At 43.4% G+C, this 72,089-nt stretch overlaps 1 protein-coding gene across 1 annotated transcript; it reads right to left on the reverse strand.

Annotated features, from left to right (window-relative positions):
- Positions 1 to 4,007: 4,007 nt before the first annotated feature.
- On the reverse strand, positions 4,008 to 46,109 carry SLC39A9 (solute carrier family 39 member 9). The gene is made up of 8 exons (XM_082275923.1): positions 45,926 to 46,109; positions 29,783 to 29,905; positions 18,831 to 18,939; positions 17,112 to 17,297; positions 16,967 to 17,035; positions 16,766 to 16,851; positions 5,323 to 5,457; positions 4,008 to 5,180 (listed from the first exon to the last, which is right to left on the reverse strand). Exons 2-8 carry the CDS (start codon positions 29,876 to 29,878, stop codon positions 4,950 to 4,952), a joined length of 912 nt encoding a protein of 303 aa, XP_082132049.1. The 5' UTR covers positions 29,879 to 29,905; positions 45,926 to 46,109; the 3' UTR covers positions 4,008 to 4,949.
- Positions 46,110 to 72,089: the final 25,980 nt, after the last annotated feature.

Consider the following 72,089-nt stretch of genomic DNA (forward strand, 5'->3'; position numbering starts at 1 on the left):
ACTGGGGAATACAACCTAAGGCTCTTTTAAAGGAGCAGTGAGGTGAGCGCTTAGGACACCTAGTGGGCACCGCACGAAGCACCTGCATGTGAAATTTGGATTAAGAAGATTGTGTTCATCACATTATATATTTATAAAAATAATTTTAAAAGGACACTTCAGCACTTTATTGGTTATCACTTATTTAGAGCACTTTTTATATTTAAATAAGTCACCGATTTTAATTTTATATAAATTTTTCACTGTATAATGGATTGATATAGTTGGTTTCAATAAGATTTATATTTTTTTAATGAATATTTCATCACCTATTATATTTATTGTATAAATCATATCGGATTGTATTATTGTATACATTAAGACACATCAATTTTAATATTATTTAAGAAGCACTTTGGCACTTTTTCACTTATTTACATATTTATATATTTTATTTATGTTATTTAAGCACTTTTAAAGCGCGGTACTCCCCCCAACTTTATTTATGTTTCACTTTTACTTTAATTTCCTTATTCTCTTTTTTTCCTCAATGGTTAAAATTATACATTTTTATGTTTTATATTTACTGACTTCCACCAATAGACAAAAAAAAAAAAAAAAAAAACATAAGTCACCTTGTGAAGTGGTGCTGTCATTGTATCCAGAACTAACATTACATTCCAAAATCTGATTTCCAGTTTGAGTTTTCAAAGCTGCTTTAGCTTGCTAGAGAGCTATGCAATTGAGAGGGGGAGCAATGAAGAGCCTTTAAAAGAGAAATATGGGATTTTTTTTTCTTTTTAAATTATACTTACTTAGGCGGATGCAGCATCTGTTTCCCGCCACCTCCAACACCAAAAGCTGAGCGATCAAACATTGCAGATCGTTCTGTTCTCCCAGGTCCCTGAACAGAGATCTGGTGACTGTCAGTCACCGCTGTCTGCTCTGCCCCTGTGCTCACTGGAGCACTAGGCTGTGGAGGGGGCAGGAGCAGCCGGTTCAGGCTCTCAGCAGCCCACTGAGAGGCTGAGTCGGGTGTCAGTCCAGGCACGTGAGCGTATGCCGACCATATGGCCGCGATCTTACCAGAGCCTGGACCAGCTCTGTGACTTCAGCCCGCTGTCTGCTGAAAACTGGTCACAGAAGTGCAGAACAAACTGCACTCCTGGGATCCACATGAGAAGTACAGCCAAACAAGCTTTGGCTGTACTACTCCTTTAACAGTCTCTATGCACAGACACTGTTTAGATGAAGATAGCAAAAGGGATGGCATTGTTTTCTTTAAAAGGTAGCCACAGACCTTAGATGACAGCTTTTTAACCTGTATTAGGTGTTTAATGTCTATGGGGCAGAAAAAGACTGCAAATGACTGGGGCAAACATGATGCAGTGTAAAAAAACATAGTTCCTTCATTGTTCACCTGAAGATAAGTAAGCATCAGAATTGCCTTTTGACTCCTTTGCCCTGGCTTGAGTGGCTAGAGGGTACCTGTTCAAGGGAAAATTCCCTGTTCTGCTTTGACTTAATAAATAAGCCTCAGAGACTTTTTCAAAGACAACTACCTTGCAGGCCCAACAAAGGATGAAATTGTTCCCTAATTTGGACCATGATCTCCTTTAGGGACTTTAAACCTGATACCTTAGTGATGTCACCCATATAAAATGACAGACTATATTGATTAGGAACAAGAAATTGATGCCTCTGCTGGGGTCAGACTGACTAGTACACATTAAAACAGATACATATACCATACCACAACACAAAACTAGGAGCGGTAATCCTCTGACTCCAAACACAGAGCGTCATCGCCATTTCTCAGTCTCTCCTGCTATAAAAGCTTTAGACCAAGTCAAAAGAGAATTCACATTCTCAGCAGAAATATTTATAAATGTGGAACGTGGACATCCATCAATCAATAGCTATAAATACCCAGTCCGCTCTATTTACTAGGGAGAAAACCGCATTACTACAAAGAAGCACAACTCCTGCAGGGGTTATGGTCAATTACAGAACAATGTGTACAGTCTACCACGTACACTGAATATTTGAAGAGGACACCAAAATTCACACGTTTCCAGGAATTAAGATTTAAACAGCCATTTATCATTTATACAATGGAGGAACCAGTCTGATTTGGGCATACTTGGATGACCCCCAATCCATACCTATATGTTAACACTGCACTGTTAAAATACTTATTTGGGAACACTGGTGACAAAGAGCAAAGATTTTTCTTAAGCACATTCTCTGCTGTTACATTTTGAGTTAATGTGGGTACATCAGAACATTGGCACAATTACAAGTACTGTAGCAATAATCCTATATTAGACATACTTACGGGATTTTTCCTGACAGAGCAAAAATAATTTCAGGTTAACCTACATGCCGGCCAAAAAAGGAATGTAGATAAATCTGCTTGCTATCTGTGATAGCATTTATTATAGGCTAACCTGATAGCTGTACAAAGAAATCAACTGAAAACACATGAAATACGGCTGCTGCATTCAAAGGCTTGTTATAGAATTTAAAGAAAAAAAGTCACAATCTGGCTTAAAAGAGAAGCTCGCAAATACAAAAAAAATAAACAATCATACTCAAGTAGATGGCTGCAGCATCAATCCTAGCTGCAACTGTCCCCTGCTGGCTCTGATCGATCAAAAAACGCTAATTGCTCAGTTCTCGATATTCAGTCTGCAGAGAGCTGGTGACTGCCAATCACTGGCTCTCTGCTCTGCCCCTCCAGCGCTCACTGGAGTTCTGGGCTGTGGAGGGGGCAGGAGTGGTTAACTTAGACTCCCAGGGCTCGCTGAGGGGCAGAGCCAGCTGCCAGCCCAGGCATCTGGGTGGATCCCAACTGTAAAGTTGGGATCTTTCCAGAGCCAGGAATGGCTGAGTGATGTCAGTCGAAAGCAGATCACGGGAGTGTAGAACAAAATGCACTCTGGTGATCTACAGAAGAAGGGCTAAAACAGCTTTGGCCCTACTTCTCCTTTAAAGCGAAGTTCCACCTAAAAATGGAACTTCCACTTTAAGGCTTCCTGACCCCCTGACACATTTGGCATGTCATTTTTTTTTTGGGGGGGGGGGGGGCGGAGCGGGTACCTAGGTTTGACAGGCACCCGCTCCGACTTCTGCTCAGAGTGGCCCAAGCAGAAGTTCTCCTCTCCCCTGCCTCTCCCTGTATTCTTCTGGTACATGTCACAGGTCCCAGTAGATTGCCCATCCACTCAGGACATGTAGAGCGACTCACACATGCGCAGTGTGCACCCGGCTGTGAAGCCGCAAGCTGTGACAGCCAGATGCCAACACTAGAGATGCCGGCGCCGCAGGGAGAAGAGGGAGAGAAACGAGGCTCCCGCCGGACGCATCGCTGGACCGTGGAACAGGTGAGCATGTGTTTATTAAAGACAGCAGCTACACTTTTTGTAGCTGCTGACTTTCAATAAACACAGAAATGGCTGGAACTTCGCTTTAAAGCGTTGTAAACTGCGGATGTTGTAAAAAAATGGCATTGTATACTAGCACATTATGAAATACTCACCTTGGAACAAAGCTCTCCAGCACTGTACTGTCAATGCTGAGAGGGCTGACGTGTCCCCCTGTCTTTCCTCCGGGATCGCGTCCGGCTAAGTGATCAGCCGGAGCTGCAATGACATCACTCCCGGGTATGCGCATGGGAGCCCTTGGTCCTGCGGTTCTGGCACGAAGCCCTGAAGTTTCGGCAAGGTATGCCGGACATTCAGAATGCAAGCGTCAGTGATTTTACTGGCTGCATGCAGGGTGAATATGTCCCACACTGTGCACCGTTTAAGAGATATTCATTTTACCTACAGGTAAGCTTTATTATAGGCTTACCTGTAGGTAAAAATAACCAAACTTCTTGAGGATCTGAGCACTTTATCTTTTTATCTTAAGTTTTTCTAGTCTTACAGTTGTTTAGCATTGAAGATTTTTTTGTTCTTCTTATGTAGCTTTATTTTGTTAAGCAATTTAGCTGGTCACATCAAAGGAAGGAAGATCAACTTGTCACATCAGAGCGAGGAGGCGGCTCGTTCACACCACAATTTCAGCTTTCCGAGTGCCTTTCTGCATGTGTGTTTGCATTAGGTTTTTAACGCATTTCAGTGCATTTTTATTCCTTTTACTTGCTGCCTTCACATCCACAACACTCAGATACAAGAAAAAGAAGGATATTAGGCCAGTGGAGTAGGTAGAGCAGCAACAGTCAGATTTCAGATGACCTTCGACCCCCTAACAAACACAAGCTTAAAAGACGGGGTATATATAAATCCTTCACAAGCAACCTAAATATTTACATAAATTGGACTGAATTTTTAGATTCTTGAACATGCCTATTTGCGATTGGTTCTCTTTAAAGTTGTAAAAGTAAAACATGTGGCTTTTTACAATTATATATAGATTGAGGCCATGTATGTCATGTATGGTTGTACACGTGCAGATAGAAATCTAGAAAAACGAATGATTGTAACCTAAAACTACTGGCATGGGATTTTATAAAGCTTTTCTTTATCTGGTCACCAACATAACTGCTTCGTAACTTCAGGAGTCCCCTAGCAGACAATAGAAGAGTTTAAATGTGTGGTCACAGATAGGCATCACAGTACTCTAAAGAAGAGAAAAAAACAAAATGGAGGAGGAGACGGACTGAAACATTATACCATTTCCCAAAAGTCATCACTGTCATTCATTACTTGAATGGGTGGCATTTTACACATAGCCAGCATAACAATGATTAAAAAACACATTTATGTACAGGTTGAAAGTCTGGGTGAAGTCACCGAATTGTAAGACAATTAAAATTACACCACCGGCATCATCCAGTTCTGGTAAAGTCACTTCTGACTACACAAATGCTAAGTTTAAGAGATATCAGGAGCCCCACTACAATGTCCCTGGATCTGTCCAGTGTGAATTGCTTTTGAAAACAGATTTGGAAATGCTCCGGTGTTTCAGTGTTGATGTCCAATGGATAAAATGAGAGGTATTAAACATCCTATGACTAAGGCTAGCACCTCTACACGGCTCAGTCCTTTAGCAGCACCTGAGTCTGGTTTGTGGCTGTGTCCCATACCGCCTACTTCAGGAAGTACGTGGACTGTGGCTACATACAGGAATGTCCCAGCAGAGAAAAGCATTGCAACACCAGTGGCATTGACCTCTGACAAGGCCTCTTTACTGCTCTGTGAGAGAAGAAAATAAAAAATAAGCATTAGATTCACAAAAGAGAGTAATACAACTCTAAGATATCACTTCTTGACACACACCGAATAACCATCAACCACAGGAATCAATAGAAACATTTGAAAATATTAGTTGAATTACCTTGCTCAATCCTAGATAGGTCAGCATTGACAGGACAGGGGCAGCAAGAGCAAATACAAGTAAATGCTTCCGGATGCGGTTACGCTCCAATCCTGCGTGCATGAGGAACGAAACTAAACCGAATGCTGCTGGAGCCTGCAAAGAAATATAACACATTCAATAACACAGATGAACTCCAGATTCCTTTAGAAAAGACAATCTATAAGAATAAGTCAATATGTGCAGAAATGCGTAAGTAGAAAATTAAAGAGACCCTGTCGCCAGATCTTTCAGACTAGACATATTTAAAGTAGTGATATCGGATTTTCGTTGCCGATACCGATATTTTGGCCATTGAATATCGGTATCTGCCAATATTGGCCGATATGTTTGTATATTTAAATTTTCTTTTTTATTTTTACACTTGATAGGTACTGCTGTGGAGGGATCTGGGGGTCTAAAAAACCCCAAACCCCTCCTCTGCACTTAAAACCCTTCAAAACAGCCAAACGTCCCCTTCCGCTCCTTGTAATGACAGCCGAGCGGCTTCTCAGCCGCATCGGTTGTCATTACAAGACAGCCGGCCGTCGGCTATGGACGCCGGGGTGATGCCTCTAGCTGTAGGCATCACTCCGGTACAGCACTTCCCCGAAATATTGGCAATATCGGTAACCTCAGGGACCGATTCCGATATATCGGGGAAAGTGCAAATCGGCTGTCAATAGATCGGCTTTGCTGATAATCGGTCGATCCCTAATTTAAAGTATGGGCTTGTAAAATAAATAAACCTACATGCTTGCCTCAATGCTGCAGTATTAGTGTGATGCTGCATCTGTTCCATATTGGCTCTAACACAGAGAACTGAGTGACCACATGCCCACAGATCACTCAGTTCTCGGTTTGCTTCTAGCGGAGAGTGGCGATTAATCAGTCACTGCTCTCCACTCTGCTCCCCCTGCGCACCGGGCCGGGGAGGGTGTGGGCACAGCTGGTTCAGGCTATTAGCCGTAAGCGGAGGCCGAGCCAGCTGTCAATCAGGCAGGCAATATTGTCAGGATCCATCCAGAGCCTGCAGTAACTATGCCCCATCAGCTGATGGTGGCCAATATCCCACTATCCGCTGACTTTGAGTCACAAGAGAACAAAAGTAGGTATACTCTTGTGACCCACAAGAGAGGTATCACCAAAAAAAAAAAAAAAAATCTTTGCCAGTATTCCTCTATTCTTTTCACTTGAATTTTATTAGAAACAATAAGAAAAATGGACACTTACAAGCAGTACTTTTTTTTTATTTTTTTTTTATTGTATTTTATATATGTTGTTAACTACTTGTGTAAGCTTCTATTGGAGTAGATACACAAAAGGCTCTGCTCCTGGGCATAGCAATCATGGATGTGATGTCAGCAGCCCCAGCAGATTCAGGACTGTTTTTCCAGTGCCACTCTATAGTAGTCCCTTTCACACCTACCCCAGCAGGTGCATGAAAGGGGCAAAGGAGCTGGCCTACATGGCAGAAGGAAGGGGGAACTGTGTCTGTCCTATGGAATAGACTACTCCTGGGAGTGCTCAAGTTCCCTAGAGAGTTTAAAGACACATTAGAAGGGAGGAAAAAAGATGTAATTTAATAAACTAGATTTTTTAGATTTTACCTGCATTTTTTTTTTTTTAATGATGACAGGCTTTTGTGTTTGGGTCCAAGGACCAAACAGAATCCACAACTGATGTCATTGGAGTTTCCTGGACTAACTGCTCAGGCAGCCTTTACACCCATTTATTCATACAGATTAACTGCCCAGAGTTAAAGCATAACTAAAGGCACGCTATAAAAAAACTGCAAGCAGGTTTTTATTGCAGAAGTAACATTGCCTCTACCTGCCAGCTCACCGTCTCCTCCAACATCTTAAACTGATCTACGCATGCACAGCTCAGATTACAGTTTTAGGCTGTTTTTTTGAGTGCCAGGATGATGGCCTCCTGCGTAGGAGGGACATCATCCCCCACCGCCAGTAAAAAAGCCCAAAGACCGGAAGATGCCAGCGCAGGACCGTTGGACAGGCGAGCATTGAGTCTTTAGTTTCGCTTTAAGTATCATACAATTTTCTTAATTCTTGCTATGTTCATAAAATGTTCAAGGAATCTATTCATAAAAAAGTGATGACACTGATGCATAAGAAGATAATCAAGTAGATACCAAACACACCTATGCCACAAAATCCAACAGGCAACAACAGACATTAAAGAAGAATTTCAGGTATAGATATACAGTGGGGAAAATAAATGATTTGATCCCCCTGCAGACATGGGCGTCCACAAGGGGGGGCAAGTGCCCCTTCTCCTGGAATATCAACTTCCTTCCCCATTAAAGTCCTGTCTGTTTAATAATCCACAGTGTGTGTGCCCATGCGACGGTGCCCTGTCACTGTGTCTAGAAAAAGTTAGACCTTTTTTCAAGAACAAGTGTTCAGAGCGCCGCTGCGCCGATCGCCGATGCCACCAAGCGATCTGCCGGCTCCCTCCTCTGTCCTCTCCTTTCCCTTTCTGACAGCTGCAGGGGAGGGCCGAGCCGGGCTAAGGATTCCCTGCTGATGTCAGTCGGGGGGACGGAGCTACGGCCCACGGAGGAGAGGCGCCTGGAGGAGAGAGGCAGCATTAGTCAGCACACACAAGTGAGCGGCGACAATCGGCACTCAGAAAACTTAAAAAAGAAGTACGATTTTGGTTGATATGAATTAAAAGAAGGATTAATAATTGGGATATCGGTGCTTATCCTAGGGATATTGCTTATGCATCAGAGGCAGGAGGAGTCAGACTTTGCTTGTCCTTGCTCTCAATACTGCACGTGCAGCTGCACATTTTCTGCCCCTGCCTGACTTTAATCTTACTACCATCTTTTCACACCACCCTCCCTCCCATCACAACTCTTTCACTACCCCATATACAGTATGTGGTAATGAAAAAATGGTGATGGGAGGGAGGGTGGTGTGAAATTGTCATTCTGGAAGATCCATCCACGACCCATCTTTAGTGTTCTGGCCGAGGGAAGAAGGTCCAAGATTTTACATGATTGACTCAGTCTATTGGCCCCTCAATGTGGCAAAGTCGGCATATACCTTTAGCAGAGAAACAGCCCCAAAGCATAATGAGTCAGCATTTTTCTTTCTCCAAACACGGCAAATTTAATATCAAAGAGCCCAATTTTGGTCTCATCTGACCACAGCATTTTCTCCCAATCCTTGTCTGAACCATTTAGAAGCTAACTGGCAAACTTCAGACGGGCCTGTATATGTGCCTTCTTGAGGAGGAGGACCTTGCGGGTGCTGCAGGATTTTAAATCCATGCTGGCTTTCTGTGTAACCAATGGTTTGTTTGGCGACTGTGGTCCCAACTGCCTTGAGATCATTCACAAGCTCCTCCCGTGTAGTTCTAGGCTGATCCCTCACTTTTCCCATGATCATCCTTACCTCATGAGGCAAAATCTTGCATGGAGCTTAAGACCGAGGGCAATTGGTTATTTTGTATTTCTTCCATTTGGGTATAAATCGCTCCAACAGTTGTCTCCTTCTCCCCAAGCTTCTTGCTGATGGTCTTGTAGCCCATTTCAGCCTTGTGCTGGTCTACAATCTTGTTCCTGACGTTCTTTGACAGGTCTATGGTCTTGTCCATGATGGTGAGGTTTCAAATTGGAGAAAGAGATTCTCTGGACAGGTGTCTTTTATGCACATAATGAGGAGTTGCTAGGAGCACCTTCTTAAATTGACAGGGCTAATCTGTGTACCAGATGAGCACATACTGTAGTCTGTCTGTGGGAGTCAAAATTATTGTTGGTTGGCAGGGGATCAAATTTATAATTTATTTTACTCACTGAACTTTACTTCTAGAACTTTGCGAAAGTGTGTACCGATAACCAGGTGGCCGCCTCGCAAACCTGCATCACCGATGACGGAAGGCCCAGGAGGCACTAAGCGCCTGAGTAGAGTGTGCCTTGACAGGGAAAGGAGGAACCTGACCCCTGATGTAATAGGCCTGGATCACTGTCTGACTGATCCATCTGGAAAAGGGCATAGAGGAAGCGGACAACCCTTTCCCAGGCCCATCTGTGTGCACAAATAGTGAGTCTGACTTCCTAAAAGACTCCGTAGCTGCCAGGTATAACCTAATTGCCGGGAACACATCCACATCAGATGTTTTGGCCTGGCACACATAGAAGGCAACACAATGTCTTCATTCAAATGAAAATCAGAGGCAACCTTTGGAAGGAACGACAGACAGGGACAAAAAAAACCACAGGACAGGATAACGCCGCCAATTCAGACACCCTGTGCGCAGAGGTGATAGCCCCTAAAAAGGCCATCTTCTGGGAGAGCGTAAGCAGGGGAATCTACTGAAGACTCTCAAAAGGAGGTTTCTGGAGGACTGAGAGCACCAACTGGAGGTCCCATGGTGGCAACGGAGACCGCACTGGAGGGGCCAAGTGCCTAATTCCCTGAAGAAAACAATGCATCAGGGAGTTTGTGGCCAAGGACCATTGAAAGAAGACCGCTGAGGCCAACATCTGACCCTTGATAGTACTCAATGCCAGTTTCTGTTTAACTCTGTTGAAGGAAGGTCAAGATTAGAGTCACGGAGAAAGAGCGAGGATGAGCCCAAATAAACTTACACCACGCAATGTACAACTTCCACATATGATGGTAAATCTTCCTAGATGTAGATTTCCTAGCTTTTAACAGAGTTGGAATCACCGACGCAGACAAACCCCTGTCCTTCAGCACCTGGCATTCAACAGCCAAGCCATCAAAGCCAGCAACTGTAAAGCCGGATGGAAGATTGGTCCTTGGGACAGCAGATCCTCCCTGAGAGGAAGCTTCCAAGGAACGTCGGCGACCAGCTGCAACAGATCAGCGTACCATGCCCGGCGAGGCCAGTCCGGAGCCACTAAGATGACCAGAATCCCTTCTGCCTTGATCCTGCATAGAAGTCTTGGCAGAAGTTTGAGAGGAGGGAAAGCGTAAATCAGCTGATACTGACCCTATGGGGCCACCAGCATGTCTGTGGCGTCTGCCAGAGGATCCCCTGACTAAGCCACAAACCCCTGCACCTTTCTGCTAAGCCGAGACACCAACAGATCCACCTCAGAGGTGCCCCACTGGAAACACAGTTGATGAAACGCCTCCGGATGAAGGGACCACTCCCCTTGGTCCAACACCTGCTGACTGAGGTAATCCCCCTGTCTGTTTTCCACCCCAGGAATGTGTACAGCGGAGAGGGCTGGAACAAACCGTTCTACCCACCTTAGAATGCCAGCTACCTCCCAAGCCGCCAGGACACTTCTTGTGCCCCCCGGTGACTGACATAAGCCACAGGCGTGGCATTGTCTGATTGAATACGCACTGGACATCCCTGAAGATAGTCCGTCCAATGGTCCAGGCACAGTCTGATTGCTTGAAGTTCCAAGACATTGATCAGTAGTATGGACTCTTGCAGCGTCCAGAGCCCCTGAGCAGAATTTTTGCCGAGGACGCCTCCCCAGCCGGACAGGCTGGCATCCATGGTGACCACTGTCCAATACAAGGGGAGTAAGGATTTGCCCAGCCGAAGCACCGGAGAATGAAGCCACCGTATCAGGGACTACTTCGTTCCCTGGCTCAGCTAAATCTGATTGTCAAGAGACTTGGGAGCCTTGTCCCATTTTTTCAGAATCTCCCTTTGCAGGGACCTCGTATGGAACTGTGCAAATGGAACCGCCTCGAAAGTAGACACTGTCAGGCCCAACACCCTGATTCAAGTCCGGATGTTGGACAGCTGGACAGCAGAAGCAGAAGGGGCTTTTAAACTAGGGAATGGGGGGGAGGGTACAGATGTAGAATTAGCCAGTGGAAAGCAAGTTTCAGAGGGCAGAAATGGGGGCATTAGCGGTAGGGTGTTCAAAGCTCCTATACCCAGGGTGGGTACGGGGAAAAATCAAGAGAGCAGCCTAAAAACATCAAAATTACGAGGCTTATATACCAATGCCAGAAGCCTGGCCAACAAGATGGGAGAGCTGGAGCTGCTGTTGTTGGAGGAGGACTTAGATTTTGTGGGGATAACTGAGACTTGGTTTGACAGCTCTCATGACTGGATGGCGACCATTCAGGGGTATTCCCTTTATCGCAGAGATAGAGAGGGTAAAAAAGGGGGAGGGGTATCTTTGTATATTAAGAACAGTATACAGGTAAATATGAGGGATGATATTAATAATGGAGCTATGGACGAGGCAGAATCCCTATGGGTAGAGCTTCAAAGGAAAGGCACGGTGGGGAAGGTAATATTGGGCGTATGCTATAGGCCCCCCAACCAGAGGGAGGAGGGTGAGGCGGACCTCATGTTACAGATAGGATTGGCAGCAAGGATGGGAAATGTCATTATAATGGGGGACTTTAATTATCCTGATATAGACTGGGCAGAAGGAACCGCGCATTCAGCAAAGGCTCGGCAGTTCCTAAATGTTTTGCAGGACAATTTCATGGGTCAGATGGTGAATGCACCGACAAGAAACAATGCGGTACTTGACCTACTGATTACCAACAATACAGACCTGCTCACGGATATAGAAATACGGGACAACTTAGGGAACAGTGACCATAGGTCAATTGGTTTCAGTATTAATTACACTAATAGGAAACACAAGGGTAATATAAGGACACTGAATTTCAAAAGAGCCAATTTCCCTAAACTGCGCTCGCTGCTAGAAAATATCAAATGGGATAGAACCCTGGGAACAAAGAACACGGAGGAAAAATGGGAGTGCTTCAAGAGCATACTTAACAAGGGGGTGGGCCAGTGCATTCCACAGGGAAATAAATTTAAAAGAGCAAAACTAAACCCTGGGTGGCTAAACTCCAACATAAAAATGTATATTAGAGCTAAAGAAAAGGCCTTCAAAAAATACAAGACTGAGGGGTCATTGGCAGCATTTAAGCACTACAAAGAGTGTAATAAGAAATGTAAAGACGAAATCAGGGCGGCTAAAATAGAACACGAGAGACATATAGCGGAGGAGAGTAAAAAGAACCCCAAGAAGTTCTTTAAGTATATAAACAGTAAGAAAGCGAGGCCAGAACACATTGGCCCCATAAAAGATGATAAAGGAAAAATGGCCACTGAGGACAGAGAAAAGGCGGAAGTGTTAAATAATTTCTTTTCTTCAGTCTTCACAAAGGAATCGGGGGGCTACACGAACCCCGCTTGTAAGGCCGAACTAAATAATACACCTCAGGAAGTGCCGCCATGGTTAACAGAAGATAGACTTAGAGCTAAACTTGAGAAACTTAACATAAATAAATCCACGGGACCGGATGGCTTGCACCCAAGGGTTCTTAATGAGCTCAGCCAGGTGATTGCCAGACCATTATTCTTGATCTTTAAGGATAGTTTACAGACAGGTATGGTGCCAGCTGATTGGAAAAAAGCCAACGTGGTACCAATATTCGGTCAATAGCCGGTCAGCCTAACATCAGTAGTCTGCAAAATTTTGGAGGGGATGATAAGGGACCACATACAAGACTTTAGTAATGAAAACGGTATTATAAGTAGTAATCAGCATGGATTCATGAAAAATCGTTCATGCCAAACCAATCTATTAACCTTCTACGATGAAGTGAGCTGCCACTTAGATAGAGGTAAGCCTGTGGATGTGGTGTATCTGGACTTTGCAAAGGCCTTTGACACCGTTCCCCACAAACGCTTACTGTACAAACTAAGGAAGGTAGGTATGGACCATAAGGTGAGTACCTGGATAGAGAACTGGCTCCAGGGGAGAGTCCAGAGGGTGGTGATTAATGGGGAGTACTCTGATTGGGCGGGTGTGGAAAGTGGGGTCCCCCAGGGTTCTTTCCTGGGACCAATCCTGTTTAATTTATTCATAAATGATCTAGAGGAGGGGATATCTAGTACAATCTCAGTATTTGCAGATGATACTAAATTAGGCATGCCAATATCTTCTATGCAGGATGTGGAAATCTTTCAAGCAGACCTGAACAAAATAACGGGGTGGGCAACTACATGGCAGATGAGATTTAATGTAGAAAAATGTAAAGTAATGCACTTGGGGGCCAGAAACCAGAAAGCAAGCTACTCACTAGGGGGGAACCTCTGGGTGAGTCTAGGATGGAAAGGGACCTGGGGGTACTGGTAGACAACAGGCTTGGCAGTGGCATGCAATGCCAAGCCGCCGCAAGCAAAGCCAACAGAATACTGGGATGTATAAAAAAGGGGATTCACTCCATAAATAAAGAGATTATTCTCCCACTCTACAAGACTCTGGTCCGGCCACATCTGGAGTATGCTGTCCAGTTCTGGGCACCGGTCCTCAGGAAGGATGTGCTGGAACTGGAGAAAGTCCAGAGAAGGGCAACAAAAATAATTAGGGGAATGGAAGACATCAGCTATGAGGAAAGACTACAAGCACTGAACCTATTCTCTCTGGAGAAGAGACGATTGAGGGGGGATATGATATCAATGTACAAATACTGTACTGGCGACCCTAGCATAAGGAACAAACTATTCAGAGAAAGGAGATACAATAAGACACGTGGCCACTCACTAAAACTTGAGGAAAGGCGGTTTAACCTTAAAGTGCGTAAGGGGTTCTTCACTGTAAGAGCGGTAAGGATGTGGAATTCTCTTCCGCAAGCAGTCGTATCAGCGGGGAGCATTGATAGTTTCAAAAAACTATTGGATGGACACCTTAAAGACCACAACATACAGGGGTATACAATGTACGGTTAAAAGCAAACACACACACATCATAGGTTGAACTGGATGGACTTGTGTCTTTTTTCAGCCTCACTAACTATATGTAACTATGAATTGCAGCCTGAAATTTCTGGAGTTTGTCCAGAGGAAGGAGCACTTTGGCTAAGGCCGAGTCCACAGTCAGACCCAGGTAGTCCAGCTTTGTGGATAGAACCAAAGCAGACATCTGACAAATCAGAATCCAGCCGAACTCCTCAAAGTTCGTATGGTGATTTCCAGGTTTTCCACCAGGGCAGTAGGAGACTCCGCTCGCAGAAGGAGGTCATCCAAGTAGCCCAGTACCGCGATCCCTGGTTGGAGCAACAATGCTAGCACCGGGGCTAACACTTTTGTGAAGATCGATGAGCAGAGGCAAGACCAAAGGGTAACGCTACAAACTGATAATGCCTCTCTACCACGGCAAAGCAGAGGAAGCGCTGGGGGACCAGCACATATTGGAATGTGAAGGTAAGCATCCTTGATGTCGACAGATGCAAGGATGCCTCCAACGTGCGAATGGACTCCATCCTGAACTTCTGCAACCGCACAAAGCAGTTCAGCGCCTTGAGGTCCAGAATTAGACGCACCTTGCCTTCCTTCCTGGGAAATGCAACAGGTTTGAGTAAAAACCCTGAAAACGTTCCAAAGTTGGAACCCGGACAACCATCCCTTGAAGTAACAGGTCTTGTAACCGCCCCAAACAAACCGTGTAAGTGGTCCGGAGACAGGCGCAAGTTGCAAGGAAAGAACCTTGCCGGGGGACAAGATCGAAATCCGATCTTGTAGCCGGACTGAATGACTTCATGGACCCTCTTGTCTTGTACCAAGAAAATCCATGGGTCCGGAAACCAGTGAAGATGTCCCCCCCACCCCAGATATGGGTGAGTGCGCACCTTCATGCTTAAGGAGCCTTTTCCGTGGGTCTGGAGAAGCCCGCTCTCGGCTTGCCAGACCAGGTTCGTTTGGATACTCGAGATGAGGCCCTGAAAGGCTTCAAGCCCTTGTCAGTCGACCATGAGGGACGAAAAAGCTTCTTATGAGCTGAAAAGGAGGGCTCATGTCTACGACGAGGGTCCTTGCCCTTACAGCTACAAGGCACAGCAAAGCTAAATTTGCTCCCTGCTATGCAAATATTGCAATAGGCTACTGGGAGGAACTTTGTATCTGGCATTATAATCCCTTTGCCCAGTACATTATTTACTATGGCAGGTACATTGATGATGTCCTGCTCATTTGGAACGGTGACAACACTGTAGAACAATTTTCCTCCTTGCAATAATAACACCTTTGGTTTGCAGTTCACACATGTCATCGATCCACTCCAACTAATTTTTTTCGGATCTAGATTTGACACACGAGGATGGCAAGATTATCTCTAGGAACCACTGCAAATCCACCAGTGGTAATTCGTTTTTGTAACAATAATTTACAATTAATCTTTATTGATAGGATGTCTCTTTAATTATATATAATTTTATGTTTTACTCAGCTATGCTAGGATGCTTTTAGGGTCTTTACCCGCAGCAGTGCAGTTTCATATAGAGGCGTGAGATTAGTCCCGTTCAGCTGTCCCCCATGTCCCATAAAGTGCACAGATTGGTCCGCCCGTCAACTGACTTTGACAAGGCGTGGAGACGTGAAACATGTCATTCACATGCTTACCACTGACTGTCGGCTCCCCGGCTGAAGCCTGCCTCTCAGGCGCAGGCGATTGACATCACCGGCACCCCAACCGGTCACATTGTGTTCTATGCTGTTCGACTTTCCACCTATCCTACCCAGATTACAAGCTGCACTGCCCGGAAGATACAGCGGGGTGCTGTTCAGAAGGAATTAACAGCTCATCACCTCGCTGTGGTCTGGCTGCTGTGCCCCCCCCCCCCCCAATCGCCAGCATAGCACCCTGCCCCCACCCCAGGAGGTGGACCAGACCACCCACACAGCCCCAGCATAAGTGGAGGGGGGGGTAGGATGGGGGGACGGGTGAAGGGGGGTGACTGACAGGAAGGAGGGGAACCCGAGAGTCCGACCATTCCAAGGAGGGGCCTGCGTCCACCCCAAAACCCCCCAGGGGGAAACAGCTACTCAGCATACCAGGAACCAGGCTGGCACCATTCCAGACAGAACCACTTGCCATCAAAATGGAGGGGCTGTCGGCCAGGAGGAACCCTGCCCCGTCTGGTGGGGCTATGTTGCGGCCGACCTAGTGGAGCTGAGGTCTACATGCGCTCACTGGCCAGAGTGGGGTGACCGCTGGATCTAGATTATCCAGCCCGTCGCCCAGTCAGGCAGCTGACTGAAGATCAAAAGGAGAAAAATTTCTATCTAAAAAGAAAAAATTGCCAGGACCAAAGATCCCAGCAAGGAACTAGGTCCTTACTCCTGACTAGGCAGAAAGAAAACAAAGTACCTATAGTAGAGAGAGGGAGTATACCCCCTGGGACTGCCCATAGGTGAAGCCAGACTCTTTTTCTGCCTTGTGTCCTACTCCTGTAGGGGGCAGTATAACCCAATAGTTAAGAAGATCAGGAGCTGTGTCCGTCAATGAACGAAAGAGAAATATGTGCTTAAGGACAGCACACTGGAAGCTTGTCAGAAATCCAAGCGTGTTAACTACTTTTCATGCAGTTCCGATTTGAGTTTACAAGAATTTCAAACAAGACACAACAAATTAAGAACATTATTAAGTTTGTACCTTGTGCAACATGATGGCGACAAACACAATCAGCTGAACACTGGTCTGGGAAGTAGAAGCTGCAGCTCCAAGAGCAACTCCATCCGCTAAAATTCAGAGGAAAACATTTTTTTATTTTTTTATTAATGAGCCACAAAACTGTGCATTTTTTCCTATTAAATGCAACAAGTGCCATGCTATGGTTTACAAAGTGCCACTCACCTGCAGCATGCACCACCAGGCCCAGAGTTGTGGTGATTTTGGAACTGGCGGCTCTTGCTGCCTCTGGATCTAAAGAGCAATAACAAGTCATTTTAATACCTGGAAATAAAACTGTCTGTAGCTATCCCCCTCCTATCATACAAACCTTCTGTAGAGTGCATGTGAGAGCTGCCAATCTGATCCACCAGCAGCATGAATACAAAGCCAAGTACCAACGAGACTCCAATGTAAGCATGTAATTTAGAGTGATCATGATGATGTGCCTCCAAGACCTCCGCTCCAGTCTCGGTTTCCTTCACTTTTTGGATTTCTCCAATTTCATGATGTTTTGCTAAAGAAGAAGAAGAGAATGGAAACAATTTCTATAACAAGGTGACAATATACACTACTATCGGTGGACAAAGCTAAAGGTCTTGCTACAATATATTACGTTGCCTATTGTTGCCTACAATATATTACGTTGCCTATTGTTGCCTAAAGACATCAGAGAACCTTTGATTTATTTTACAAAACGTTTGTCCAACAGCTACATCACATCTTATAGTAACCTAAAACACTGAATAGCCAGGCAATCTTCTGGGACCTGTGATGTGTCCTTGAAGACTGCAGGGAGGGAGGGGGAGAGGAAAACTTCCGCTCAAGCTGCCTAGGCGGCCCGAGCAGGAATTGGAGTGGGTACCTGTCAAAACTAAAGGTACCTGTCTGTCCGCCCCCCCAAAAGAAAAAATAAAATGACATGCCAAATGTGGCATGCCTGGGGGTCAGGAGTCCTTAAAGTGGAAGTTTCACTTTTCAGTGGAACTCCGCTTTAAAAATGAATTCTGGTCAAAAAAACACTTTTGGGCATTTACATTGTAAATATAATTTAGTAAAAATGAAGTATGTGCCACACGTGGCTGCTGCTGCATCAGGGGAAAATATTTCATCCAGCCCATACAATAAGCATTAAATGTCCGGCACTGAGAATTACACTTCCAGCTGGTGTACACAAATAATAGCGGGTCGCTCGCTCGCTCTGCACCTTCTTCAGAAAGCATCTTGCATTATTTTCAAAGAATGTAAAACATTCTGTGAATGGAGGAGATGCAGAGTGAGCGACCCGGTATTATTTGTGTATGCCGGGCTGGAAGTACAAGTCTCAGCACTGGACACTCAACACTTATCGTGTTATATGGGTTTACTGAAAGTATGTTCTAAAAAGCAGCAGCAGCCACATATTGCACAAACTATATTAGTGGTAAATTATTTGTACAGTGCTAATGTCAAAAAAATGTTTTTGCCCAGAGTTAAGCTTTGAATTCCCCATTTGTTTCAGTTGAGAATTTACTACATGACACAAAGCCTCTAAGTTCTATACCCAATAGGGCATTCTTTACAAATAATACACTTTTGCAATGGATAATAGTAGCTTGGATCCAAGCAGGGGCTCCAGACAGCTGGAAAGACTTTGAGAACCCTGCGAAATTCCACCCTAAATAGAGTATAGATATTCCCATTGCATACTTTCCTGCATAAGGCTTTAGGAGTAGCAGGGGCTAGAGCAACAACCATTTCTTTACAACCAATCTTTAATAACGAATAATCACATCACAAAAGACATAGTGTAACATTTCGGAGCCGCGCAGGACCAGATCTATCACGTGCCTGATAAAGGGGTCTTGGCCGCTCCGAAACGTTGCACTATGTCTTCTGTGATGTGATCATTTTTAATAAGGATTTGAACGTAATTGATGATCTGTGGTGTGCTGGTCAAATAGGTACATTTATTTGATCCCAAATGAAGACACTTGATTTGGATGACAATGCACCTTAATAGGTGGTTCAGAAGGATAATACGAGGGAAATTTTATGAGATCACACTTACCTTCTAATGCTTCTTCATAGAGCGCATGGACACCTTCTGGGACAATCACTGCTAATGCCGTTCCACAGAGCAGACCTGCACCCAGCACTGTCACCAACTTTAAACGTTCCTGAATGGGCACATGGCAAAGATGGAGATGAAACTACTAGAATATTCAGTAAACCTAACATTATAAAATTATTGGACAAACATTCCTTCAGACAGCAGCATTCAGGGCATGTAGACAATACAAAATTTGGTGCCCCTATCCTCTATAAATTGTTTAGATTGGAAGGATTGGGAAGACAAGGATTTCGGGCACAAGGAGATAAATAAAATGTACTTTTTATTTGAATTCAAAGATAAAAACACACCACATGAAGTGAACATATACTTCTTGTTTAAAAGAGAAAGAAGGGCCTATACAGGGCCTTATTGTGTAACGGTTCACAGTTCATAAGATCACAGTTTATATACAAAAAACAATATAGAATTCATAAGATACTTCACATCAAGGACTGCCCGCGGATGGATACCCAAATACATAAGGTGCCGTCCAGTCGGGTTAAGTGATGTTTAGTCATATATTCGCCATATTTAGTTAGCGTTAGCTCGACATGTTTCGCTTTACTTGAGAAAGCTTCGTCCGGAGCTATTACTAAGGTATTCAATATATTCTGTATAGCAAACAAATATACTTTAGAACCATTGAATGTGACATACAAGAGAAAAACGAACATAAAAGAAAAAAAAAAATGTGTATACAAAGAACAATAAATCACATTACACATTAAACATTCAAAATGTATACCTAAGAAGCAACTACCATTAAATAGTTGGTCATTCCTAGATACGGGGGGTCTACAGGATCTGGCGGGATGGCCATATTATGCTTGTATGTGGGGATCCACGTCGTACTTTATAGTGTATCATCGGGTATGTGACACAGCATACATACCTGTATAATGTGTGATGTAGCACACGCTTGGAAATTCCTTAAAGCATAACGAGGGGGGTCTTTGTGGGCTTGCAGGAGGCTCATATAGAGTCAATTGAATGATTATAAACCGGTAGATAGCTCACCGCCTATAATCAATATCTAAACAGAGTATAAAGGTAAAGCATTTTAGATCGAAGAACGTATTCGATGGTAACAAGGATAGGTATAGGTCCCAGTGTTGATAGATTGAAAGTCATGCATTCACAATAGATCAAGGTGTAAAAGAAGAGATTCACAGGTGTGTAGGAATTCACAGGTGTGTATCACCAGGCAAAAATCCCAACAGCCGAGTTGGAGAGATCTAAGTAGATATCCCATTAGAAGATAATGGAGGGGCGGAGTGATCAGGATGCACAGATATGAATAGTTACCAAAACCACACTCTGATAGCTTTTATCTCATAGAGTGTAGCCATTTGAGCCCATTATAGGTTTGTATTTGTGAAAAAGGGGAAGGGAAGGGGAAAGAGAAAGGGGAATCACAAATACAAACCTATAATGGGCTCAAATGGCTACACTCTATGAGATAAAAGCTATCAGAGTGTGGTTTTGGTAACTATTCATATCTGTGCATCCTGATCACTCCGCCCCTCCATTATCTTCTAATGGGACATGGGATATCTACTTAGATCTCTCCAACTCGGCTGTTGGGATTTTTGCCTGGTGATACACACCTGTGAATTCCTACACACCTGTGAATCTCTTCTTTTACACCTTGATCTATTGTGAATGCATGACTTTCAATCTATCAACACTGGGACCTATACCTATCCTTGTTACCATCGAATACGTTCTTCGATCTAAAATGCTTTACCTTTATACTCTGTTTAGATATTGATTATAGGCGGTGAGCTATCTACCGGTTTATAATCATTCAATTGACTCTATATGAGCCTCCTGCAAGCCCACAAAGACCCCCCTCGTTATGCTTTAAGGAATTTCCAAGCGTGTGCTACATCACACATTATACAGGTATGTATGCTGTGTCACATACCCGATGATACACTATAAAGTACGACGTGGATCCCCACATACAAGCATAATATGGCCATCCCGCCAGATCCTGTAGACCCCCCGTATCTAGGAATGACCAACTATTTAATGGTAGTTTCTTCTTGGGTATACATTTTGAATGTTTAATGTGTAATGTGATTTATTGTTCTTTGTATACACATTTTTTTTTTTTTCTTTTATGTTCGTTTTTCTCTTGTATGTCACATTCAATGGTTCTAAAGTATATTTGTTTGCTAAATAGAAAATATTGAATACCTTAGTAATAGCTCCGGACGAAGCTTTCTCAAGTAAAGCGAAACATGTCGTGCTAACGCTAACTAAATATGGCGAATATATGACTAAACATCACTTAACCCGACTGGACGGCACCTTATGTATTTGGGTATCCATCCGCGGGCAGTCCTTGATGTGAAGTATCTTATGAATTCTATATTGTTTTTTGTATATAAACTGTGATCTTACGAACTGTGAACCGTTACACAATAAGGCCCTGTATAGGCCCTTCTTTCTCTTTTAAACAAGAAGTATATGTTCACTTCATGTGGTGTGTTTTTATCTTTGAATTCAAATAAAAAGTACATTTTATTTATCTCCTTGTGCCCGAAATCCTTGTCTTCCCAATCCTAACATTATAAAATGAAGCTTTAGCATAAGGAAAACACATCTTCAGCTTAAAGCAGAACTTCTCACTCTCTCAATTAACATGGACTATTTGTAATCCTTTCCTGCTAGCATTAGTAAATAGATTTTAAAGTACATCTTATTTATTCGTTTTAAACTTTTTTTCACATTTCTTCAGTTACTTCCTGGTTTCCAGGCCAACGCAATTGATGTCATATCTCAGGAGTCTTCAGGAGGGGTTTTCTCATCTAAGCACACCCTCCTGCCTGCAGAGAAGGGCAAATGGATTCCAGTAAGTAAATGCTACATGAATCATCTGCCCTTACTCAAGATGGCCACGTCCAGAATTGCTAGGGGAGTGTTTAACCACTTTAACCTCGGAGGATTTGGCTGCTTAATGACCAGGCCCTATTTTGCGATTCGGCACTGAGTTACTTTAACGGAAAATTGTGCGGTCGTGCCACGCTGTACCCAAATAAAATTGACGTCCTTTTTCTCACAAATAGAGCTTTCTTTTGGTGGTATTTGATCACCTGTACGATTTTTATTTGTTGCACTATAAACAAAAAAAAGAGCGACAATTTTGAAAAAAAAAAGAAAAACAATATTTTTCACATTCTGCTATATAACATTCCCCAAAAAAAATATAAAAATCAAAATCTTTTAACATTTTAGGCCAAGTTTTCTGCTACATATTTTTGGTAAAAACAAAAATAAAATAAAAAAATCGCAATAAGCATTTTTATTGGTTTGCGCAAAAGTTATAGCGTCTACTAACTACGGGAAAGATTTATGTCATTTTTATAGTTTTTTTACTAGTAATGGCAGCGATCTGCGATTTTTTGCGGGACTGCGACATTGCGGCGGACAGATCGGACCCCTAACTGATATTTAACAATTTTGGGGGGACCAGTGACATTATTACAGTAATCAGTGCTATAAATATGCACTGTTACTGTAATAATACCATTGGCAGGGAAGGGGTTAATACTATTAGTGATCAAGGGGTTAAATGTAAGCCTAGGGGAGTGATTCTAACTGTAGAGGGGCATGGCTTGGGAGATCATCACAGAGACATGTGATCCTATATAGCAGGATCACAGCCTCTGTGATCACTTCAGGGAGCAGGACAGACGACCGTGTTTACATCAGCCGCTCGCTCGCCCCCTAGAGTCTCCTGAGCGAGCGACATAGTACTACGTCGGTTTGCCCAGGAGCGGCTGCCTGCTGCAGTAAATCTGCGGTGGGCGGTCGTCAAGTGATTAAAAGTATTTCTCAACAAAATAAAGCATGGTGACATGGATGAATAGGGGAGTTTGCTTTGAATATTAAAAATGAATTAAAGTGGAGTTCCACCCTAATTTAATACTTACCTCCATCTTCTCGCTCCGGGTCACCTGAAAAAGAAATGGATAATCGCATATTTTTTTTTTTTTACTTACCTCGTAGCGATGAAAAAATACTTACCTTACTTCCTTCTTCCTCCTTCCTCGGCCGCGGCCCGTCGTCACTTCCTGGCTCTGCAATGATTCCTGGGAGCTGAACGTCATAGCTCCCAGGAATCATTGCGCCTGCACCGGCCCCGACGTCAGTTCCGGGTCGCGTGCGTCATCCCCTTCTAAACAGCTTCTGGGCATGCCCAGAAGCTGTAGAGGGATGACGCGCGCGACCCGGAAGTGACGTCGGGGCCGGCGCAGAGCATCATGGGACCGAAGAAGGCGGAAGAAGACGCCGAAGGGGATCTCGCTGGCTTCAAGCTGCCCACACCTGAGATGGCAGCGCTGGACAAGACGTTTTCAAGGTAAGTATTTGTCCTAACAGGTAAGTGCAACCCGGGACAGATCAGAGGCTATCCATTGTGGAATGCACTAGCCCTGACTGTCCCGGGGGTATTTAAAAAAAAAAAAAAATCCAGAGTGGAACTCCGCTTTAAATAGTGTTTTTGGTGTGTGGTAATCAGATGGAGTGCAGCACCGCTTTAAAATGTATCTCCATTCTGAACACCTTATAAGAAGTGTTAAACAACCCACAACAAATATTATACTATATGTATTTTACATGTTTGCCTAACATTTTGAAGGATTTTCTATGGGTCATGATTTATTTCCTATATAATTCAAAGGGCCCAGGGCCCAAAACTTCAATGCCCTCAAATAAAAGCTCCACACTATTATATGGACCAGTTTGAAACTTTTAGTACAGCTACATATTTAGAAAACATTAACCAAGTCTGTTTTCACACAGGCTTGAGTGGTTCTTCAAGGTTTGAAAAAAAATGAATTAAAAGTCAGCAGCTACAAATACTGTAGCTGCTGACTTTTAATAAAAGGACTTACCGGTCCAGCATTGTGCTCACCCAAACCAGTTCTATGCCCATCTTCGGGTCCCCAGTGCTGGCACGTTTGCTGTGGGCAGCTGGCTGTGATTCCTTGAGGCGTCACAGCTGGATGCCCACTGCGCAAGCCGCATTTTGTGAACAGACCAACAGCCTTCTGGGACCTGTGAAATGCAGAGGTGGGGAACTCGAGTCACATGACTTGACTTAAGTCACCAGTTTGAGGACTTGAGACTTGCTTGACTAAAATTAATAAAAGACTCGACTTGACTTTGACTTGGTATTCATGACTTGAGACTTGACTTTGACTTGAGACATACGACTCAAAATGACTTTACTTTTTTTAAGTTATTAAATATTTGCATTTTCTCAAGATGTGTTAAAGCAAAATTAATGCGCCTGTTATGTTTCTGACACCACAGTCACTTAAAACACCTCAGTGTGTTCTGATTTTTAGGACACTGGCTGTTTAGCAATGGAAATACTTAAAGAGGTTGCAAACCTCAGAAATTAAAAAAAAAAAAAAAAAAAAATGACTACATGAAAGACAAATACATAATAAGCTAGTATGCATCACATACTAGCAGCTCATTATTAAATACTTACCTTAGAATGAAGCCTCGCAGTGCCGACCGCTCACCTGTCTCACGGGTGACATGTTTGGTCGCCCTTCTTCCGGGTTTGCGGCATCCGGCCATCTGATTGGCTGGAGCAGCGGTGACGTCACTCCCGCGCATGCGCGCGGGAGCAGATGGTCGCAGCACGGGGCTCTGAAGGAACAGCACGAGCGGCCATTCCTTCAGAGCGCATGCGCCAGTGTTGTCACTGGCTGCATGCAAAGTAAATCTCCCCTAAATGGTGCATGTTTAGGAGATATTTACAGTACCTATAGGTAAGCCTTATCATAGGCTTACCTATAGGTACAAGTCGCAGAGGAGGGTTTACTTCCTCTTTAACATGTTTTTAGTAACTGTGGTGTTGAAAAATGACCGGACGAAGGATTTTGAGCTGTTTGGGCATTCAAAGTGTTTCTTTAATATTCCAAGAAAAAAGCACTAAGCAGTTTTGTTAATGTTGAAAATAAAACAAAAGCTTTCCTGACCACTGACTTTTAACTGGTTCGAAGGTGAAAATTGGGGTAGATCAGTATTTTGACTTGATTTGTGACTTGACTTGCTTGACTTCTAGCAGGGACTTGACTTGCTTGTTTTTCTCCACAGTAACTTGCACATGTGTGACTTACTCCCATGTCTGGTGATATGTCCCAGAAGGTTGCAGGCCGGTGGGAAGAGAGGGGAACTTCTGGTGGACAATCCGACCAGGTACCGCAATCCCCCCCCCCCCCCAAAAAAGCCATAAAACAGAAGAGGGGGGGGGGGCAGGGCATAAAGCAGAACTTCCCCTTAAGGGTGAAGTTCCACTTTAAGCTTTTGTTGAAGCCTTCCAAATATTATTCAGCTTCGGTTTGGGAAGGCCAAAACCAAAATTTTAGCAGGAGTGCTGTCTGTCTCCGTCACTGCCAGCTGCTAGCAGGCTTTAGTGCTAATTAAAGTTTGGTGTAAGCTTGCTAAGCAGCTTGTTAAAAGTGACTATCTGAACTCAATTTTCTGAAAGGCTTCAACATAGCGGACTAAAATTTGCCAAAAGCTTTGCAAAAGCTCTCTGTAAAGCAAAAAAACGGAGCAAAAAATGGTCCAATAATCATATGTAAAGATCCCAAAATCCAGTGAAAATGACAGTCCCTCAACCGTTGTGATAGGTAGAAGATCCTGATGTAGACCCAGTGACACCTCTCACATTTGAAATGACCAGATGTCATGTGACCCCCTGGTAAAGTGGTCAACAAACGCCTGTGTGTATACCGGCTCACCAGCCTCACCAACTATAAATGTATAAATCTCTTGAAGAAAATACAGCCCATAGCTGAATGGTTCATTGGCTGCCGTTCACAGAACAAAATCTACAAATCGCTGGCAGATCTGTGCAATGGACAGGGATAGGCAGAAGATCTGGAAGTCTACACATTTACATTTTCTTTCGAGGTCACAAATTCCGCAGAATCTAAACATATTAGTTACGCCCTTCTCTACAATAGTCAATATCACTTCAATGTTAATCCAATTTGTTTCTGCAGCAGAATAAGTTCAGTTTCCTTGCCCAATACTAGCTGGAACATCTGTCAATACATTTTACATAATGATATTTGCTTCTGGAAACAACCAGGGGTGATGTAGATAATTAGGAAGCTGTAAAATATATTGGACGATTATTTATAACAATTATATTTTCTGAGCTGATAGCCAGGAAGAAGCAAATCATTATTTTGATGGCCAAAGGTCAGCTCTTTTTAAACAGATTCAGTAAGGCTACCTTCATCACCCCGGTGCGAATTGTAGTGGCAAGAATCAGAGATTCCTGCTGCGGCTTTGTGCGGCCATCGGCCCGCGTTTACTATAATGACAGGTCGCTGGCAGTTGCAGCTATTTGCTGTTGTCCGCATAGCTAGCAATTACCTGCAGAATTCACTGCTGGACACACACACAAAGTGCGCCCAGCGGCAATCACTGGCTGTGCTGATAGTAGCAAAAAGCTGCAGCCACCGGCGACTTGTCATTATAGTGAACAAGGACCGGCCAGTACATTTAGCCACTCGGATCTCCGATTCCTGCTGCTACAATTCATACGGTCATAAATGGGCCCTGTGAATGTACCCTAACAGTTCCAAAAATCTAAGCCTTGAGGATAGAGTGGTTGCTTTGGTTTTTAAAACTTTTTTGTTTTTAATTTCCTAATTTTCTTGCTGATACAGTTCTTAGATGACACTAGTGAGTTCTATAACCTGCCAGGCTCCGATAACTGGGATGTGGAGTCTGCCCTCCATTGTAGCCTCACAGAGAATATACATGAGCTCCCCCTGCTGTAGTATTCTTCTTCCTTCCTTCTTTATAGTATTGTTTTCCAGATATTGATCAGCTGTGTCAGCACAATCCCTGGTTATCAATTGTACATTGAAATATACTGTATATGTAATACACACACACATACATGCACACACATACGGTAAATATATACATGTACAGTATAAAACAAGAAATACTGTAAAATCGACATAAAAACAATCTAGAGTCTCAGAATCTTTTGATGACATTATTTACTGTAGATGATACAGTGAGTACGGAAAGTATTCAGACCCCCTTAAATTTTTCACTCTTTGTTATATTGCAGCCATTTGCTAAAATCATTTAAGTTCATTCTTCTTCCTCATGAATGTACACATAGCACCCCATACTGACAGAAAAACACAGAATTGTTGACATTGTTGCAGATTAAAAAAGAAAAACTGAAATATCACATGGTCCTAAGTATTCAGACCCTTTGCTGTGACACTCATATATTTAACTCAGGTGCTTTCCATTTCTTCTGATCATCCTTGAGATGGTTCTACACCTTCATTTGAGTCCAGCTGTGTTTGATTATACTGATTGGACTTGATTAGGAAAGCCACACACCTGTCTATATAAGACCTTCCAGATCACAATGCATGTCAGAGCAAATGAGAATCATGAGGTCAAAGGAACTGCCTGAAGAGCTCAGAGACAGAATTGTGGCAAGGCACAGATCTGGCCAAGGTTACAAAAAGATTTCTGCTGCACTTAGGGTTCCTAAGAGCACAGTGGCCTCCATAATCCTCAAATGGAAGACGTTTGGGACGACCAGAACCCTTCCTAGAGCTGGCCGTCCGGCCAAACTGAGCTATCGGGGGAGAAGAGCCTTGGTGAGAGAGGTAAAGAAGAACCCAAAGATCACTGTGGCTGAGCTCCAGAGATGCAGTCAGGAGATGGGAGAAAGTTGTAGAAAGTCAACCATCACTGCAGCCCTCCACCAGTCGGGGCTTTATGGCAGAGTGGCCCGACGGAAGCCTCTCCTCAGTGTAAGACACATGAAAGCCCGCATGGAGTTTGCTAAAAAACACCTGAAGGACTCCAAGATGGTGAGAAATAAGATTCTCTGATCTGATGAGACCAAAATATGACTTTTTGGCCTTAATTCTAAGCGGTATGTGTGGAGAAAACCAGGCACTGCTCATCACCTGTCCAATACAGTCCCAACAGTGAAGCATGGTGGTGGCAGCATCATGCTGTGGGGGTGTTTTTCAGCTGCAGGGACAAGGACGACTGGTTGCAATCGAGGGAAAGATGAATGCGGCCAAGTACAGGGATATCCTGGACAAAAACCTTCTCCAGAGTGCTCTGGACCTCAGACTGGTTTACCTTCCAACAAGACAATGACCCTAAGCACACAGATAAAATAACGAAGGAGTGGCTTCACAACAACTCCGTGACTGTTCTTGAATGGCCCAGCCAGAGCCCTGACTTAAACCCAATTGAGCATCTCTGGAGAGACCTAAAAATGGCTGTCCACCAACGTTTACCATCCAACCTGACAGAGCTGGAGAGGATCTGCAAGGAGGAATGGCAGAGGATCCCCAAATCCAGGTGTGAAAGACTTGTTGCATCTTTCCCAAAAAGACTCCTAGCTGTATTAGATCAAAAGGGGGCTTCTACTAAATACTGAGCAAAGGGTCTGAATACTTAGGACCATGTGATATTTCAGTTTTTCTTTTTTAATAAATCTGCAACAATGTCAACAATTCTGTGTTTTTCTGTCAGTATGGGGTGCTATGTGTACATTCATGAGGAAGAAGAATGAACTTAAATGATTTTAGCAAATGGCTGCAATATAACAAAGAGTGAAAAATGTAAGGGGGTCTGAATACTTTCCGTACCCACTGTATATACAGTTTATACTGTATTTAAAATGTTTGTGATTTTACTTTGGGGAACATTATTCTGAAATCGTTTGACAATTTTTAGATGCAGCTTTTCACAGATTGGTGAACCTCTGCCCAGCTTTTCTTCTCAGACATCTTGACTCTCCAAGATGCTCTTTTTATACCCAATCATGTAACTGACCTGTTGCCAATTAATCTAATTAGTTGCAAAATGTTCTTCCTTGTTAGTACCACTTACTTTGCCAGCTTTTTTTTGCCCTGTCCCAACTTTTCTTAGACGTGCTGCTGCCATCAATTCCAAAAAGTTCCTATTTGTTTCTTAAAATGGTACATTTTCTCAATTGAAACATTTGAGGTTTTCTATTGTGACTAAAATATGGGTTTATTACATTTGCAGCTATCCTGCCAGTCATGCTGCAGAAAACACAGCTTTAAAGGCTGCAGGCTCAGCAGTCCCAAGGCTCACTCATATAAAGTTTCAGGAGGAATTAAAGATAAAAAGGTAAAAATTTAGATGTTCCCTATAACATAGCAAATCTTTACTTTTTCAGTTCAGGTCTACCTAAAGCACCAATAAAAAGAATTAAGCTGGATTCACACTATACAGTTTTTGTTGTTCAATTTCCTTCAACTATTTAGTGCAAGGGTCTGCCTGATTGCATGGAATTTGAAAGTGTTTAGGCCTGACCTCCATATTATATGGTTTTGGTAAATCTAAAGGAAAAACAACACAACTGTAAAAAAATGGTAGTGTGTGTAAGTCCCATTAGAGGCTAACAAAATCTAAATATACAGTACGTTATAGATATGCAATACATACTGTACATTACTTCGGGTTAAGAAAGCAAAAATCAGATCCAGTTTAAAAAAAAAAAAAAATTATATAATATATATATATATATATATATATATATACACACACACACACACACACTAGAAAATGTTAGAATATGAATGTATACAATTATTTGAGCTTAAAAGCCCCATTGTATTTAAAAGTCACTAGCTGCTCTGATTTGGTGTCATACAAACAACAATAACTTGGTTCAGCCAGCAAAGTTAAGCTAAAGGCCAAACAATGCAAACTATTTATCATTTCATATGCCCAAAAGTGGCCGATGATTCACATCCTGCTTGGAGGGTTGAAGGTTGTTTGAACTGTGAGGTGGAAATTAGTGAAGCAACTCCGAGAAAGAAAACTGTTTTCCATACCTCCGAGAAATTGACTGCAAGGGGAATTATTCCTGACACGTAGCATCCCACCAGCATAGCCAGGGATAGCAGGCTAATAGAACTGAAGTCATCCATGGCCGCTCTCTTCCTTCAAGGTCCAATCTGCAACACAAAACAAATGCAAACCATGATATAGTCTATTGCCCCATACACACGTGCAGATTATCTGCAGACTTTTGTCTGCAGACTTACCAAAACCATATAATATGAGGTCAAACCTAAACACTTTCAATTTGTATGCAATCCGGCAGGCCCTTGCACTACATAGAAAAGGTAAGTCTGCAGACAAAAGTCTGCAGATAATCTGCAGGTGTGTATGGGGCATAAGGCAAAGGATTACAGAAAATATCATTACTTGCAGCTTTGGCTATTTGACGATTCTTTTTACAACAAAAACCTTTAAGGACGATTAGGAAGGGATTTAATCGATGCAATTATTTAGTTGTTTAACTGTTCTTAATACCTACTACCTTATATAAATGGGGCTTAACCACCATAAAGGACACCTTTCTGTGCAACCAACAACCCTGCCTTTCCTCCTTTCACAGCCTATGTCCCTTTCCATAGGACAGACTATATAATGACCACATACAGTAAAACCTTGGATTGCGAGCATAATTTGTTCCGGAAACATGCTTGTAATCCAAAGCATTCGTATATCAAAGTGAATTTCCCTATAAGAAATAATGGAAACTCAGATGATTTGCTCCACAACCATTTATATTCATAAATCCTTAAGTTTATGGTCCATATAGAAAGATTAAAGTAATGTTGTGTAACCATAAAATGTCCATCCACAAATGGCGCCTCCACAAGGGGATGAGAAGCAAAATTCAGCAGGAGCTACGGAGTATAAAAGAGAAGAGAGGCGCCTCTAAGTGTAGCAATAGGGTTACATTTAGAGAAGATACAACATTTAGCAACTCACATGGTTGATGATTAAGTGGCGGTTCACACTAGTACGACTTGTCAGGCGACTTGGTCAGCCTGACAAGTCACGCACCGTCGCGTCCCATAGTGTAGTACAGGAACGGTTCTAATAGGAGCGACACAAGTCGCTGAGACTTAGAAAAAAGGTCCTATACTACTTCGCGGCGACCTCAGAGCGACTTGCATAGACTTCCATTATGTAAAGTCCCTGCAAGTCGCTCCGAAGTCGTGGTGCATAGTGTACGTTTAGGAGGTCCATTTCTTAATCTTTATGCTTCTTATCCACAGTTCAACACAGCCATTGCTGAAGCAAGGTCATGCCATTTTATCTGCACCCGAGCAGTTAAACAGGAGATACTTGATTTTAATATGACTTATTCAGGACACAGCAGTAACCATCATTTCTTACAACTCATGTTCCTGTCACATTTTCTTGCAGTGGTCTCCAAGGTTTACTTATTATACCTTGTGGAGATCCAAACCCAACAGTCATCTCTTGCTTGGACAATTAACTGCTGTTTTTTTCCTCACCCACCACAACTTCTAGCCCAGCCTCTCACTGTCTGTAATTATAAGAATGGTAGTACAGTATTTATGTGAACAACTATGCTTACATGGAAATATAAAACGAGGCTAGGTTCCCTTTTTTATGTTTTTTTGCAGTGCATTCTCTGCGCAACTTTAAAATACATTTTTGATGCGTTTTCATGCTTATTGCATTTTTTTTGAAAGGAGTAGGCTGGTTGTTAAACAAACAGATAACCCTACCAATAACGCAACAAAACGCACAATTGTGCATGTAAAAAAAGTTCCTAAGCCTTTTCAAAAAACGATAAGAAAAGTTGTGTGGTGGTGAAAGCAGCTAACCCGCGCAAAAGGATGTGAAAACCAAATAAATAAAAAATAATAAATCAGTGAATAAATATATATATATATAAATAGTGTAGTAGAATTCCTAAAATTAGAAGCTGCAATCAACACGTGAAAACCGTGGAATATAGAAAAATTAATAAATATTACAAAAAAAAGATTGCGCTCTAATAAACACTAGTGCAATCATAAAACTTAAGTGCAAAAATTGATATATATCAATAAATAAATATATATGTGCAAAATATAGATTGGTATATAAATAAATAAATATGGTGAGACAAAATTGATCAAAAGTCCATTAATCATATATATCATAAATAAGAGTCCATGGTGATGGCAATGAATATCCGAAAAGGAAATGGTATCAATATTATTGGCACCTGTTAGCTATATACACCTCCACCAGAAAGCAGGGACACCCGGTGTGTATACAGGCTTACCGGATGGAGTGGACCCCTTAAATTATAGGGGGTCAGCTTAAGCGTATACAGGACATCAGACACCCGATACCAGGATATGCACCAACTTCAACATATCCAAGGAACTCCAAGCGACTCCTCCTTTAATAACACTAAACCTGGGGGTGGACTCCCACACAGCGTACCCAGAAAGGAAAAAGGGGGCTCAAATGGTGAAGTACGTATTATTGATAAATATATTTATTAAAGATGGATGCACTTACATGGTAAAAAACAATATCAGGGCATATCAGGGTTACACTGGCGGTCTCCGGGTTAGGAACACCTTCCGCGTTCCATCTGCGTTCCACCGGGAGCCGGAAAAGACGTGGTAGCGCAGTCACGGTCCTACGTCCCGACGCGTTTCGTCAGCTCGTACTCTGACGACAGAAAAGCCTTGCGTGCATAGAAGAGGGAGAGCGATAGGAGAGTCCTCTGCGCCCTATGCGGTGCCACCTCCTCTACCAGGCCTAATAAGCAAACTAGAACCATCAGGAGGACAAGGAGGGAAATCAGGTCTTGAAGAGTCCTGAGTGAGTGACCCCCTGCAGAACTTACATATCAGATGATAGTGCCAGAACATGTAGTCAAATCTGCAAGAGAGGTGGTGCAGCGCCAACATTCTGCCAAGCCTATGCCATATATAGTGGCTATTCTTGCAGGAGTGCAAGAAGCTCTATGGATCAATTTAAGTTCAATATATCGGTCCCTAGCTGACACCAGAGTCCTGAACGGGTGGTCCCACATGTCATCCCAATCATCCCCCTGAAAATTGGGTATTGATGGCATCCAAATGTCCCTACATTTAAGTAGTGCTTTCGGCCTTTCAACAAATAGCTCTATATAAACCTCCGACAGGAGTTTTCGCAGCGACTCATGGCATAAAAATCGCCAGAGAAGACCTGATCTCTAGAGTTTCAGAACCAAACTGTGCCAAGAATTCAAGCCACAACTGCAAGAAACGGAAGAGATACCAATTTGGAAGGTGGCATTTAGATTTCAATTGATCGAACGTAAGGAGTCTCTCCCCCCCCCATGATATCCTTTAGTTGTTTAATGTCCATTTGGGCCCACAATGCAGGGTATGAAATGACACCAAAATGGGGAAATTTTAGGATCGAACCACAATTGGGCACTTGGTGAACAAACCAGAGCCTCAGGTTGCATCAATAACTACACCTAGTCCCAGGCATGTAAGGTAGCGGGCATTGACCCAGTCAAGGGGGATACTACTTGGGAACCTCTATAAACCAGGTAGTAGAGGCTCTCGTATGATCCCAGGAGAGCAGCCACAAGCACAGTTGCTGCGTCACTGTCATCCCGCAGCAACCAGTGCCTTGCGACAACCATCTGGCCTACCAAGAAGTATTTGAAGAGGTCCGGCAAATGCCAGGCCTCCTTGCCCAAGAGGTTCCTGGAGAGTACAAAGCCCTATCCTGGGATTAGATAAGCCCCCGTTCACACTGGGGCGACCTGTCAGGCGACCTGATCGCCTGACAGGTCGCCGTAGGTCGCCTTCCATAGAGAAGCTGCGGACCCGTTCTAATAGGAGCGACACAAGTCGCTCCGACTTAGAAAAAGGGTCCGGAGCTTCTTTGGGGCGACCCGGAGCGACCTGCATAGACTTCAATGTTATGAAGTCCGTGCCGGCCGCTCCGAGGTCGCGGGGCGAGCAGCGCGCCGCAACCTATGAGGTCGCCCGGCAAAGTAGCGTCGCCCCAGTGTGAACGGGGGCTAATGGCCATAAAAAAGAACTCAACAGGCTATTTGCACGTCTAAAATATGAAAAAGTTGGGGAGTTACACAAAAGATATAGAAATACTGGCAAGATTTTCATCTTGAGGAGGTTTACTTTACCTATTAATGAACGGGGTAAGTGTCGGAATGTCTCCAGTTTAGTTATTGTGGTGAAATTTCAATCACATCTGAGCAACGCTGCATGTTTTTACACACCCCATTTACTTGAATTAGTTGTCCTACACATGAAAAATGAGCCGAAGTACCTACTGTACCCTTTTAACACCGTTTTTGCATGTTTTGTCACACATTAAGAATGAATGACTACCAAACGTGCATTCTGCATTCTGGCGTGTTTTACACACGTTTCCACTATGCTCAGGTGTGAAAGGGGCCTCAGAGTCATCATGAGAAGTTAGTCATTATACGAAAAGGAGTATTTTTTCATCTGACATGGAGGAGTTTTCTACACAAGATAGCGGAGGTTGCAGAGAGGCCCGCTCCAAAACATAGGGATAGCTTTTTTCAGTTCTCCAACATAGGTACATTATTGGTATATTCAATCATTGGAAAAAAGGTGAACTAACTGAAAGAAAAACTAGGAGTGACACATGAAAACAGGCAAACATTTTCTACCCTCTTAGCCTAGCCCTATAGCGATTCTGACAATGGTGATTGACCACCAGGGACAGGATCTCCAGTGTGACATGGCCATAAAATATTGGTTCTAGCCAGGGTGGATTTGATTTAAATCAAGTCAGTTTAAATCACGATTTAAATCACTAGTAAAAAAAGGCCTGATTTAAATCAACTCAATTTAAAACATAATTTTTAAAGAGCAACTGTCATTTCGGTCCTCCTCTGAACCACTGTTGACTCACCGACAGTCCCTTTCATGGGACGGCTGGTGATGCGGCAGTGACACAACAAGGTGAGGGAAGTGGTGGTCGCAGGTAAGTGGATGCCCGCTAACAGGTGCTGCCATGATGAAATGACAGGCTCTATTTAACCACTTAAGCCCCGGAAGATTTTACCCCCTTCCTGACCAGGGGGTATTTTGTGATTCGGCACCGCGTGACTTTAATGGACAATTGCGCGGTCGTGCGACGCTGTACCTAAACAAATTTGGCGTCCTTTTTTTCCCCACAAACAGAGCTTTCTTTTGGTGGTATTTGATCACCTGTGCGATTTTTTGATCACGCGCTATAAACAAAAAAACAGCATCAATTTTGCAAAAATAGCAATATTTTTCATATTTTTTTTATATGAAATTTCCCCAAAAAAAATGTAAAAATCAAAATTTAACATTTTCGGCCAATTTGTTTTATGCTACCTATGTTTGGTAAAAAAAAAAATCGCAAAAAGCGTATTTTGATTGGTTTGCGCAAAAGTTATCGCGTTTAACAAAGGGAAAGATTTTTGTCATTTTTTTTTAACGCGTAATGGCGGCGATCTGCGATTTTTTTTGCGGTACTGCGACATTGGGGCGGACAGATCGGACCCTTGACTGACATTTGTGACACTTTTGGGGTTACCAGTGACATTTCTACAGTAATCAGTGCTATATATATGCACTGTTACTGTAAAAATACACTGGTAGTGAAGGGGTTAACTTTATTTGGGAGGGAGGGGCTGTGTGTATCCCTAGGGGCGTGCTTTCTACTGTGATTGGCTGTGGCTTGAGCTGTAAGGACACTGATCAAGGGATCTACATACTAGATCCGTGTGATCAGTGTCTTTACAGCGAGGAGAATGACAGGTGGCTTGTTTACACAAGCTGCCTGACATTCTCCCTCTCCCACGCCGATCGCCGAGTGACCGGCGGACATCGGGTCCGCTGGTCACACGCGCGGGGGGGGGGGGGGGGGGGTCCGTGACCACGCGGGAGCGCGCCTCCGGCGGCGCACGCTCGTTTCCTAGACCCTCACAAGCTAGTGACGTAGCCCTACGTCACTTTGCCTGTGAGGGGCTGACTGCCGACGTAGATCGGCGTTAGGCAGTCGGCAAGTGGTTAAATGTAAGGACTTATTCTTACTGGTAGTTAGAATCTTTAATATTTGCAAACAAAATGAAGGCTTCCTATTTATAATAATAAGCTGTCAGGTTAGTAAAAAAGCGATATCTGAGCTGATTCAGTCATACAGTTTGTAGTGTACATAGATTTGCAAAACAATGGGATAAAGATATATTCCTGAACTTTGTTTTATCTCATGGTTACTGTGAAATTGTGTGAATGCATCAATGCAGTGCATCTTATCTCAGCTTGCAGAGCTTGGATTCATTGAATGAGATTACCAAAAATGTAAATATTGCAGAATATACAGAAAACCCCCCTCCATTGCGGGGGTTACGTTCCGGACCCAGCTGCGAAAAGTGAAAATCCGCAAAATAGAAAAACCCTACTAAAATACAGTGTAGGCATGATTTTTTTACTGTCACTGTACGTGTAAAAGCATTTTAAGGTCTTTAAACACACTTTTAAAACAATAGAAACTCGTTTAAACACATAAAAGATACTGAGAGACATAGCAAGAGCTATGAAAAACACAAAAATATTTCATTTTTAATGATTTATATAGTAAAATAACAAAAAAAAAAAATATACCGGGACCGCAAAAACTGAACCGCGATGGAGTGGGGGTTTACTGTACAGCCTCATGCTACATAACCAAGCTTCATTTCCTGATGAATAAACTAAATTACAGTATCTTAAATAAAAAACTATCTTTTGACAGATTTTTACTCCAAAAACATTTTACTAAGGCTAGGTTTCCACTAGTGCGGCTACGAAGTCGTGCTACTTCTAGCACGACTTCGTAGCGAAAGTAAACTGCGGCTTCAGTGAGACTTGTCCCTCATATATAGAGGGAAGTCGGCTCAAAAGTAGTGCACAAACTACTTTTGAAGTCGCCGCAACTGAAGCCGCGGCAGTGGAAACGGGCCCCATAGAAAACAATGGCTTTTGACTTGCTGTGCGACTTGACATGTGTCAAGTCGCACTAGTGGAAACCGAGCCTTAAGAAACATTTTTTTTTTCCAAAAACAAAATTTTATAAAAATCAAATAAAAAAAAAATCAGTTTAATCCATTTTAAATAAAAAAAAAAATCCAATTTAAATAATAAAAAAAAAAAAATCAAATTTTCTTTTTGAAAAAACATTGATTTATATCCACCCTTGTTCTAGCAATGAATACATAAGTTTGCAGGTATTGTACTAAGAATACACAATCATAGAAAAATGCACAGTCAGATGCATTTCTATTGCTGGAATGCGGCTTTAGGCTCGGTTCACGTATATGCAAATCGGATGCGTTTTCAACTGCATACGATTCGCATAACATCTGAACTCGGACCGGCTTTCAATGGAGCCAGTTCTAGGGCGGATACAGTCTGTTTTTTTTTTTTTTAAAGAGTCCTGTGCGATTTTTAGTCCGGTTCAGGTGCGAATTCAAGTACAAATTTACACCTGAACTGGTGAACAAACCGCACCAGACTTGGACTGCAAACCACAGCCAGATATGTGTGAACTCAGCCTTAAGGCCCATACACACTTGACGGAAATCGGACAATTTTTCTCTCTCTTGCTCAGCGTTCATAACCGTTGACAGTGCAAAAATGTTCCACAAAAAAAAATAAAAATTGTGGACATTTGTTCCCAGACTTCCGGGTCGTCAGCAACTTCCGATCATGCGCGGTCTTTCGTATCAGATTTTTCACGGACTTACTGCATACACATTTAACGGAAATTGGTCGTCTGGGGACGGACGATAAAAATTTTGGTGTTTGTCCCGTTTTCTTTTGTTGAAAATGTCGGCATCGGCTGCTGAAAGTTGTGTACACACTAGCCGAAAATCGTACGATTTTACCTCGGACGGGAATTTTCGGCAGATTTTCTACTAGTGTGTACCCCACTTTAGGCAAGGATACCGTTCCAAATGTATTTTTTGCCATTGGTAGCCCAGTGGAAGAAATAAAACAGTTCATCATGAACCCCGACCCACTTAGAACTCTCAATCCATGGAGACATATCAGATCCCGTATAGTGCAGTGATCAATACAGAGCTCCTGCAGAGTGTGAGCAGTCAGGTTTGCTGGGTCAGCAGAGGTCAAGAGGTCTACGTGATGGCAAACAAACCAGGTTGTATACATTCCACTGGAGCCAAAAAATTATAAAATGCAATCCTGACGGTGCCCCAGGCAATTGCCCCACCCTGAAAACACCCCTGTATAGTCTACACTGTTTACTGTAATTATCTTCAGTGTAGCAGGTTTTTGTGTTTTATTTACAGCCCAGCTATGTTTTCTACAAACTGTCCTCTGATTGTTAGACTGGAAACACAAACATGGGCTCCCAGCATTTCCATTGCACCAAGCACAATAACACAACATACCGGATCAGCACAACGCAACTAAAATACACAGCAGAAGCTATTTTTTTCTGGGGGTTGTCTCATAGTGTATGGGAAACAAAATCTATTTTTCAGTATTTCAGGCTTTATCTGCCTGATAATTGTTTTCTCTTAAAGCGGAGTTCCGGGCACAGAAGTAATTTTTCACTGAACATACCCCCGGGACAGTCAGGGCTAGCACATTCCACAATGGCTAGCCTCTGATCTGTCCCGGTTCGCACTTACCTTTTAGAAGAAATACTTACTTAGAAAATTTCTTCCACAGCGTTTCCATCTCTCTTGTGGGCAGCTGAAGCCGGCGCGGTCCTCTTCTGTGTCTTCTTTCGCGTCTTCGTGTCCCAGAATGCACTGCACCGGCCCCTCTCGTCACTTCCGGCGCGGCGCCGCATTCCTAAACAGCTTCTGGGCATGCCCAGAAGGTGTTTAGCAGGGGAATGCGGCGTCGCCCGGAAATGACGAGCGGGGCCGGTGCCGTCGCATTGATTCCTGGGAGCTATGACGTTTAGCTCCCAGGAATCATCGCGAGGCAGGAAGTGACGGGGTGAGCCGCGGCTCCGAGGGAGGAAGCAGTCAGAGGTGAGTATTTAAGATCTTCAATAAAAAGGTGCGTAAACAAAAAAAATAAAAATAACTATCCAATTCCTTTTCAGGTGAGCTCTACCTAGCGGAGGGGCACAAAAAAAAAATCGTTTTTGTGCCCGGAACTCCGCTTTAAAGCGGACCTTCAACCATATGGCCAAGATACACAATAATAAAATCAGCCGAACATTTCCGTTCAGCGAACGATCGGCCGATATTCTACTCGTTAATGCCCAGCTACCAATGAGCGATATCGATATTGTAAACTAAAAATACCGTTTGAAAAAAAAAAAAAAATTCTGAAGTCTCGTTTGCGAATGAACGATATTCTATACATTGGTGTTAAGGTCGTTCATGTGAAATCTGTAGAACATCATCACGCTGAACACTGTTTCGATGGTTAGCGGACAACGGTCAGGCGATATTCGGACCTTGTATGTTGGCAACGTTTTCAACCAACGAACACTTTTTCATTAGTCGGTGGTCGAATGATCAGGCGATATTCTACTCGTGTATTCCGGCCATAACGGTGAAATTGTCCTCAGCGGCCTTCTCCTCCCCCATCCCCACTTAGCAATGGACAGCACCATTTGGGCTCTTCTTGCCTCAGCTTGGATCCCGAGAGAGCGCTGCAACCTATCTGTACATGCTCAGGAAGTACCCGGCGCGCACACACACACATACACACACACACACACACACACACACACACACACGAGTTTGGCAGCCCATGGGCAAAGACCACTAATGGGGAACTTGTCTTTGCATGTATGCAGATGACAGGTTCTGCCAGGCCGGTGGGCACATCTGAGCATTTGCCATAATGACAGAGCCTCTAGGGGGGGCCGAACCATTTAATGAGGTGGACTGAAGATTTACGTTAGGCAAATATTTTTGTATCTCTATTTTTTTTTTTTTAATATTTTAAAGTGGAAGTAAACCCTTCTATCGTTTTCAGCCAAGGAAGTTGCCATCTTGGCCCCTGTGTAATCCTCAACTGCCATAATGCTGCATGTGATCAGTTAGTACACTAGCCATTGGACGGTTTGACAGTTTGGTTGAGAGCACAACCAGTGCACATGCCGGAAATTTAACAGTTTCAAAAAACAGTTACATCCCAAAAGTGGAAACTCTGCTTATCTGCCTCCCCCCGCTCCGATGCCACATTTGGCACCTTACGTTTTTGTCAGGTACCCATCCCCACTTCTGGGAGACTTTGCTGTGGTGAGATCTCTCCAATGTTCAGCCCCTCTCCTCCTTCCCCCACCGCCAGACCATTCAGATAGCGCTGCCCGCTTTGCGCTCGCGCAGTAGGCAACTGGCTGTGAAGCCGCAAGGCAACAGCAGCACCCAAGAGCCGATGTAAAAATTTGGCTGGGGTGCCGATATCATGGGATCCATGGACAGGTAAGTGTCCTAATATTAAAATTAATATAAAAACTGAAGGAGGCTGGATCTCCTCTTTAACCATTTCTGGCCCGGAAGATTTTTTCCCCTTAATGACCAGGAAATATTTTGTGATTCGGCACTGCGTTTCTTTAACTGACAATTGCATGGTCGTCTAATACTGTCCCCAAACAAAATCGATGTCCTTTTTTCACACAAATAGAGCTTTCTTTTGGTGGTATTTGATCACCTGTGCAATTTTTATTTTTTTTCTTTGACAGGTACTCTTTTGGAGGGATCTGGGGGTCTAAAAGACCCCACTCCCCTCCTCTGCACATAAAAGCATTCAAAACGCTGTCATAACATCCACTTCCAGGTTTTTGCATGGAGACCCGATCAGAGCCAAATGCGTCTTTGATCGGGTCTTCGGCGGCCGAGCTGGCTGGTTGCCCAGGTCTCCCGGTGGGACAGGAGACCCGGGCTAGCCGCGGAAGGTGGCGGAAGGGGGGCGTTCCCTCCCGCTCCTTATAATGACAGCCGAGCGGCTTCTCAGCCACAACGGTTGTCATTACAAGACAGCCGACTGTCGGCTATGGACGTCGGTACCGGGGTGATGCCTCTAGCTGCAGGCATCACTCCGGTACAAGCACTTTCCCGAAATATCGGCAATGTCCGTCACCTTGGTGGCCGATTCTGACATATTGGGGAAAGTACAGATCAGCCCTTGATATATCAGCTTTGCCGATAATCGGTCGATCCCTAGTACAGATGACTACAGCAACAGTAGATGTTATTCTACTTTATAACAACAATGCGATATACTGCAATACTAAAGGAATAGGACACTGAGTACTACAACACAGGATAGAAACTGCTCTCTTTAAACTCTCAAATGATGGAACAGCTAAAATTAGGGATGCACCGATATACCGGCTGCCGAAAATGATCGGCGCTTTGACGCTAGAAAGAAAGGTGCCGATAGTTATCAGACAAAAAAAAGTGCAGATAATTAAAAAGTCAAACATAATACAATTATATACAAAAATGTGTGTGTATATATATATATATATATATATATATATATATATATATATATACACACACACATACACATATATATATACACACACACACACACACACACACACACACACACACACACAACCCAATTCCAAAGAAAAAAAAGGAATGGACTAATTTACAAATCTCATAAACGTATATTTAATTCACAATATAACATAGATAACATAGCAAATGTTTAAAGTGAGACATTTTGAAATGTAATGCCAAATATTGGCTCATTTTGGATTTCATGAGAGCTACACGTTCCAAAAAAGTTGGGACAGGTAGCAACAAGAGGCCGGAAAAGTTAAATGTACATATAAGTAACAGCTGGAGGACCAATTTGAAACCTATTAGGTCAATTAGCAACATGATTGGATATAAAAAGAGCCTCTCAAGAGTGGCAGTGTCCCTCAGAAGTCAAGATGTGCAGAGGATCACCAATTCCCCCAATGCTATGGCGAAAAATAGTGAAGCAATATCAGAAAGGAGTTTCTCAGAGAAAATTTACAAAGAGTTTGGAGTTATCATCATCTACAGTGCATAATATCATCCAAAGATTCAGAGAATCTGGAACAATCTCTGTGTGTAAGGGTCAAGACCGGAAAACCATACTGGATGCCCGTGATCTTCGGGCCCTTAGACAGCACTGAGTCACATACAGGAATGCTACTGTAATGGAAATCACAACATGGGCTCAGGAATACTTCCAGAAAACATTGTCGGTGAACACAATCCACCGTGCCATTCGCCGTTGCCGGCTAAAACTCGATAGCCCAATAAAGAAGCCAAATCTAAACATGATCCAGAAGCGCAGGCGTTTTCTCTGGGCCAAGGCTCATTTAAAATGGTCTGTGGCAAAGTGGAAATCTGTTCTGTGGTCAGACGAATCAAAATTTGAAGTTCTTTTTGGAAAACTGGGACGCCATGTCATCCGGACTAAAGAGGACAAGGACAACCCAAGTTGTTCTCAGCGCTCAGTTCAGAAGCCTGCATCTCTTATGGTATGGGGTGGCATGAGTGCGTGTGGCATGGGCAGCTTACACATCTGGAAAGGCACCATCAATACTGAAAGGTATATCCAAGTTCTAGAACAACATATGCTCCCATCCAGACGTCGTCTCTTTCAGGGAAGACCTTGCATTTTCCAACATGACAATGCCAGACCACATACTGCATCAATTACAACATCATGGCTGTGTAGAAGAAGGATCCGGGTACTGAAATGGCCAGCCTGCAGTCCAGATCTTTCCCCCATAAAAAACATTTGGCGCATCATAAAGAGGAAGATGCGACAAAGAAGACCTAGGACAGTTGAGCAACTAGAAGCCTGTATTAGACAAGAATGGGACAACATTCCTATTCCTAAACTTCAGCAACTTGTCTCCTCAGTCCCCAGACGTTTGCAGACTGTTATAAAAAGAAGAGGGGATGCCACACAGTGCTAAACATGGCCTTGTCCCAACTTTTTCTGAGATGCGTTGATGGCATGAAATTTAAAATAAACTTATTTTTCCCTTAAAATTATTCATTTTCTCAGTTTAAACATTTGATTTGTCATCAATGTTGTATTCTGAATAAAATATTGAAATTTGAAACTTCCACATCATTGCATTCCATTGTTTTCACAATTTGTACAGTGTCCCAACTTATTTGGAATCGGGATTGTATATACACACACTTTAAGAAAACTGTCCATTCCGGTTTTCCACCTAAGTGCATCCTGCAATTTTCAGTTTTGGTCCAGATTTTTCATTTTGGTGCCCCACTATCTAAAACCAAGTCACACTATTCTGTACTCCTGGACCCCTCTGCTGCCTTTGACACGGTGGACCACCTCCTCCTCCTCAAATAGTTCCACTCCTTTGGTCTTCGTGATTGGTTCTCATCCTACCTATCCCACTGCACCTTCAGTGTTACTATTCCCCCTCCTCCTCTCCTTTTTCTGTCGGGGTCTCCCAAGGTTCTGTTCTTGGACCTCTCCTATTCTTTATCCATTAAAGAGCATGCAAGCTCCCAAAGCGCGCACTGCACGCTCCTTTTTATACATGACATCAGCGGCTTCCACTGAGCTTCCCAATCATCCAGGAAGCGCCAGGAACCACCGGTGCAGCCGGGACCAGCGGCTGCTCAGCCCTCCTACAGCCCCACATCTGTCCCCCCCAAAGCGAATGACCCACACTAATATCACATGCGCTGTTGTACCTGCTACATAGCTTTTACATTATCTCTATTAAAGGTGTCACAATACTGCACTCAGGTGGCGCCGCTCTTCCTTCATTCCTTGTATTCGCCATCTACACCTCCTCCCTGGGTCAGCCGATAGCTTTCCATGGCTTCCAATACCATTTCTATGCCAATGACACCCAAATCTGTCTCTCAGCTCACTGATGCATCACTAATGTACTGACAGACATAGCAGTCTGGATGTCACACCACTTCCTCAAACTCAATCCAAGCCTGGACTCATATTTCCTCACCGACGTGCCTCTTTCCTTGACTTCTCTGTCAAAATCCATGGCACCATCAACCCGTCCCCACATGCCAGGGTGCTAGGTGTTACCCTAGACTATGAATTGTCCTTTCATTCCCACATCCAATGACTGTCCAAATCACGCCGTCTCAAAACTCTCCAAAAAACATCTGCAAAATACGCTCCTTCCTAACCAATGACACAACTAAGATTCTAATTCACTCCCTGGTCATCTCTCGCCCCGATTACTGACTCACTCACTGAATTCAATTCAATGTACTGACAACAACTTACAGAGCCATTCACAACACAAGCTGCGCAAACTGTTGGAGCTAAATCCTGTATAATATTAGCATTGTGTACTATTACACTACAGCAAGGGTTGGATTTTTTTAGGAAGGACTACTAGACTATATAAGGACTGATCAGACTACACTATACAACAGAGCTCGACAAAACCCAGGCGCCAGGTCGCAATTGCGACTAGCAATGGCTTCGTGGAGCCTGGGCATTTGTGAGCCCCAGTTGTGTGGCGTGGGGGAGGGGGCGCTTACCGGGCGCACTGGGAGTCACTGCTTTGGCAGATTCATGGCTGTAGGGAAAGAGGATGGGTGGGTCAGGGCAGAAGCACAGCTGACAGGGGTCGAGAAGAGCCCCTAGGAGGAAGTGTTTCATGTGCGGCTCTTTGTGTCCCCATGAAGGTGTGGACTCTAGCCTCCTGCTCTGGGCTCCTGGAGCTCCGAGTCAGGTCTGGGGAGCCTGCTACCCCCTGGACAGCCTGGAGCTGGTGTGGCCAGCTATCAGTGCAACCTCATAGGTGCAGCATCATCGGTGCCCGCCTTGTAAGTAGAGCCTCATCAGGGCCCATCAGTGCAGCCTAAGTTTTCAGTCTTTTTTCATGTATTTAACAAAAAACCCAGTGGGGATTAAATGCCACCAAAAGAAAGCTCTATTTGTGTGAAAAAAATGTCAGTGGGAAAGATTTTTTTTTTCCCCAAAATGTTTTGTCTTTTTTCTTTAATGTAGTAAAAAATAAAAAAACTGAGTTTTGTATAAATAGCACCAAAAGACAGCTGTCTAAAAAAAAAAAAAAAAATGATGATATAAAACTAATTTGAATGCAGTGTTGCATGAATGAGTAATTGTCAAAGTGTGACAGCGCTTAGAGCTGACAATTGGCCTGGGCAGGAAGTGGTTAAAAGTAACCAGTAGGCAAATGGTTAAAAAAACTGGCTCCTAACTTTTAAAACTGGCTCCTAGATTCAAAGCTAATTTGTCAGTCCCTGATATGCAAGGATTGATCACAGCACTGACCACTAAACTGGACTACAGAAGGACTGATCACTAGACAGGACTACAGAAGGACTGATCACCAGACAGGACTACAGAAGGACTGATCACCAGACAGGACTACAGAAGGACTGATCACTATATAGGACTACAGAAGGACTGATCACTATATAGGACTACAGAAGGACTGAGCACCAGACAGGACTACAGAAGGACTGATCACTAGACAGGACTACAGAAGGACTGATCACTATATAGGACTACAGAAGGACTGAGCACCAGACAGGACTACAGAAGGACTGATCACTAGACAGGACTACAGAAGGACTGATCACTATATAGGACTACAGAAGGACTGAGCACCAGACAGGACTACAGAAGGACTGATCACTAGACAGGACTACAGAAGGACTGATCACTATATAGGACTACAGAAGGACTGATCACTATATAGGACTACAGAAGGACTGATCACTATATAGGACTACAGAAGGACTGAGCACCAGACAGGACTACAGAAGGACTGATCACTAGACAGGACTACAGAAGGACTGATCACTATACAGGACTACAGAAGGACTGATCACTATACAGGACTACAGAAGGACTGATCACTATATAGGACTACAGAAGGACTGATCACTATATAGGACTACAGAAGGACTGAGCACCAGACAGGACTACAGAAGGACTGATCACTAGACAGGACTACAGAAGGACTGATCACTAGACAGGACTACAGAAGGACTGAGCACCAGACAGGACTACAGAAGGACTGATCACTATACAGGACTACAGAAGGACTGATCACTATACAGGACTACAGAAGGACTGATCACCATATAGGAGGACTATAGAAGGACTGATCACCAGACAGGACTATGACAAGAGAGGAGCAGGCAGAGCACACTGAGCGCTTCTTACATTCCAGCTGTCCGTGTCTCCCGGCGGATTGTGTGCCCGGTACCGTCTCCCTGTGTGTGATCCTCGGTGTCCCGATCAGTCACAAGGCCTCAGCGGGTAACACATAAGCATTCGGCCATCTTGCTTCCAGCGATCCTCCTGCTGCCATGGTGTCATTCCAGGAACTCCTTCCGGGTCACACGGTTAGTGACGTCACCCGCCTTAGTAGACGGGGAGGAGTCGGGGCTTCCTGTAGTAGAAGGATGGTGTCTGAGTGGTCCATAGTGACGTGTAATGTTGTGTAGTGAGAGGGATCGGGGTAGTAGGGACTTCCTCCATGTGTGTGCAGTCTAATAGGCTGTGGATGGTTCCCCAGCACTGTACACAGTTCAATACGCAATTATTCCTCATGCAAAGTGTAAGTTTACATTTTCACAAAAAGTGAGCTAACACCCCCTGGTCCTGTACTTACCTCTGTGGGTGATGGGCTGTCACTCCCCTTAAAACCCTGATCTTCACCCCCTTCTTTCCTTAGGACTTCAGGGACAGATCAGAGTGATTCTGATTGGTTGACATGGTCACATGCCAGCAATTGTCAAATCAGAATTATTGTGACCTATCACTGAAGTACTAAAGAAAAAAAGAGGACAAAGATCAAGGTTTTCACATTTCTGGACCGCTGCAGCGGCTGCTTGGGTAGTGACAGCTTCACCCCTAGGCTCCATTCACAATTTTTGTTGAGCAATTGACACGCAATTTTGCATGTCTCATAGAGCCAGCCAATTCACTTGAATAGGCGTCCTATGCGCCTTTGTCGCTTCTGCTCCTTTTCAGGTGACAAGCTCCACACAATTTTAAAAAGATGAGGTTAGCCCTGTGACAATTGCTTGCAGAATCGCATTGCATTTGGGATGGCATTAAGGGATAATGGCACCCACATGTGCGTTGTGCAGCGATTGCCACAGTTTGGAATTCTGCCCATTATTCCAAATAGTAAAGTGTTAATGGAGACTGAGAGCTTAACCTCTAGGCGCCGGCGCCTTCTGGCCCGTTAAAAGGTTTAGGAGGCCGGGAGCAGGGTTCATGATCATGTGCCCGCCACGATTGCCTGTCCAACTTTCTGTTAGCCACCGGTAACAGTGCCGTAAGGGCGCAGGGCACAGGCTTTTGGCACAGCTGGATTTACACCAATTCACACAAATATGCGGCCGCTCTGCACCAAGGCCCACTTGCCAAGAAGCCACATATATGCGTGCAGCCGGCGCCAAGGGGTTAATACAGCGTGGTCCTGGGGGTGTAGGGTGTTCACTTTTTCATTGTTTGTGAAAATGTGAACTTTCACCTTAAGGGTCCTTTCACGCGAGCTTTCTGCCCGGCCGGCAGACTCTGTTTTGCTCAGCAGGGATCGATCAACTGTTGAAACCGCTTACTTTGCAGAGACAAACATGTCAGATCCCCGCTCCCCTCTATGGGAGGTCGGATGATAACAGACCACCTGTCCATTTTCATCCGATCTTATCCGATCCTCCAGAAAAGGGATCCTCAAACTACGGCCCTCCAGCTATTGTGGAACTAAACATCCCATGAGGCATTGTAAAACTCTGACATTCACAGACATGGTTATGCATGGTGGGAATTGTAGTTCCTGAACAACTGAAGGGCCATAGTTTGAAGACTCCTGCATGGAAAATATGGTTACCATCCGTCTGGATTTCAGGGACAGGATTGGATCGGATAGCAGCGGGTATCAGTGGACATGTCTCCGCTGACACCCGCTGTTCTATAGGGGTGCATGGAGCATCCAATCAGGTCTGCCTGAAAAACTGACAGGCACACCTGATCGGAAAGCCCGTGTCAAAGAGCCCTAAGTCATATACAGTACTGTACATATTTATAGAGTTTATTAAATAGGAACAGAAAGGGGTTTGAATTACTAAAACTGAAGAGTGCAAATTCTGATGCAGCTCTTCATAGAAACCAATCAGCTTCCAGTTTTTTTTTTTTTTGTCAAAGCATAAATTCACCGTTTAAAAATAATAATAATAAATTCACATTTTTTTTGCAGGTAATTGTTTTGTCTAAAGGCCCGTACACACGTACCGATCGTCGGCCGAAAAGCTTCGGCCGACGACCGATCTGCCGATTGTAGGCTTGTTAGTATGGTGCCTCCGACAGCCGACAAGAATCTGTCATGCAAGCATGAAAATTTTTGTATGCCGACACCAGAGCGGCCGATTGTTCGCCAGGCAATACAGAATTCGGCCGACAGACCGCAGATTTGCAAGACTGGGCATGCTCAGAAAAGGAAAAACACAGGGAAAGTTAACCATCACATGACATCACTTCTGCAGTCGGCTGTAGTCGGCAGACAAAATTCTTGTGCAGTCTTTTGCACTTTTCAACAGACACCGACAGCCCTGGACAAAAGACGGCCATCGTTCGGCCGACGATCGGTACGTGTGTACGGGGCTTTAGGAGCCAGTGAGTCATTGCACCAGTGATCAGCAGATCTCTGATACCATGCAGGTCTCCTGCAGACTGTCAGTGTAAGCTGTCTGCCTGTACATCATTGAGAACTATAAGCCAACAGCGGCAATGGTAGTTGTGGTCTATTCATTCACAAAACTCTATGAATGAATGAACGGGGGGAGAAAATTCCACACTTGCTGCCAAAATGGAGGATCAGGGGGGGTGCGGGGGCCGGTACATTTCTAACATGTTACACCCTGAATGTGGGTATAACATGTAACATGTTACAAAATACATTTTTCCAGCTGCTATCTACTTGCGCTCTTTTTCATAAAAAGCAGCTTGGCAAAACAGTATTACAATCTTTTTGATTATAAACGTTTATTGAGTTTAATCATAGATACATAGTAAATCAAGATATCAGAGTGAACATTACAAATATAATGTAAGAATCATACATCATTTAACAGTAGAAAAATAAAACATTAACTGTCTGAATAAGACATTTCTATTCTCTATGATATCATCATATGAGAGTGCGCTCTACTGGTCTGGATTTTAGGTTTGAGGTAGAGTCTTACATGGCAATGTATGTGTGAATATAAGCAGAAAGATTTAAACTAACTTAAAGAGGTTGTAAACCGAGAAAAAAAATTTTTCTCTTCTTTACATCCTGAAAGAGAAACACATAATGAGCTAGTATGCATCGCATAGTAGCTCATTATGAAATACTTACCTTAGAACGAGCCCCCGCCGTGCCGTCCGCTTACCTGTATGACGGGCGACATGTATAGTCGCCCGTCTTCCGGGATCGCGGCATCCGGCCATCTGATTGGCCGGAGCCGCGGTGACGTCAGTCCCGCGCACGCGCGCGGGAGCCGACGGTCACGGCACGGGGCTCTGAAGGAACGGCACGATCTGCCGTTCCTTCAGAGCGCATGCGCCAGTGACGTCACTGGCTGCATTAAAGGTAAATATCTCCTAAACGGTGCATGTTTAGGAGATATTTACAGTACCTATAGGTAAGCCTTAATATAGGCTTACCTATAGGTACAACTTCCTGAGGAGGGTTTACTTCCTCTTTAAAGGGAAGGTAATGTAAAGTAAAGCCCTGTACACACGTACCGATTGTCGGCCGTAAATATTCGGCCGCCGACCGATTGGCCGATTGTAGGCTTGTTACTATGATGCTTCCGACAGCCGACAGCGCATTTTCGGCTGAACAGAATCTGTCGTGCAGACTTTAAAATATTTGTTGGCCGTCACCAGAACGGCCGATTGTTCGCCAGTCAGTACAGATTTTGGCCGACAGACAGCAGATTTGCAAGACTGGGCATGCTCAGAAAAGAAAAAAGACAAGGCAAGTTAACCATCACATGACATCACTTCTGCAGTCGGCTGTTGTTGGCCGACAAAATTCGTGTGCAGTCTTTTTCAGTTTTCAACAGACACGACAGTCCTGGACAAAAGACGGCCGATCGTTCGGCCGACGATCAGTACGTGTGTACGGGGCTTTAGATGAGATGTTGTATCGGGCACCCGCTCTGGCTCATGAGGGGGCGCCCATCCCATCCATCTCCTGGGAGAGGAGTATTAAAGTCAGTATTACTACTTGTGAGAAAGCAGAAACATCATCACAGATTAGGTAATTAGGGAACATTTATATAGGTACCAGGGGGTCAATTTCAGATCATAAAGTTTTTTAGAGTTTGTAATTTGTAATAATTTGTATTGACCATATCATTGCTACGCAAATTATATGTGTTAGGCGAGTTAGTTGTAAGGACAGATCAGGGATACCTTTGAACAGTAAACACTGTAAGGGTGATAGAGTGAGGGTCTTGCCTGTGATCTTCTCTATTAGTCGGAAAACCTCCGACCAAGTACTGTATTCCGGATCTTGGGACAATCCCAGAATATGTGCCTTAGTGAGCCTGTTTCATTGCAGTTTCTAAAGCAATTGGGGGAGACTTCTGGATAAATTTTATTTAGTTCTTCTGGTGTGTAATACCATCTCGTGTACAGCTTAATAGCCGTTTCTCTCACACCCAGCGATCTAGTTGAACCCTGTAAGTTCTGCCACATGACCTGCCATTCTCCCGCAGACAGGGACTCCTGTAATTCCAATTCCCAATCTGTCATATATTTAAATTTTATCTCAGTGTCTCTTGAATTTAGTGTGGTATATAGAGTGGAGATCTGACTTCTGCCCTGAGGGTTTTTCAGACACATGTGTTCAAACGTGCTGAGGGGGGCCCCAGAAGGCTGGGAGTGGAGAGATAAGAAGTAGCTTCTAATCAGCTCGTAGTTCGTTTTTTCCGAAGGAGGAATACAATTAGCGTTTGTTAGTTTCTCAAAAGAATGAATAACTCCATCAAATAGGTCAATAATTTTGGTTAACTTATTGTCAGACCACCATGCGAACTGTTGTCGAGAATCAAGCGCTTCTTTGAATCTGGGGTCACCCAAAAAGGATGCGCCCATGGGGGGGTCCAACAGTAAGGACCATTTCTTATTTATAAATCTCCATATTTTAAGGGAGTCTGTTACAACTGTGTTACAGGTAGATATCTTACGCTTAGGGATTGTTGGTTCCCATAATAAACCAGCTAAGTGAAATGGAGTAACTGAACATCTTTCGAAGTTAACCCAAGGCGGGTTTGAAGTGCAATCATGCCAATACCCCAATTGAGAAAGTCTGCTGCATATGTAATAATTCCATATCTGAGGGAGGCCGAGGCCACCCGACTGTTGGCAGACACTTGCTGCATTTCTGGGTTTTTTGTTGTCCCAAATAAATTTATTAATGATCGATTGGAGTTTGGACGTAAAAGGCTCTGAAAAGATATACTAGTTTTGGGAGAATGGTCATTTTGACGGCCGTTATTTTCCCTAAAAAGGATAAGCGGTAAGTGGACCATACTTGTAGCATGTTACGTATTTTGGTCACTAATGGCGGCAAATTAAATTGAAAGAGGGATTTGTATTCTTTGCACAGCTGTATGCCAAGATAGGGAATCGTTTCCGAAGCCCATACAAATGGAAAATTAGATTTTAAGTCTAACGTGTCGAGGGTTGAGAAGTTCATTGGCAAGGCTATTGATTTTGACATATTGATACTGAGTCCCGATATCCCTGCAAATTTTTCTAATAATATGAGCAAATTTGGTATTGAGCGTAGTGGGTCTGGAACGAATAACAGAGCGTCATCCGCATATAAGCTTAATTTATATGTATCCTTGCCCTTCCTGTACCCCTCCACTCCCTCGTGTCTATTGATTGCTATTGAAAGTGGCTCAATAGCTAGAGCAAATAGTAGAGGGGATAGGGGGCAACCCTGTCGAGTACCTCTACCCAGTGGAAAAAAAAGGGAATTACATCCTGTCATTCTTATTCTAGTTTTAGGGTATTTATATAAGGCCATAAATCCGTTCAAGAACTCGCCAGTGAGGCCAAACCTGGGAAGGATTTGTTTGAGATAATCCCATGATACACTGTCGAAGGCCTTGTGGATGTCAAGTCCCAAGAGTAGTAGTTGTTTTTTGTGTAGGTTTGCATCCTGTATGATGTTACATGCTAATCGGATATTATCGGTAATTTGACGGTTTGGAATGAAGCCTGATTGGGTTGTGGAAATGAGTTTAGGAATTAAATTAGAAAGTCTAGCGGCCAGAATTTTACTGAATAATTTAAGATCATTATTAATAATTGATATCGGTCTGAAGTTTTTGGGGGTTGGACAAGTCTTTGTTTGGTTTAGGGAGGAGAACCATATTTGCTAGGGACATCTCTTCTGGGAATGCATTGCCTTTAAGTATTTGGTTAAAGAGCTGTGAAAGTTTAGGGGAAAGAATTTGTGAGAATGTTTAAAAGTAGTCCAGGTGCAGAGGAATTACGAAGAGATTTAATATTCTGTTCCTCCTCCATGTCAGTGATGGGTGCATTCAACTGTTCAGTGTCTGATGATGACAAAGATGGTAGTGGGATATCATCTAGCCATTTCTGGGATTCAAGTGGGGCTACTGCAGAGGGAGGGGATAGAAGGTTTGACAGTATTACAATCTTAAGGCTCGTACACACCTATAAGAAAATCGGGCGAACATTTTCATCCGAAGAATTTTCGTACGATTTTTGTATAGTGTGTACAGAACTTTCTACAGACGATTCAGAATTTTCGTACGAACATTCTGGAAGGGACAAACTCCAAAATTTTTCTCGTACGGGAAAAAACGAACGATTTTAATTCAATGTGTACCGTTTTCGTACGATTTGTGTACGAGAAAAATCAGAAAAGAAAGACTGCGCATGATCAGAAACAATAAACAACAAAAAAAAGCCTTTGTTGTACGAGAATTTTCATACAAATTTTCTTTCATCGGTTCCGATTTTCTGTGAAACAACGAGGAAAATCTGACGATCGTTCGCCCGATTTTCTTATAGTGCGTACCCCACTTTAGCAACAAATTTGTCAAATTTTTCTAGTCAGTCTGTGAAAAAGGAAGACAGTTTTTCACTTGTAGACGCAATCTTCTTACTCTCTCTTTCATAAATTGCAGCCTATCCAATCATTTTATACAATGTTTATTTTTACAAATTAAAACAAAAAAATTAACAGATGCAATATGCCAGCTAATTTTTTTTTTTTTAGAAATTGCAGCCTTTCCATAGAGGCCTATAATTTGTGGTGCGGTGTAAACCTGTAAACTTTTTCCATCTTCCGTCCCCAAAACTAAACTCTAATTTTTATTTCTTCATGCAATCTGCTTGGCCCTCTCCCTCAGAAATTGTTCATTTTAAAAAAAATTGTAAACAAATAATGTAAACAGAAGCCAGGCATCAGCTTTTTTTTTTCGTCACGCTCACAGTGTGAGGAGAAAAAAATGAAGCTGATCACTGGCTTCTGTAAGAGGGGCATCAGTCCCACACTGTCCCCACCAGTGCTGCTAACCAGTGCCACCTACCAGTGTCCATCAGTACTGCTAATCCGTGCCCACCAGTGCCACCTATCAGTGCCCATTAGTGCTGCCAATCAGTGCCTATCAGTGCCACTTATCAGTGTTGCCTTTCAGTGCCGCCTATCAGTGCCACCTCTCAGTGACCCTCAGTGCCACCTCTCAAGGCCACCTCTCAGTGCCCTTCAGTGCCACTCATCAGTGCCACCTATCAGTGCAGCCTCATTAGTGCCTTCTGATCAGTGCCCACCAGTGCTGCCTCATCAGTAAGAACAAAAAACAGGATAATATCAGCGCAGAATGAACGGTGATGAATAAAACAAAAGCAGCTGCACTTCTCAGGTCAAAATACAATTCCTGTCTGATACAATATAAAATGCAATAAAGCAGCGCTAAAACCTAAAATGAACGTGGTACAATATTAACAGTAAGAGTCCATGCAAAAAAGCCCGTGATGAAAGGTGAACACACTTTCTGGCAGGATCAACAGGTGCTCTAAGTGCTTGAATCCACCACCGAGTGAAATGGCCTCTCACCTCACGCTTATTGGACATAAGCATAAAATCAAGATATCATGAAGCGATCTTCCCCTTATCACAGGCGGTAGGGGGGGGTATCCCTCCCTCTTGTGTTCCACCAAAAAGAGATCTCACATTGACCAGGTAAAACGCCACAATGTTCCCAGAGCGGACCTTGCACTGATCACAGATAAGCTTCAGCCAGCAGCTCCCCTTAAACCATGAGACAGCGAAAAACACCGGGCAAGCCCATAGCGTAATACTGACAAAAGCTTTATTAAGGATAAAATAAAGACAGCCTCTTACTTGTGAAAGAAGGGTAAAATCACAGTAATGCCGGCGGGTCACGTGGGCACCTCACCAAATCTCCAGACAGCAGTGGGCGACGTCTGATTGCTCCACCTTCCCCCCGGACGCGTATCGTCCCCCAATGGATGGGGACTTCTTCAGCGGTGTGTAAAGGTAGGTGTCGACGTCGCCCCTTAAAATATACCGCCATGTCCATTGATTGGACAGGCGGGATGGACCTTCTCATTGGCCTCCGATGCCCGGACTGCTACATGTACTTCCGCCCTCACTAGGGCGGAAGTAACGTTGCCCTGCATTAGGAGACCACTGCGGACGGCTCCGATGCCCTGACTACTGCATGTACTTCCGCCCTAGTGGTCTCTACGAGTCATCCCCGAGTCCGCAGTTCACCCGGCTCACAACCCAGCGAGTCTTTATCATCGGTACCTGCTCCGCGACCGGGAGCAACGGTCCACATCGGCAAAGCTAATGAAAGTGGAACTCTCTGTCTCCCCTGCTAGGGTTTAGTAAGAGACACCTTTCAAGATACTGTTGTAATGCTTTGATAGGCACGCCAGACTGTACATTATGAGACAGGGGCTCGTTGGACTGTCCAAAAGGAACTGGCTAGTGACCTTTTCACAGTATATGCTGTTACTTCCTTAATTACCGATATAGCCCTATGTGCTGGAGACTACTTTCAAACTTTTTCTTGCCATGTGCAGAGATGGAGGACTGATTGGAGGTGCATGAGCCTGGTGAGCTACCCCATTTTTCCTGAGTTCTCATTTGATGAATGAACTATTTCAGTTCAAAAACTGAGTAAATACTGGGGAGTTCACAGCCCGGACCAGGTACCTGCATACAATAGAGCTCTAACTGAATCATTTGGAGGTGTCATCCCTCACCCCAAATTACACACATCCATCATTGTTAGATCTCTGGGAGGCTTCAATCTTCATAGACTGCTCCAGTCTGGTCACTATACTGCAATTGCTCACTATTAGGGGCTAGGACACTTAAATGAACTCTTCCAAGGAAGCCACCTTATATCTTCATATTGCCGTGCTCTACACCACCTCCTATTAAAGGGCTGGAAACCTTTATAGCCTGAATTCTGGTCCAGGAATCTGCTCTTTATGGTCAGGCAGTAACAATAGTTGAGGTTCTGGTCAGCTCATTCAGTCATTAATATGTAACTATTATTCCCCACTCTGATCGCCTATCTGGTGTAGAAGCTATGAAGCTGGCCTAGTGAATGGGGCGGTGTGGCTTTGGGTGTGGGGTGGAGTGACATCGAGCTCTTGGTGTGTTTTATTAAGCGTGGACATGTGTTTATTTGGGAGAGATTTTTCACAGGTTTTCTTGTTACAACCAGGCACCATATTCTGCTTGGTATTTTATGTTTATGGTTATTTCCTCAATAAAGTATTTTTGTATTTTTTCACAAACCAGTGTTGAGCCATATTTTGCAACTTCTTTGATTTTTTGGTTTTTGACCACTTTCACACTCACTTTGAGATCACTTCTCACATAGAGACAGACACCACCACCCATCCATTTTCCCTGTCTCTCTGAAAGAGAGCATAGCCAGGAATAATTAATAGCCCAGTCATGTGAAGAATGAAGCCAAGATTCAGCAATACAAATTAAATCATACTTCTCTTCATGCACCAAAGCTTAATGAGGAGGTGGAGACTCAGCTCCTTGCACAGATGGAAAGGGCTGCAAGGGCTAGGACAGTGATAATAATGGGGGATTTTAACTACCCTGATATTAGCTGGAGTAATGGCACTGCTGGAACAGTTAACCACTTAAGGACTGCCCGCCGCATATATACTGCGTCAGGCAGCCCCTCCTTCGCGAATCGACGTGTGGGTACACTGGTAACGCGCCTGGTGCTGGGGGGCGAGCTCCTGCCCCCTATCGGCAGCGGGGATGCCGATGCACGGGGTCGGCAGCCGCGATTGCCCTTGGACACCTGCAATCGCTCCCCGCTGAGAGAGGATGGGCAGCTGTTGTAAACTTCTCTCTAAAATGATCACAGTGCGCCTGTGATCCTTCTATATAGGATCACAAGTCTCTGTGATTATTTCAAATGCCCGACCCCCCACAGTTAGTAAACACACCCCTAGGCTTACATTTAACCCCTTGAGCACCAACTAGTTAACTCCTTCCCTGCCAGTGTCATTATAACAGTAACAGTGCATATTTTTAGGGCTGATTACTGTAGTAATGTCACTGTGTCAAAAGTGTCAAAAATGTTAGTTAGTGTTCCGATCTGTCCGCCGCAATGTCGCAATCCCACTAAAAATTGCAGATCGCCACCATTACTAGTAAAAAATAAATGACATAAATATTTCCCCTAGTTTGTAGACGCAATAACTTTTGCGCAAACCAATCAAAATACGCTTATTGCGATTTTTTTGACCAAAAATATGTAGCAGAATACAAATTGACCTAAAAGGATGAAAAATGTTGATATGTACATTTTTTGGGGGGAATGTTATATAGCAGAATGTGAAAAATATTAGCTTTTTTTTTTTTTCAGAATTTTCGCTCTTTTTTTTTTTTATATAGCGCAAAAAATAAAAACGCACAGGTGATCAAATACCACCAAAAGATAGCTCTATTTGTGGGAAAAAGAGGACATCCATTTTTTTTCAGTATAGTGTCGCACAACCGCATAATTTTCCATTAAAGTAACGCAATCGCAAAAAATGGCCTGATCTTTAAGGGGGCAAATCCTTCCGGTCCAGAACTGGTTAAAGAGCAAAAATGTATAAAGCTATTAGAAGACAATTTTATGGTACAGTTCACAGAGGCCCCCCACTAAAAATGATACTCTGCTGGACCTGGTAACCTCAAACCATGCAGAGCTTATTACCAATATTCATATAAAAGAACATCTACTATAGGTAGCAGTGACCATAATATGTGTAAAAATATTAAAACAGCGCTAGCAAAAAAACATGTGATATATAAATAATTCAATTAATAAACAATGTTATATTTTCTATACGGACAATACTGTTAATACTGTATAAAGTCTTTCTTTTTATTATATATAATATTTAATTAAAGTGCTCAAGTGCAAATCTTAAATCTTCGGTGTAGATAATAGATAAAGGTGCTCGGGTGCAGATCCGTCCAGATATACAAAGTGCTCTCATGAGTGACCCTCCAGGTCCCCTACTCACCACACTGTAGATATATCAGCGTTTTGAAGTAAACTGATGGGACTTGTGATGTCCGAGCTCCAATATTTCCTCCAAGTTATAGGAAGTGCCTCTGATGGGATCGCTCCAATGGGATAAAGATCATGTATCCAGAAATATGTAAATGAAAAGAAGGGGCCAATAGTGTAATACGTTCAAATATTTTATTGTCCCCCAAAGGTTAAAAGATATACTCACAAGAAGAAAGGATAAGAATCGCAATTAAAACAAACAGGAACGCCGCAATTGGCGTGCGTTCCACCGAAACCAGGAAGCCCGACCGGAAGTGACGTTGCGTGGCTGCACGCCGGAAATTACGTCAACGCGTTTCAGCCTGTGTGTGGGCGTTTTCAAAAAGACATAATTTCCGGGCACGGACAGCTTATTTATATCCCGCTTTGGTAATAATCATATCCGGGATATTAGGTGTATCCGGTGTCTACTTTAGCTCGCATGAAAAATATCAATAAAGGAGCTGTATAATCGGGCAACTTTGAAATATATGTTACATTTTTTTATATATTGCCGAATTGAAAATATTAGAATAAGCGTCACTATGAGAAAAAAACGCAGCCACGCAACGTCACTTCCGGTCGGGCTTCCTGGTTTCGGTGGAACGCACGCCAATTGCGGCGTTCCTGTTTGTTTTAATTGCGATTCTTATCCTTTCTTCTTGTGAGTATATCTTTTAACCTTTGGGGGACAATAAAATATTTGAACGTATTACACTATTGGCCCCTTCTTTTCATTTACATATTTCTGGATACATGATCTTTATCCCATTGGAGCGATCCCATCAGAGGCACTTCCTATAACTTGGAGGAAATATTGGAGCTCGGACATCACAAGTCCCATCAGTTTACTTCAAAACGCTGATATATCTACAGTGTGGTGAGTAGGGGACCTGGAGGGTCACTCATGAGAGCACTTTGTATATCTGGACGGATCTGCACCCGAGCACCTTTATCTATTATCTACACCGAAGATTTAAGATTTGCACTTGAGCACTTTAATTAAATATTATATATAATAAAAAGAAAGACTTTATACAGTATTAACAGTATTGTCCGTATAGAAAATATAACATTGTTTATTAATTTAATTATTTATATATCACATGTTTTTTTGCTAGCGCTGTTTTAATATTTTTACACATGTTTTTCCAATAATTGGTTTGGATGCACAGCAGCTGCACATTATTTAATATTGCACTTTAAAAAAACTTTTTATTCACATGTAGGTGTTGAGCGCTGTTATAAGTTTTGTTTTCTCACAGTGACCATAATATGATTTAATTTAATGTAAACTGTAAGCAACAAGCACAAATGGAAATATAAAAACACTTAACTTTAATTTTCCAATTTTCCAAGGATGACGGCTGTTCTTCAAGACTAAAGCCCCGTACACACGATCAGATTATCGAACGATCTGTCGTCCGTTTTTTGTGGCATGCTAGTCTGATGTGAAAAGTGAAGAGGTTATTTTCATACGAATTTTCCCGTACGGCAGAATTCTACTTCAGAAGTGATGTCATGTGTTGGATTGATTTCTATGTGTTCTTTCGTCTATGAGCATGCCTAGTCTTGCTCTTAAGATTTTTTTCCATCTAAATCTGTACTAATGAGACGAAAATCGGACGTGTGTTGACGGAGGACACAAATTTTATAGCCTGCACATCAGGATTTTGTTAGCCGAAAAGTCGGAGTCGGCTGTCGAAAGCACCATACTAACAATCCGAAAATCGGCAGATCGTCGTCGGACGAATTTTCCCTACAGATTTTCTTATCGTGTGTACGGGCCTTTAGACTGGGAGGGAATATTGGCATCGATGAACACAGAACAGAAATGGGAATTCTTCAAAAAAAGACTGTGTGTGATCTCACTGCAAAGTATATTCCCATGGCCAATAGATTTAAAAAGCTAACAATAAGACTGTATAGAAAAGAAGGGGGGTTTCTAGCGCTGTCCAAAGGGGCAGAGATAGAACCAAAGGGGATTTAGATGTGCCACTCATGCAAAGAATTCTTTCCAAATTGAATACTTATTTTAAATAGCAAAAAAAAAAATTATTATTTGACATATATTAAAAAACAAACATACAAACATACATAATATTGCAACTTTACATAAATATATTATAAATATACATAGATGCTTATATTTGAATAAGCCACAGGTAAGTAGGGCTATATGAGGAAACAAGGAGTTGCTGGAACTACGCGTTTCGCTATTGAGTGCTTCATCAGGCTCCAGCTGTTTCAAAAGTGTTCTTAATATATTGTGAGGGATTAGCTCGGTGGCGGGTGTGGATGACCCCTTTGGGGGTGCGTTTTCACAGAGAGATAGCCGAGCAGTGGTTGCAAACAACACTGATTTATTCATGCAATTTACTTCACTCAATTGCAAGCCTCAAAACAGCCAAAATTAAATAAAACAAAATAAATCCTTGCCACTGTGGGCGGCTACCTTCTCGCACACTGGAACCTATCTAATGAAGTCTGTCCCCAACCTACTGTGGGGCAGACTTGGCTGGTCATACAGCAGACTCTCAATAGTCCATGTTTTATCTCTTCACATTGAACACAGTTCATTTAACATGTCCCTTTTCCTCTTCATATGGAACATGTCCCTTTGTTTTCTTTCCACATAGAAAAACAGTCCATGTCCTCACCTTTGAGAAGTCTTCACACTTGTTTACCCTCCTTAGCGCACATCACTTCAGGGGGTCTTCTCCCATGCTCACCAGCTTGTCGGGAGGCACTCATCTGTCTGTCCTCCTCTCCCAGCCCACACGGCGACAGGAGGCAGCAGTCCTTCTCCCATGCCCACACGGCGTCGGGAGGCACACGTATGTCTGTCCTCCTCTCCCAGCCCACACGGCAACAGGAGGCAGCAATCCATAGACTTCCTTTGGACAAATTATAGAGGCCTTAACTTCCTCATTCCGAACAGCTGAAGGCCTTTCAACTTCCTTAGACAGTTCTGGCTACCTCTGCAGCCGACAACCTATAGTAATTGGTGATTTGTCTAACCCAGGTGGAAGTGTAGCTCCTGTCTGTGACTACATTCACAGATTTACCTGACTTCCTGTCACATACCCCCCCCCCCCCCTCTTGTTTCAACCCTAGGGTTGGGACACAGATTTCCAGACACGCATGTGTCAGGCACTTCTCTTGACTCTCACTGATAAGCCTTCTATTATCCTCACGCTGACGGATGAAACTGTTTCTGTCATCTTCATTGACAGATTTCTCATAAATGCCACACAGTTTGTCTCTCATCTCATATACACATTCTTCAACTGCATTTTTGGCATCATTTTGCTCCTTCTCGTTTCTGTCATCTTCATTGACAGCTTTCTCATAAATGTCAGACAGCTTGTCTCTCATAGCAGTCTGTCCTATCCGCCATGGAGGACCGTGATCCATAGGCAACTCAATTGGGCTAGTCTTAATGTCTTCAACATTCTTGAGCCGCCTCTCTCTGCAATCCATAAATGATTTCCACAAAACTTTGAGAACCTCTGCTTCACTAAGCTTTGTTCCAAGTAGGGACTCTTGACGTCCCTTTGTGACTTGAGTTGCCTCTCCATACAGCTGTACACAATCATTGACTCTTTGTTTCTTGAGCTTAGCTTGCTCTAAGATGCTGTGCAGAGGGCCTTCCATTTGCCACAACAGGCTGTCACACATTTCTTCAAAGTGACCCCTGTTCATTTTTCCAGCGACATCATTAACTTTCCTTCCACCAACATATGGGTCAAAGGCAACAACACAGTTGAACCCAGCGATCTGGGTGGTATCCATTATAGACCTCCTCTCTGCATCAGTGAAGAAGCATGGAACTGCAACACATTCTTTTACAGGTTTCTTCAATGCACTTTCTGCTGAACTATTTGACCGCTCAAGGTCACCTAGTTCCTTTTCTCTATCTGAATTCCACATGGAATGCATCTCAAGATCACGATCAAACTTCTGCCACCTGTCTTTCATCAGTTCCATTTTGCAAATATTCCCTGAAAGGCACTTGAAATTCATTTGCTTCACGTTTTCACCAACAGCCTTAGTTTTCTCCACTAGGTGGCGTTTGCTTTTTTCTCCCAGATTTATATCACTTGCTTTAGTTTTCTCCGCTTTAGTTTTCTCCACTAGGTTTTCAGCCTGAACTGAGAAATCACCACATTTCTTACACAGCTCCTCTGTTTGCTGAAGTTCTAATGATACATTTTCCAATGCTTGAAGTTTTTGAAGGAATGGTTTATTCCAAAGGGGTGATTCAAACAACATGTCATCACATTTCTGAGGCTCACTCAGGACAGACCCCAAAACTCTGATCCTTTTAAAAACTGCATCAGGCACACTATCCCCTCTTTGGGACAGATCCTCTATTGCCTGTAATTCCTCTTCCAGTTCCTGCAACGGAACCTTCATCTCTTCTACTTGCTGTTCTAAGGCTCGCTTAGACCTTTCTAGCTCCCGAACGCTTTTCACAACATCATCCTTGAAGCTGACAAAATCTTCCATTTCTGTACACAGCTGTTGGTTAACTCTTTCTAGTTCAACCTTACACTCTAGAGCTTCCTCCAAGGAGCGAGCCAAGAACAGGGCTTTGCTCTCGTTATCACGCGCCTCCGTTTTTGCACGGTCGCGTTCTTCTGCATATTTTGCAGACACAGTCTTCTCCTCACCAAGCATCTGATCAAACTTCTTTTTCACATCTTCAACACACTCTAATGAACCAACGCTTTCTTCCATGCGTTTTTTCGTATCCGCTATCTGAGCTTGCAATGTTGCGACTTGCTCTGATAGGTTTTTCTTTGCTTCCTCCTCCTCTTTTAATTGTTCCAGGAAGCCATTTTTCACATCTTCCATTTGTTTGAACTTTGTGCTAAAACTCAGCCTTTGACACCTCTCTTCCTGTAAGAGTTCCTGCGTGTCTTACAGCTGCGATTCCAAGATAGGAAAATCTTCCGCAATTTCTCTAGATTTGCTGTCTGCTTGAGAAAGCTGATTTGTAACATTGTCCAACTCAACCTGCAGTCGGTTTGCCTTTTCTGACAGCTTAGCACACAATCGGTCACCTTCTGACACCTTGACTTGCGATTCCTGCAGCTGTGCCTCTACTTTTTTTCTCTTGTGTTCAGAATCTCCTTTTCCCTGCATAAGAGCCTTCACCTCATTGGCTAGTTTCTGGGAATGAGACTGTAATCCTGCCACACAGGCTTCTTTCTCCATTAGCTGCTGCTGGAAACGTTGGGCTTCATCTTTCCAACTTTCACAGTCTGCACGTAATTCATCTACCACACTGCTCAAAGTAGTGAGCTCATACACAGTACTTAATAATTTAGCCTCTCTTTCACTTTTCTCATTGTCGCTGAGAGACAATGTTGTTTTCAGAGCAACATTCTGTTCCTGCGCCCCCTGCAGGTCTATTTTTGTAGCTTCCAAACACTGAAGACTTTTTTCCAGCTGATTACGCAACTCCAACATTTCACACATTGCTTCTGCAAAGTCTGAATTTCAATTTCCTTTTCCATGAGGATGGTATCTTTCTCCATTATAGGCTTTCTAGGGTTTTTCAACTCGGAAAAAACAAGAGCAGTGGTTTCTTCCCACTGTAACTGTACCCCCAGGGGTTGTTCCTTTTCTTCCATTTTCCGTTGTACTGCAGCCAGCTCAGCTCTGCACACATGCTCGGTTTCCTCCATACCAATGGCCTCCATTTGCTGCTGGCGTCTGTTTCCAGCCTGCCATGCTCTCTTTATGAGCCTTTTGTTGAGCTGCAAAGCTCCGCTGAAAATCCGCATTTGCCTGCTGTTGAGCTGCATTTGCCTGCTGTTGAGCTGCATTTGCCTGCTGTTGAGCTGCATTTGATATAATCAGTTGTTTCAACATCTCCTCCATTTTGAGTTTACTTTTCATCTGAGCACACTGCGTCTCCATAGCAGTTTCATCAGTGTTGCTAGGGACAACAACCTTCCTCTTTAGTAGACTCTCTTTAGGCATGGATGGGGCTGGTTCAGACGGTAGCATCCCCTCCATCCATAGAATCCGGTCTCTCATTTCATCTATCTTTGCATTTTTCAGGCGTTATGAACGCCACATCTTCAATAACTCCACAAACAAATTTTTCACAGTCCAGCAAAAATTTTCAGACCACTGTCTCTTTAACACATGAAGTTTTTCTCTCTCTTGCAAGATCTCTTTTCCTGCACACACAGTTTGTGCAGTCCCTTGCACCAGACACAACAAAGTTCATCAAAATTTTTGAGACCGCTGTCTCTTTAAAACACGTTTTTTTTTTCTCTGTCAGGATCTTCTCTCCTGCACACATAGATTGTGCAATCTCGTGCACCAGACAAAGTTCATCAAACATATGCACTTCTTTGCAGGGATCTCTGCTTCTGCCCGCATCCTCCACCATATTTGAGGGATTAGCTCGGTGGCGGGTGTGGATGACCCCTTTGGGGGTGCGTTTTCACAGAGAGATAGCCGAGCAGTGGTTGCAAACAACACTGATTTATTCATGCAATTTACTTCACTCAATTGCCTCAAAACAGCCAAAATAAAATAAAACAAAATAAATCCTTGCCACTGTGGGCGGCTACCTTCTCACACACTGGAACCTATCTAATGAAGTCTGTCCCCAACCTACTGTGGTGCAGACTTGGCTGGTCATACAGCAGACTCCCAATAGTCCATGTTTTATCTCTTCACATTGAAGACAGTTCATTTAACATGTCCCTTTTCCTCTTCATATGGAACATGTCCCTTTGTTTTCTTTCCACATAGAAAAACAGTCCATGTCCTCACCTTTGAGAAGTCTTCTCACTTGTTTACCCTCCTTAGCGCACATCACTTCAGGGGGTCTTCTCCCATGCTCACCAGCTTGTCGGGAGGCACTCATCTGATGCTCTGTCACCTGACAGACATGGTCCCCCGGGGACCTTTCTAAAACTCGTTAGCACCGCTTATTGCGGCCTCATTGTTACCCATTGTAATATTTTGCATTTGACATACCCCTGAGGTCGCTTTGATGTCCCGGGGCCGGTTAGGTGGCGGTGGGTTGGGGCTTGGGTGATTGCTCCCCCCCCCGCTCGGCGCAGTGTGTTCCCTTTTTGGGGCGCCGGGGGGGGGGGGGGGGAGGGCAGCGGGCCCGGGTCGGACTCGGGTCGCCTCGGTACGGGACATGGTTGGCTATATGTGGCTTAGCGGGATGCAATATTGTTAAGTGTTCCCTTGGGGGCTGCGTCCCTTGCTAACTTTCTTGCACTATGTTGTTCTGTATTCTGACAGATGCTATTCTATTGTTTTCTTATGTATGTTTACCTTGCACTTAAAACAAATAAAAATCTATTGAAATCTAAAAGACCAAATTCAGAGAGTAGTGGTTAATAACTCTTATTCTGAATTATCTAAGGTTATTAGTGGTGTACCCCAAGGTTCAGTGTTGGGACCCCTACTTTTTAATATAAATGATATAGGGTCTGGGCTTAAAGGTACTATTTCGGTGTTTGCAGATGACACCAAGCTTTGCAGTGGAATAACTTCCAGAAACAAAGTGTATATCAACAAAGTTAATCTACACAGACAGTGCTAATGAGCAATAAAAGCACAGCTCTAAAATATAACTCTGCATAAGCAAAGCTCTCACTATAAACAAAAGTGCAAGATGACAGAGTCCAATTCTGTGTCAAAAGTCCATCACCAGCTACGTTTTCAACGGGGTCATGTCACATATGTGACAGTTGATAACCGTATGCCTCCACCTCACCGCGTGCAAAATCCCCAAGGATGTGCTCTTACCAGATAGCTCTGTATATCAAGCCTGTAGTTAGTGATGTTTATCCAATAAATCGGCACCAGACTCAGCATTCTATTGCACTTGTTTCCAGCTGTAATCTCCTCCAACCAGTCATGTGTGTGAGAGAGCAAAAAGATGCACATAGGGCAGTACCGTTTGATAAAATATGCACCTTTATTAACCGCTTGCCGACCGCCGCACGACTATATACTGCGGCGGTCAGCCCCTCACAGGCAGAGTGATGTATCGGTACGTCACTAGCCTGGGAGGGTCTGGGGAGCGAGCGCGTGCCGCCGGCGGCGCTCTCCCGCTCCCGCGCGGTCACGGACCCCCCCGCGCGTGTGACCGGCGGACCCGATGTCCGCCGGCCACTCTGCGATCGGCGGGGGAGGGAGAAAGTCAGGCAGCTTGTGTAAACAAGCTGCCTGTCATTCTCCTCGGTGTAAAGACACTGATCACACGGATCTACTATGTAGATCCGTTGATCAGTGTCCTTACAGCTCAAGCCACAGCCAATCACAGTAGAAAGCACGCCCCTAGGGACACACACAGCCCCTCCCTCCCAAATAAAGTTAACCCCTTCACTACCAGTGTATTTTTACAGTAACAGTGCATATGTATAGCACTGATTACTGTAGAAATGTCACTGGTAACCCCAAAAGTGTCAAAAATGTCAGTCAAGGGTCCGATCTGTCCGCCCCAATGTCGCAGTACCGCAAGAAAAATCGCAGATCGCCGCCATTATGCGTTAAAAAAAAAACAACAAAAATGACAAAAATCTTTCCCTTTGTTAGTAAACGCAATAACTTTTGCGCAAACCAATCAAAATACGCTTTTTGCGATTTTTTTTACCAAACATAGGTAGCATAAAACAAATTGGCCGAAAATGTTAAAAAATTTTGATTGTTACATTTTTTTTGGGGGGAATTTCATATAAAAAAAATGTGAAAAATATTGCTATTTTTGCAAAATTGACGCTCTTTTTTTGTTTATAGCGCATGATTAAAAAAATCACACAGGTGATCAAATACCACCAAAAGAAAGCTCTGTTTGTGGGAAAAAAAGGACGCCAAATTCGTTTAGGTACAGCGTCGCACGACCGCGCAATTGTCCGTTAAAGTCACGCAGTGCCAAATCGCAAAATACCCCCTGGTCGTTTAGCAGCCAAATCCTCCGGGGCTTAAGTGGTTAATAAAAACCCTCTCCCATTACACTCACATAGATAGAAAATAACACAGCGTATCTTTGTCAAATGTTGGCAATACAGTTACCGTCCAACTGCTTCTCGGTCTCCCGCCCGCTATACAGCGTCCCGGAAGTAGCCGTTTCTCGTGGTGAACCGGCGTCCTGTTGCCTAGGTGACCGCGCAAGTCACCGCCCTAACGCGTTTCGTCAGAGGACTTCAACGGAGAGCGTGCTTGCGCGGTCACGTCACTCCTATTTATCTGGTTCCCTCACTAGGACTTAACCGCTTCAGCGCTGCCGCTACTATCGCGGTCAGTCCTTAGTGGAGGAATCCGTGCATAGCAAACCGCTAAACACTCAGAAATACCATTTATTATCGCTGGCAATTTATAGTGGGGGGATCTATGATTTTTTCTACAACCTTATCCCCAAAAGATGAGCCTTTCCTGTATATGAAAGTAGGGTTCTGGGGAATAACCGTCCCCAAAAGCCTATCCATACAGAGGACACCCCAGTGTTTCCTGAAGATGTTCTCTACTTCTTTGTATTGTTCGCTGTAATTAGATATAAAGCCCCATTCGAATTTGTTATTCTCAGATGGGAGTTTATCTTCCAAGCATTGTTCCTGCGTACAACATCCTACTTCCTGTCTCGTATTTTCCAGGATAGCCGGACTGTACCCTTTCTCTATAAAACGATTTTGCAGGAGTTTGGATTGCGTGTCATAATCCTCATCCCTGGTACAGTTCCTCCTAATGCGGAGGAACTGACCCTTTGGGATATTACGCAACCATTTAGAGTGGTGCCCACTATACATAGGGAGGAAACTGTTCCTGTCCGTGGGCTTGAAATATGCTTTAGTGCCCACCTCCCCATTCTGCAGGAAGATTTCCACATCTAAGTAGTGGATGCTTAATTGGCTCCAACTGAACTCAAGCTTGATGTTATTCCTGTTGTTATTAAGGTGTTGCATGTAGTCACATAATGATTGTTCGGTACCCCGCCAGATAAGGAACAAATCATCAATGTACCTTTTATAAAGTACTAATTCTGGTTTCTTGTCACAATACACAAAGCGGTCCTCCCACTCACTCATGAAAAGATTGGCTAGGCTGGGGGCATATTTAGCCCCCATAGCCACGCCCTTTTTCTGAGTGTAGAACTCACCCCCGAACCAGAAGTAATTGTGTGAGAGACAAAACGTCAGTAAATGACTTAGGAATCTTTTTTGAGGGTCGGGTAGATCTTCCCTTTGGCTGAATGCCCAATTCAAAGCCAGGAGGGCGTAATCATGCTGTATCACCGTATAAAGTGACGCAACGTCAGCTGTCACTAAATATACGTCTCCTGTGTTTAATCCCTCTAAAGATCTCAAAGATATCAAAAAATCTTTAGTGTCTCTCAAATACTACTTAGTACGGACTACCGAGTCCTGGAGAAAATGGTCAAGGTATTCGCCCGCTCTCGCGGTCACAGAGTTAATGCTATTAACTATTGGTCGGGGTGACGGGTTGTTCACGTCCTTGTGTATTTTCGGGAGCGTGTAGATAGTTGGTACCCGACTGTAACACGGCACCAAGTATCGTTTCTCCTTTTTCGTTAATACCCTGATATCATACCCATATGTGACCAATTCACTCAATTCCCTCCTTGATGATCTAGTTGGATCACCGGCCAGGCGCTGATAAGTATCAGTGTCTGCCAGAATCTCCATAAGTTGGTTATGGTAGTACTCTTTCTGCATAATCACTACCCCTCCACCTTTATCAGCTGGACGTATGATGACATTTTTCCGTTTCTCCAGAGACTCCAATCCTTCCTGAATGTGTCTGGGGTTAACATTCTTTTTTGGCTCTATCTTGGCCAAATCTCTAATAACCAACCTCTTGAAAACATCTACACAATGATTCGAAGGTTGTGCAGGGTTAAAAAGAGATTTATTTTTTAGTCCACTGTCAATGCCTATTGAGTATGTGGGTTTAATTGTTGATTCAGGTCTACTGTCATTCAGGTAATATCTCTTTAGATTAATTTTCCGGATAAATTTGTGTATATCCATGTATACCCCAAATTTCCCGATAGGTTTCTTTGCTGCACACTTAAGGCCAGCGTTTAAGATATTGGTTTCTTTGTTATTCAGAGTGATGCCGGCAAGGTTGTAGATACCATTTAATCCACCACCCTCTTTCTTTTTGTGGGTCCTCCTCCCTGCTCTACATCCTCTGTATTGGCCCCTGTCCAAAAGTCCCCTGGGTTCTGATGTTCCCTCCACTGGGGACCGGGGTTTCCAGTCACAGCGGGCGGGATATGGCTGACGTGGGTCGACATAGTTGTTCCTCCCCCTCTGCTGCCTCTCTGGCGTCCCCGGCCCCTGCCGCCCCTCCATAAAAAAGGATGCGGGGGGAGCCGGAGCCCATGGCTCAGTATGATGTACAAGTGGTCCAAATCTATTTTGAGTTGGTACCCCGTATCCACTGTTGCGCTCATAAGAGCTAGTGTACGGTCCCTGAGTCATCTGATTACCATTCCCTTTATTGGGGTGTTGGTACACCTGCTGGGCCGCAGATTTAACTGGTTTATTAACCGTATGTTGAGGCCCACTGTTATTCGTTGATTTTTTACCTTTAGGGTTACCCCTATTCGGTGTCCCTGATGTTTGGGGTTTAGCCTGCAAAGTATTCCTAGGTGTTCCCCTTAAGGGTGTATCATTCATTATGGTTTCAATATTAGCCTGGCCTGGCCTGGCCCAGAGGGTATTGATGTCATTTCTGGGAATTGCCAGGAATATATCAGACCATTTTGAAAGTCCTTCATATCCCTATGAAACTTCTTAACCTTCTTTTTCTGGGTGTCCTTGTCTAATTTTTCTAATTTTTTCTTTACATCCACATTGAATTTATCCAATAGCGGATTATCCTTACAAGTCTCTAGAGTTGTTTTAATTTCAGCTATTTTAGCTTCTAGAATGGTGATTTTCTTCTTTTTTCTTTTCAACACCAGTTCCTGTAATTTCAGACCTACTGAGTTGAAAAATTCTAACCATTCCACCCTTGAGCTCTCATCGTCAAGACCATCCTGAGGCACTACGTCCCAACGCAGACTCCTCATGATGATCTTTTCTTTGATGTAGCGCTCAAAGGTGCACACATCCCACCATGCCCGGAGTTGTTTGTCCAGCAGGTGGTTTAAAGTGGATAGATGTCCACTAATATCAGATGACCCTTGCGGGATCTCTGTGGTGGTTAGAAAGACATCATCCAAGACTAACGGTCTATTCTTTAAAAAGGCTATAGCCTCCATAGCAGCTAGGTATTGTTATAGGACAAAATGAAAGAAAGGACTGAGTGTCAAGGAAATACTCAAAACTCAATCACCCAGCGCTTATAAATGCAGCAGTATCTCATGCACATACAAAAATTGAAATCTAAAACATTAAACCAGCAGCTGCCTAAAATTAATAAAATCAAGAAACAAAGTGTATATCAACAAAGTTAATCTACACAGACAGCGCTAATGAGCAATAAAAGCACAGCTCTAAAATATAACTCTGCATTAGCAAAGCTCTCACTATAAACAAAAGTGCAAGATGACAGAGTCCATTTCTGTGTCAAAAGTTCATCACCAGCTACGTTTTCAACAGGGTCATGGGGAGGAGACCACACACCACATATGTGACAGTTGATAACCGTATGCCTCCACCTCACCGCATGCAAAATCCCCAAGGATGTGCTCTTACCAGATAGCTCTGTATATCAAGCCTGTAGTTAGTGATGTTTATCCAATAAATCGGCACCAGACTCAGCATTCTATTGCACTTGTTTCCAGCTGTAATCTCCTCCAACCAGTCATGTGTGTGAGAGAGCAAAAAGATGCACATAGGGCAGTACCGTTTGATAAAATATGTACCGTTATTAATAAAAACCCTCTCCCATTACACTCACATAGATAGAAAATAACACAGCGTATCTTTGTCAAATGTTGGCAATACAGTTACCGTCCAACCGCTTCTCGGTCTCCCGCCCGCTATACAGCGTCCCGGAAGTAGCCGTTCCTCGTGGTGAACCGGCGTCCTGTTGCCTAGGTGACCGCGCAAGTCACCGCCCTAACGCGTTTCGTCAGAGGACTTCAACGGAGAGCGTGTTTGCGCGGTCACGTCACTCCTATTTATCTGGTTCCCTCACTAGGACTTAACCGCTTCAGCGCTGCCGCTACTATCGCGGTCAGTCCTTAGTGGAGGAATCCGTGCATAGCAAACCGCTAAACACTCAGAAATACCATTTATTATCGCTGGCAATTTATAATCTGTATTTTCATACACTTAAACTTTATTATGCAACAACATTGCCCTCATATTGCTCTCAACTTCCGTGAATTTAACACACTAAGATGCCAGCATCATTCTATGTATGTCGATGTGAAATCGGTGGCCGATATTCTTTATTATTAGACTTCTATTGGGATATCATTAATTTATAATCACACAGCTGTGCCCTATCATGCATGTGTGAAGACACCAATAGTCACGTGAAACATGCCTAATTTTATGTTAATATGCCAGCGATTTCACATACTTCTATTTATTCCAAAAAAGGCTTACATACTGTATGTTTCAACATATTCATAAGAACGGTCAGGTTATAAATGGCAAACCATATTGATACATGAATACAAAAACATATATCTGTGCTACAAGGACCTATGGGGCCTTATCTTCCAAAAGGTATCTCTTACATGTGATTCAACATATTTGATGGAAGCCACGCCATTGTCAGTGATGCATAATTGTAGAAAGTATCTCTATACATACAACAAACCATATGGGACCTTCTAGAGTTACCTATATCTAGGTGCCCAATTGTCATAAAAAGTGCTATTCAGCATATAACCTCTAGTATTGGGACACCAAAATACTTAGAGGTATCTATGTTGAAACTTCGTCAAAATTTGACAGTAAAATTGCAGAGCTCCCAGAAACAATAAATAAATAAAAAAAATAAAAAATAAAAAATACACTGATATGAATAAAATAAATAAAATCTCGGAAACATAGTACTCTCAAATCACCAAAAGCATCAATAATCGCTTATGAAGCAGTTTACGTCAAGTTCCACATTCAGGCCCTTGGGGTGGAGGACGTCTGTCAAATAAATCCAGTAGGTTTCCCTACGTGACAGCTCCCTTACCATATTTGATCCCCTCCAATTTGGGTGTATCCTATCCACACCCCAAAACTTCAGGCCTGAAGGGTCTTTATTGTGCTTCTGCTTAAAGTGAAGGGGCACACTATGATCATTATCCCCTTTAATAATTTTTGCAATATGCTCAGATACTCGTTTCGTTAAAGTTCTTTTAGTGCGCCCGATATACATTAGGCCGCATGGACATTCTAGGCAATACACCACGTGCGTTGTTAGGCACGTGATGCATTCCTTAATTTCAAATTGTTGTCCAATAGCACTAGAAGTGGAATAACTTCCTTACAGGATGTCTCCAACTTACAAGCCAACCTCAATGCACTGTTTTATTAGGAGCTGTGCGGCAAATGAGGTTTAATGTTGGTAAATGTAAAGTTATGCACTTGGGGGCTAAGAATATGCATGCATCATACATACTAGGGGGAGTATAACTGGGGGAATCAATGGTGGAGAAGGATCTGGGGGTTCTGGTCGATCATAAGCTTAATAATGGCATGGAATGCCAAGCTGCAGTTTCCAAAGCGAGCAAAATCTTTCTTTTATTAAAGAGGAAGTAT

The sequence above is a fragment of the Pelophylax lessonae genome (genome assembly GCF_965119305.1).
Source record: "Pelophylax lessonae genome assembly, chromosome: 13".
NCBI lineage: Eukaryota > Metazoa > Chordata > Amphibia > Anura > Ranidae > Pelophylax > Pelophylax lessonae.

Excerpts from the sequence above, each read along its gene's own strand:
- SLC39A9 (XM_082275923.1), bottom strand. The coding sequence starts at position 29,878 with ATGGATGACTTCAGTTCTATTAGCCTGCTATCCCTGGCTATGCTGGTG. Across the intron at positions 16,852-16,966 it reads CCTGGTGGTGCATGCTGCAG|CGGATGGAGTTGCTCTTGGA; the intron begins GTGAGTGGCACT and ends TCTGAATTTTAG. Across the intron at positions 5,181-5,322 it reads CCTATCTAGGATTGAGCAAG|AGCAGTAAAGAGGCCTTGTC; the intron begins GTAATTCAACTA and ends CTTCTCTCACAG.